Source organism: Jaculus jaculus, chromosome 3 (assembly GCF_020740685.1).
Source record: "Jaculus jaculus isolate mJacJac1 chromosome 3, mJacJac1.mat.Y.cur, whole genome shotgun sequence".
NCBI classification, from domain to species: domain Eukaryota; kingdom Metazoa; phylum Chordata; class Mammalia; order Rodentia; family Dipodidae; genus Jaculus; species Jaculus jaculus.
In genome coordinates, this window is record NC_059104.1 from 105,065,914 (window position 1) to 105,130,710 (window position 64,797).

A 64,797-nucleotide genomic window follows, 5' to 3' on the forward strand; every position below is an offset into this window, starting at 1 on the left:
GGAGGTGGTGCATCTCAGTCAAGGCAGCTTACAAGTATGACTAGATGGACCTCTTTATGTCTTCAGTTCCGATGTGATAGGGTTTGTTTTCTGAAATGGATTCAAGTCTGGATTTTCCACACACTCAGAAAGCTCCACCTGCAAGATACAGCCTTTCTTCTCTTTGAACTTGATTCTTACATGTTTGTTTGTTTATTTCTTGTGTATGTTTTATCGCAGGTATCACCATTTTCTAGCCGTGTGATCTTGGGAAAAGTAATTTAATCACCTTAGCATTTCCCTTTCTCCCTGGTACAGTGAGGTGTTAATGATGCTCACCTCAGGAAATTTGTTGGGAGGATTAAATGAGTGAATATCTGTAAAGCGTTTGAGTCATGGAAAGCTCCAGCTAGTGAATTTCAGGTCTCACCCAGGTCTATAGAATCAGGATCTGCATTTTAACAAGATTCTCATGTGCTTTGAATACATATGAAAGTTTAAGAAGCACTCCTTTAGTATATTCACATTTATGATTGTGTTGTTGCTGTTATTTTATAAGCTGCCTCAAATCCTTCTCAAAAATGAAATTTATAATATGGCCATCATCATCATCATCATCATCATCAGTGTCAGTACTGAAGTTTATAACATGTCACGAAATCTTCATACTACATTGTAATGCCTGCGATATCTTTTAAGTTAGAAGAAACAGACATAGGACTGTTAAATCAAACACAGGCACTGATAAACTTCAGGGAACATGCCTCTTATAATCTAAAAGTGGATAAATTGAAATGAACTATAATCTGCCCTTTCTATCTTTGTGCCTTTAAGTTATAACAGTCTACAAATCAGCTACATAATGTCCATACTGCCAGCTGAGTGTCAGGCATCATGTCTTGACTGAAGCAATGCTCTCAAATCTGCTTCCTTCTATTTTGCTCTTGCTGTAGCTTTCTGGTCCTTTCTAGCCCCTGACTGCTAGCTGCTAGGTCTTGTCTTTCACTGCTGGCCCAACTAATTTCTTTTTTCATTTCAATGGCTGTGTTTCAGTTGATATTGCTACATTTTCTGACTTACCACACATTTCTTTTTTTCTTTTGAGGTAGGGTTTCACTCTAGCCCAGGCTGACCTGGAATTCACTATGTAGTCTCAGGGCGGCCTCAAACTCACAGTGATCCTCCTACCTCTGCCTCTTGAGTACTGGGATTAAAGGCGTATGCCACCACACTTGGCTCAATTTACTATATCTCTGTCTGTTTCAGGACACAACCCCACTAGATTCTGCCCCTGCTTCTAGGATTGAACTTGTCCTCTGGGGTTCTTCTCTGCTTTTTCCATACCCTCATTATCCCCTCATTCAACTATAAAATGAAATTTATTTTGTATCTATTCCTTATTAAAATTGGATATAAATTACAGGAAGCATAAAAGTAACTAAATCAAAGTCCTGGCTCTTATGCAGGTTTCATTTTAGCTGGGGAAGGCAGACAATGAACAAGTGAATATACTCTCCACTCTTATTGTGTGGCCCATGGCCTAACAGGAATGGCATTACTTTTGACAAAGTGCAGAGTGCAGTCTGATGAAGTCAGAGTCTGCATGTTAATAAGATCTGCATGATTTATGCATGGTTTCAATTTGAGACCTGTTGCATATACAAGACAGTATGTTCATGCTGTGAGTTAAAAGAAAGCCAACTAAGGGACTAAAGAGTGACAGAGGTGGGATGAGTGTATGCTTTGGTAGGCAAGTATCTGTATGCCCTGAGGAGCAAAGGAACATGCCAGCTGGAAGAGGCAGCAAGCATAAAGACCCCTAAACAAGAGCATATGTGGCCTGTTCAAGGGACAGCAAAGTTATTGTGGCTGGAACGGAGTGAAGACAGGGCAGGAGAAGACCAGAGAAGATAGGATACCTGACAGTGTAGGACTTGGGCCTAGTGAGATGGGCAGCTATCAGAGAGTTTTGAACAAAGCAGGGTCATTTTTACCTCTCTGACTTCTGTGATTATGAGAAGACAGGGGCGGTAGGTACACCAGGAGGGAAGCAGTCACATTAACACAAGGGAGAGATATGGCTGCTTAGAGGGGTCAAGAGGGAGGTGCTTGCAAGTAGCTGATTCTGGACATAGTTTAAGGGTAATGTCAAGAGGATTGGGTGTGAAGGATGGAGAAGGGAGAGCCAGGGATGACTCCCAGGTTTCATTGTCATTTTTCCTTACTGCTGTGTAGAATTCCATCATGTGAATATACCACATTTTGGTTATCCATTCATCTAATGAAGGACATCTGGGTTGATTCCAGCTCTTAGCTATTATGAATTGAGCCGCCATAAACATGGTTGAGCAAATCTCTCTGAACTGAGGTATGGAGCTTTTAGGGCAAATGCACAGAAGGGAATAACTGGATCTGTTGGTAACTCTATAGTCAACCTTTTTAGGAGTCTCCATATTGCTTTCCATAGTGATTGTACCATCTTACATTCCCATCAACACTGAATGAGGGTTCCTATTTCTCCACATCCTTGCCAGCATTTGTTTTCATTTGAATTTTGAATGTTTGCTATCCTTATTGGGGTAAGGTGGAATCTTGTGGTTGTTTTATATTAAATAACTTTTAGGAAAAGATTTTGTGCCATCAACAAGGAGTGACTATTTACTGGTGTGTCTATGCTGATTTTTATGAATTATTTATTTATTTTCATATATATGTGGGTATGGATGTGCCAGGATCTTTTGCTGGTGCAAACAAATGCCATCTAGCTTTACATAAGTGGCTGGAGAATTGAACCCAGGCCATCAGGCTTTGCAAGCAAGCACCTTTAACCACTGATCCATCTCCACAGCTCCACTATGCTATTTTATAACACTTTACTTGGTATTATTAGAGAACTACATATTGTAATAATATATAGTAATTTAAATGATGCACATAATGTGTAATACATAGTACATATGCTAACATATGCTATGTATTATTAATAACACACATATAATATATCTATGCATCTAATCATATAGCATATTCACTGTATGTATAGTATTTATCACATATATTTAATTAAAATTAAAATTTATTTACTTATTTTATTTTTAGTTTATTTTTGTATGTATGTGTAGCATGGTGCATGTGGTATATGTGCATGTATGTGCCCTTGTAGTGCTCTTTATGCTAGCCTGTAGTGGCCTGCATGAAATGTTGGTTCATTTTATAGATCTTCCTCCTGGACTTGTTTATGAGCCAGTTTCTTTTACTGATTCTGGAGCTTTTGGGGATCCATGGGTTCTCAGGTCTCTGCTTCCCTGCAGGGTTGGGGTTATGGGCACATGTGTCTTTACCCAGTTGTTTTAAGCGGGGTCTGGAGATTTGGGCTCTGGCAGTCTCAGGCCCCTCAGGCTCTCATGCTTGCACAGGAAACACACCTAACCACTGAGCCATCTCTTCAGCTTTCCTTGGGGCACTTTAAAATGACTGAATTGATTATATACCAAATTCCCCCAGTATGACAATGGCTTTATTTGTCACAATGTAGCTTAGGTTGAACTACAACTTGGAACCTCCTGCATCTGCCTGTTGGGTGTTGGGATTACAGTCTGGCTTCTGGATTTAGGTAATATCTTTTGTTCAGATTTTCAGAGGGTTAGGAAAATTTTCACTGAAAATTAATTCTGACAGTTGCTGGCCCTGTAGTGGGAGAGAAGGGAGGCTGGTTTTGGTGGGATGGACTTTTGGATGCTCCTCACATTGTCTTCTCTGCAGCTCTTAGACCTGCCCCCGAGATAAATAGGGCTACTGAGGTGTCTGCATGTTCCCACAGGACAGGGAAAGGGGAGCATCATCTACCAAGATCATTGTCCTTTCCCTTTAGGTTACAGACTCATGATGGAGAGAAGAACCCTTGTTTCCACTTTAGTTCTCCACAATAGGAATGCCAAGAGGAGAACGGCCTGGATGTGTGAAGTTAGGATTCTGCAGCATAAAAAGCACAAGTTAATTACCTTGGCGTCTCAGATTGATTTTTATGCTTCCAATTGCATTTCATCTTTGTAACCTGGAGCTATGCTTTGAGAACTTCTGAAGTAGAGAAATTTCCACTGCTCTGGTCAGAGACATGCTTTAATTAAGAGCTCAGAGGAAGGTGGGTATAAATGCCATGTGAGTACCACATGTAAGTAGCTGCACACTTCTGTAGCTCCCACAGGAGAAGTCCTTTGCTGGAAAGATCTTGGTTTGATAATTCAGAAAAGTAAATAAACTCAATCTGAAATATTTGCTTGGGAGTTCTCATTGTAAGTTTCATTCCACAAAGAGGTGTTCAGTTCCGTTGAATTTCTTCATCAAGTCAACACAATTGCAATTTGAAATGACTGTGTGGTGACATTTCCGATGTGGTATTTCTCTTTTTTTGTTTTCCTTTGGCTAAAAGCACAGTCAGACCTTTGTGCGCAGCATAGATTCTGAAAGACCATTGAAAGTTGTGTGGGAGAATTTTTAAGGCACCCCAGGGGAACATTTAGCACAAACACAAGTCATGCCATCTTGCCTCCAGGCTGGGAAGGCTAAGGGTTTCTCTGCAAAAATCCCACTCTTCCTACTTCTAGGCCTGGAAGGTTCTGGAAGGCATATCCCTTGGCCCCTATGTGAAGCTCAATCCATTCATCCATTGAACAAATATTTGTTGAATCTCTGCTAGTGCCAAATGTATTCTTGGAGCTGACAATGTAGCAGGGAACACAAAAGGGCAATGATCCCTACTGACAGAATTCACTCTCCTTGGGACTGGCTGGTTCTCTTCTCTTCCTTCTGACTTTATGTGCAGTGTGTTGCACTCTATATGAATGTATCTAGCAAGCTTAAAGTTATCTATGTGAATATTATATTTGTGTAAATAATGTGATAAAGATGCATATATTAACATGTAAATAGTATATAAGTAATTGTATATGATCATAGCTTCTTAAATTATGTGTTCCAAGAAGGTACACTTGGGTTTATCTAACTGTCTTTGTTCAAAGCTGAGAATAGTACCATTCTTTCACTTATTTTCTACCTTCTAAGTACCTACTCTGAGTTAGATGATGAAGATAGAGTGATAGGCATTCTTATGAAATTTGATTTAGTAATCATGAGAACAGCAATAGATATGTCATGGTTTTTGCTGACATTTCATTTGGATTTAATGATATGTAGACTTCACTTAACACCTTACTTGTTCCTACAAGGAAAGGGAGCCTCGGTTTCCTAAAAATTTCCCCTGGTTGACTTCCCTACCTCCAAGATGATGGCAGTTGTGGTGTCAAGGGCATCTCCTACAAAGCTTCCATGCACTGGGATACCTACTTGTGAAGTATGTAAAGATGGTGTGTGGCCACTTCAGTTTCCTTCCTCTGGGTATACCTTGTCCATACATCCCTGTTGGTCCAGAATCTTTAATGCTCATTCTCTTTCCTACTATCAAAGTCTCCCTCTTTCTCTCTCAAATAAATAAAGAAATTAAAAAAAACAGGGTTGGGGAGATTGCTCAGTGGTTATAAAGGTACTTGTTTGCAAAGCTTGTAGGCCTAGGTTCAATTCCCCAGTGCCCATATAAAGCCAGACGCATAATGTAGCACATGTGTCTTGAGTTCATTGGCAGTAGCAAGAGGTCCTGGCATGGCCATTCTCTCTCATATAAATAATTTAATAAATGAAAACAATAAAAAAAATTCTTAAGAAAGCTCAAAAATTCATTCCACTAGCACATAAATCATTGATTCCACATTAAGGTGTTAGCCCTCTGTAGGATCATTGCCTTTAAGTAACGATAAACATTGATGTACAGATGGTTCTCAAACCTGGCCATGCATCACCATTGCTTGTGATACACTGATAAAAAGGTAAAAGGGAATCTTGGGCCTCACTCACAGTCTATAACAGCAATGAGGACAACAACAGGAAGATCGCCAACAGAGCTCCACAGGCGAATCTCTGCTGCAATCAAGGCTGAAATCATTCCTGTGGAAGTGAGGGATTCTCACTGTGTGATTCCTGGGCCAACACATCAGTATCAGTATCATCTGGGGACTTAGACATGCATAATTTCAAATCTGAATGAGACCAGAATCAGAAACTCTGGGAATGGAACCTAGCAATCTGCATTTTATGAAGCCTTCCATATGATTCTAATGTTCCCTGCTGCTGAGGCTTGAGGACCACCATTCTAAGCTGAAGTCCCTGGGGACCTCTATCTAATTGAGAGTGTGGTCTTATAGGTGGGCATCATGGGTGCTCTCTGAAGCCACATTCCACATGTGGTTGGCTAAGTCTCTGTGCACACAATGTTAACTTTGGCTGAATGTGGACTGTTGAAGCTTTACACATAATCAGAGGTCTCAGAACACAAGAAGCCAAGAAGACAGGGATGATTTACCTAAAATGGCGACCACAGGCTGGGTAGCAGTACTAATGGGAGGGGTTCATTATGTCAGTGGTCATAACTATCTCATGCCTCGCAAGCCACAGACCACAAATGAGGGTGATTGACAGGACAAAGGATAAGGTTGTGGTAGGGATGTAAATGGTTTTATTTGCCAAGCCTAATTGTATGAGGTTAAAGGCCAAGGTGTTCTTTCATGTAGTATTTTTTATTGTAAATTTTCTCAAAAACAGTTTCAAAGTACTCAGAATATAGTGCCTTTATGACCGGAATACATGTAAACAGGGAAAACTTGCTAAACATTTGGCTAAAATTTCAGTTCTGGGCAATTAGTACTATTCTTAGGACTGAAGATACCAAGATGATCAAAAGAAATGCAGTCAGGAGGGCTGGAGAGATGGCTTAGTGGTTAAGGTGCATGCCTATGAAGCCTAAGGACGCAGGTTCAATTCTCCAGGTCCCATATAAGCCAGATGCACATGGTGGCACATGTGTCTGGCATTTGTTTGCAGTGGCTGGAGGCCCTGGTGCACTCATTCTCTCTCTCTCTGACTCTCTCTCTCTCCCTTTGTCTCTAATAAACACACACACACACACACACACACACACACACACGCACACACACACAAATGCACTCAGGAGCCACAGGCTCAAGGAGGTCAAACAAAAAGGAAGACAGTAGATGACTGGGAGACAGGAGGCTATGAGGACAGAGAGAAATTGGCTATAGCTTACTTCTGGAATTCAGGTAAGTCCTCCAAATGAGGGATGCTTAATCCAAAAATCTGAGTTGAATAGTGGTCAGCCAGGAGAAAGGATCCAAGGGAGGAAAGGAGAAGGTAAGGAAAAGAATTTTCTAGATAAAAGGGAAGCACATTGAAGGTTTGAAGTGTAAAGCAACCCTGGCATGGAAGCTTCTTCAACTGTCAGATGAATACGCCGAATCCTAGAAAGCATGGTGGAGTGTGACAGGAGACAAGGTTCAAAAGGCAGCAAGCCCAGACCTGGAGGTATGGAAGTTAGATGGAGGATTTGGATCAGGGCCTAAGGGGAATTGGAAGCTATAGAAGGTTTTAAAACAGTGGAGGAAGATGATAGATTTGCATGAAAAGTAAATTTCTTGGCTGTGTTTTGAAAGTGAATTGGAGGAGGAATTGTGAATAGTGTGAGACGGGAGATATCTGTCATGCAGATTAAATTTACAAATGTTTGCTTAGGGAAAAGTAATAGAACTAAAAATTTAGTAGATTCGAGTGGGTAGTTTGTTCTTTTCCAGCCCTAGTTTTTATTTTCCTTTCAATGACGGATCAATGAAAGCTATGGGGACCTAGCCACGGGCATCCATCAATCAACCAGTAGTAACTGGACACCACCTATGTGCCAATTAGAGTATCAAACACAGTGCTGTTCACCGTGGGGGATTCTAGGAAGGCTTGGTCTTTTCTCATAAGACACCAACAACTGAGTAATGGAAATTAAAAAAAAAATGATATTTAAATGTTCATCCAAGATTTAGGCAGTATGTGGTTAATTGTTGAAAAGAAAGAATGGAATCATAAACTCTCTATAAAAGGAGGGTTAGGAATGATTTTGTGGAGGAGGCAGATTATGGGTAAGATTTTGCAGCATGATGGGCAGGGAGTAGACTGGCACCCATGGGGCTCTTCATAGCAGGAGTGGTGTGAGCTGTGGGCTTTGTGGTTGTATCCACCTTTGTGGGAATTGGGTTGATTTTCAGGGGCAGTTCACTGAGCTTCAGCCAGATGGAACAATGCAATTAGCTTTTGACAAAGAGTGAGGTAGTAGCAAGTGTCCCCTTCTTAATCAGTGGCCACTTTTCTGCTGTACCTATTGAAATTACAGCTTAATAGGGGTCCATGAGTGGTGTTGGCTGGGAAGACATGTGTCATTGACTTGGAAGAGGCCTGGGAAGGGTGGAAGGGACCGAGACATTTCTGAGGAGTGCATTGGATTCCCTTAATTCTGGATGGACATACCATTAATCAGATTCTTTGCTTTCCAGAATCTTACATAGTACCATGGGCCATTCTAAAGTTTCCACATCCTACACTATCCCTAGTTCTGTACCCCATAGTAGATTGGAGATGGTCTATTCTCATGCAGAAGTAACTGTTTGGAAGGGTACAATTAGTTGTGAGTTGCTCTCAAATGCCAGGTTTGAGTTGCTACTTTGATGGCTACCTGCCACCATCCTGAGCAGGAACTGGGAAGGAGACTGAGAAGCACAGGTGCTGAAATTCTGTCTTGTAACAGCCATTTCAGGTCTGGGGCAGGTTTGGGAGAATATAGGTATGTTGGTGAAGTGGCTTCTGGAAGACATCTGGGCTGGCAAGCCAATCAGGCTGACAGGGGCTGGGTAAAGAAGTCCAGATGACACAGGGAATCTGTTTCCATGTTTGCCTGGTGGACATTGCTTTTCTGGGCAAGTCCAAAGGGACATGGCATCAGGCAGAGTACTTCCAGTCTTGAGATTTCTGGAGATGCAGGTGAAGCTGGGGAAGCCAAAGATGTAGAGAGACTCCACCAACTCCTTTTCCACAAGATTTGAGCTTCTTTTCTCTTTCTTATATTTGAGGGATCTGTCCCCAAAATAATTTAAAAATATTTAAAAATCAAGGCTCTGATTATAGAAATCAGGTGGAAGTCTTTGTAACTTGAATGTCATGTCCATAGTATACACTTTTGGTCTGTGCTACCAGGCTTGAAGGTATATCCCAGAAATGGATGGGGTCCTAACTCTGTGGTAGCTGGAGGCCTAACAGCCCTGGGTCCCAGGATTTATGCAGCACATAAGAATCTAGCAGAAGCCAGGGTTGCTGGGGCAGGTATGTGGAGCACTAGCTTGAAAGCTGCCAGCTAGCGGAAGAACAATGGGCCAGTGTGAGTGCTGCCTGAGGGGCCTGTGAGGTGATAGTCCACTGGGGCTGTGGAGGCAAGCTTTTCCAGGCAGGAAGCCATATGACACCATGAGCCAGCATCCCTGGCACTTCTCCTGACCACACCTGTAGCAGAGTCCCTGAGCACCTTGAGGAGGGTAAGAGCTGTGAAATGGTTGTCTCTGCCCCTGCTTCAGCTTATGTGCCTTTGTCAGTTTCCTCTGTGTTTCCTGCTTGGGACTGAGAGCTTCCTTCTGCTCCAGGAAACATTCTCCATTATGTTGAAGACAGCTGGACTTTCTTTAGTCACTTCATACAACTCACTACCTGGGAGCCAGTCTCTGAACCAAAGGAACCGAGTCCTGCTGAATCAGCACTGACCAAGAGAGCCCAGATAGACACCATGCGGGCTCTCTATTGATATGAATGGAATGAATGATTCTGGGTGTGTCAGGGCCTTTCACTGTGCTCAAACTATTGGGTCAACAAACATCAAGCCACACCTTGGTGAGAAAGTAGTTTTATCACCAAATGACACTTTCCCTGGTGTCAGTCATTTGGGGACAAGACATGCTTCTTAAAGTAGACTTGGGGCTGTGATACAAATATCTGAATAGGATTCCTAAATGAACCCATGTGGAGACAAACAGTAGAAATGAGGAGGTAGTGGAGGAGGACCAGGTATCTGGCATAAATGTTAATTTTATGCATCAGAAAGGCAGGACCGGATTGTTAATACAATGGCCATCACTGATTGGAAATCCCATTTCTAGGCTGTGAAGTGGGTCTTCGTATGTAGCATTTGATTTGATGCTTATATCAGCCTATGAAAAATTATTGCATTTGTATTTTAAAGATAGGGAAGTTGTGATAAAAGTATTAAATGTGAGAAAAGTATTAAGTTTAAGGTTCAGTTTTAAGTGCTAACGCTGTGATTTCAGCCCAGATCTATCTGACTTTGTGTGTGTGTGTGTGTGTGTGTGTGTGTGTGCGCGTGTGTGCGCTATAGAGTCTTTTAGATAATACTAGCCTGTCTCAACTATGGTGCATGTTAAGAGGAAGGGACAAGTTTAAATTTGCATGGACTGTCACTACAGGTGGCAGAACTCCCAGCGTGACAATGTCAGGTGAAGCTTGAGGACAAGTTGGTCTTCCTTCTCTTCTAGGGCATCTGCCTCTCTTTCCATGCCAGGCCTTGGATGCTGGTTTTGCTTTGGCAACTGACTTCTCTTTGCAGCCTCTTCCCAGCTGTTCCAAATCTGGAAGTGGCTAGTGAGGAAATTCTTCCCAGAGTCTGATTGTGCATTATCAATTTAGGACGAGAGCAGACAATCTCCAAAGATTTGTTCTTCAATAATCAGGGGAACTTGTTATTATATAAGATGGTGTAATGTTTGCATATAACTTATGTTTCTAATTATCACTAGATTACTTAAAATAGCTAATGCTATATAAGTAGCTCTTTATGTCATAATGACAAGGAGATATCTGTACATACTCAGAATAGATACAGTGTTACTTTATTTTTGGAATATTTTCACTTTGTGACTGGCCGATCCACAGATGTGGAAGTCGTGGATATAGAGGGCTGACTGTGTGAAGTTCTCCTGATGGCTGCATCCCAGCACCTGTACTCAGCCCCTGCCTGGTTTAGCATGCATTTCTTGGGCATCCTGAGGGACTGCGCTCTGCAGGCAGGCTCAGGGGTGTTGGATAGGAGCAAATGTTAATTAATTAATTAATTAATTAATTAATTTTTGTTTTTTGAGGTAGGGTCTCACTCTAGTTCAGGCTGACCTGGAATTCACTATGTAGTCTCAGGGTGGACTTGAACTCATGGTGATCCTTGTACCTTTGCCTCCCTAGTACTGGGATTAAAGGCATGTGCTACTGCATCCAGCTAAGGAACAGATGTTTGAATGTCTGTCATTTGTCTTTGGTCCATTGAATCACTTTGCTTTGACATTGTAGCCTCTGACAGATGGGAGTATATTGCCACTTAGATTAGATTATGTGCTTTCTTGGAATTTACAAAGTGTAAGTTAGTCACCTGGTGCCTTGACTCCAAGTAATAGAGTAATAACAGGGAAGCTACGTGATAAGAGTGAAATCTGGGAGACACAGATAGCATCATCCCACAGTGATATCTCACTAGCTTGCCTTGTACCTGCTGTTGGTATGTATGCTTGTGAACCTAGGTGACTGTATAACACACTGTGTCACCATTTTGTTGTATATTCTCATATCTTTTTGTGTTCAGGATCCTCCTTCAGAACCCAAGTATAAGTCCATTCATGGGACTGGAATACGAATAGCTGAGCCTTTCTAAGCTTACTATGTGTCATGCAGTCATGTGGTGTTTCACATATTTTTAGTGACCTAGTTCTTTCAAATATGAAAGAGGAGATAAGGTTGGTGGAAGCAGATTCAAAGCCAGGCATTTGGCCCACAAGTCTCATCTCAGCTACCAAGATCTGTGGCCACTGCATAGGCTGGAATACCTGTTCTCCCAAAAGCCCCAAGCCCAGCAGTGAGGGACTAAAGAGCCAGGCAAGGCTCTGCTTTCTCCTAGGTGTCCTAAAGGGACAGCCACATAAGGCAGTGGTTCTTGACTGAGACACAAATATCCCTTAGAACTTGTTAGAAATGCAAATTTTTGTGTCCTCTAACAAGCCATAAATGCTGGAGGTGATTGATTTTGATGCATTAAAAGTTTGGAAATCACTAGAAAACAGAATCAAGAAGGCAAGTTCTGGGCTCATCTTTGCTCTTGGTCTTCTGTTTGAGCTGTACCATAGGCTCCACAAGTGGACTTTGGAGAAAGGAATATGTAAACTTCTATTAGACTTTTAGCTTTGGAACCCAGCAGCACCTCCAGTCAAACTTTCTGAAGGAATGAATCTTTGATGGAATGGAAAGCTCACCAGTGTCCTGGTTCCCAGTCTCTGGGATCTGACTTAACGTTGACCTGTTCAAGCTCAGTTTCTGCTTTCTCATTGTGGGGACCGTGGCTGACATTCAACTGATGTTGGCTGATTTTATTGAATGTGGAGCATCTTGGCTTGATGCCATTGGTGGTTTTTATCTGTATTCCTTACTTGGATCTTTAGAAATACTTTTCTCAATGCGTTTGGGTTGTTATTTTAGATACACATTCTGCTTTCTTAGTTGAATGAATGTAAGTTCCTTATGACTATTCACTGCTATATCACCAGTGCCAAATATAGACTAGATGACAATAGGAAGACATTTAACATATATCTGCTGAATGAATGGATGGATGAGTGAGTAAGTGAAGGGATGGATAAACCATCTACTTTCTAGAACTTACATCTATTGTGGGGAGGTAATGCAATGTGATGACTGAGAGCTGTGGAGTCAGCTCAGGTTAGGTCCTCGTTCTCCTCTTTGTGAACTGTGACTTTGAGCCAAGCTTCTTTACCTGGAATGTTTGTTTGAAGAACAAATATAAACCAACAACTCTGCCCATAGCTCCCCCAAACCCAACTAAAAGAGTTAGGAACCACTCTGCACCTACTGAGTCAGTTTCTCTGGGAGTGGTACGGAGTCCTTCAATAACTCTTCCCAGTAAATATCCCATGTAATTTGAGTGTGGATCATTTTTCTAGGAAATTTTGTGGGATTTTACAACATAAAAAGAAGAAAATGAGGTTATCCACACCAGCTTGAACATGAGTGCTCTATCTTCCTTAACTTACCTGTTCATTCTGTTTGTTTTTTTTGTTAAAAGTTTTTTTTAGCATTTTATTTTTATTTATTTGACAGGGAAAGAGGGATAGGGAGATAGATAGATAGATAGATAGAGAGACAGAGCGCACCAGGGCTTCCAGACACTGCAAACGAACTCCAGATGTGTGCCCCCCCCATGTGCATCTGGCTAATTTGGGTCCTGGGGAATTAAACCTGGGTCCTTTGGCTTTGCAGGCAAATGCCTGTTTGTTTTTTACACATGCAAAATGAGACTAATGCTTCAAAGTGTTGTTGTGAGGATTAAATGAACCAATATGTGCAAAATACCTAAAACGGTTTCTAGTATATAGTAAGTGCTCCAGAATCTTGGTGATATTGTCTTTGGGATCTGGAAGGCATATGTGGCACTCCTAGACTTGTTTGACTGCCATCCCCTTATCTTATTCCATCCACATCATGGTGTGATTGTGTCTATTTGTGGGACATGTAAACTAAGGATACTTTATTTCATTTTTTTTAATTTTTATTTATTTATTTGAGAGTGACAGACAGAGAGAAAGAGGCAGATAGAGAGAGAGAGAGAGAGAATGGGCACTCCAGGGCCTCGAGCCACTGCAAATGAACTCCGGATGCGTGCGCCCCCTTGTGCTTCTGGCTAATGTGGGTCCTGGGGAATTGAGCCTCCAACCGGGGTCCATAGGCTTCGCAGGCAAGTGCTTAACTGCTGTCATCTCTCCAGCCCCCCTTTATTTCATTTTTCAATAAAAGCACTTATGCCAGTCAATTTACATTGTATGTGTCTCATATTTCTTATATTTTTAGCATTTTCTCCCATAGGTAGTAGAAAAGACTGGGCTCAAGTTAAACCTTCACTTTTAATAAATATGATAGAAACAATGATAATAGTAATTATTTAGAAAGCCTTTTGTATGTTCTGCATACTATATACTCTGGGGGCCAAGGAATCACCTGGAGCAGCAGATATTGTATTCTCAGGTGTTGGTTGGGCTTCAGTATCTGGCTTTGCTTTTGGGTTTATAGAAGCCAAGCTTAGTTTTCTCCATTCACCAGCATCAGGCTGGTGTTAGCATCAAATATCCCACATAGCATTCCTGTTTAATTGAACCAGTTGCCTATTTTTGGAAGCACATTTCTTTTCCTTTTGGATTTTCAAGATGTCTGCAATTTTGAGTTGTCTATCTCATTCTCACCCTTTGGATCTTATTTTCCTCCCCTTATCATTCTATGTTGATGTCCTTTTCATCTCATTCATTCACCCAAGTTGCTGTCCCATTAAGTAGGACAAGTGACAGTTCAAAGACAAAGCAGTTCAACTCCAAGTGCTGCAGTTCCACCCATGGCTAAAATTGCCCATGAGCATGGCCCAGATGAACATATGGGGAGATAATTCATAGAGTTCTATTCTTTTAATATCACCCAAAGAATGAATGGTCAGAGAGGTCTGGGTCCCGGACTAGCAGAGTGGGTGCCTGGCAATGTCATCTGATGAATAGTTCATGGTGGAACTACAGCAATGAGAGTGTTTCTGGAAACAGAGCCTTTATACGATCAAGTTCCTTTCTTTCTGAGGGAAATGGAGATTACATGTTTAGCTAGACAAAAGAATATTCTATGCTATGCTTAAGCTAGATTTTTTTTTTTTCTTAAAAGGGCTTTCTACGTATAGTCCAATAAAGAAGACTTGAAAAACATCTTGAGAAAAAAATAAGGGCTAGTCTACGTTAGTGTTCCCCAAATACTAAAGTAATGTTATGTGAAATGCTTGTTTGAAAAACAAATCATATAAACCAACAACCCTGCCCAAAGACCCCGAAGCCCAACTAAACAGTCAATGGACCACTGTATACCTACTGAATCAGTTTCTCTAAGAGTGGTATGAAGTCCTTTACTAACTCTTCATAGTAAATATCCCATGTAATTTGAGTGAGAATCATTTTCTAGGATATTTTGTGGGACTTTCCACTATGACTAAGAAAATGAGGTTTTATACACCAGATTGAACATGAGTACTGTGTTAGCTTAACCTTAGAAGCTCCAGTATCTAGTACAATTTCCAGCACAGAGCTTTGCTCAATAAACATTTGTAGAAATATAATGGTAGATGTCTCTTAGAGTTGGCCATCGCTTGTGCAGAATGTGGGGGAAGGTAGTATTGGTGAGATATGGAAAGAATGGCATATAAGTAAAGCCTATTAGTCAGTTGTGAATGATGAATCAAAATGCAGAAAGAAAGACCACATGCCTTTTTGTATTACAAAGGATGTTTTCCAGAGCTCCACAGTAATGACAGCATCAGTGGTAGTCACCAGGCTTTCTTGTCGGTCTTCCAAGATCACTCCTGGAAGTCCTGGGCCATAAGTAATAATCCAAGTAATAATCCAAGGTTTTCTCATCTGCAAAATTGGATATGGACAGTTGCCAGATGCCTGTGTTGTTGGGAGATTGTCAGTGTGGCTGGAGACCATCTGTCTAGTGCCAAAGGCCATTCAGGAGCAGCCACACAGAGCACTGTGCACTCTAGCCTTTCACTGAGGCCAGGCTGTTACATGCAATCAATCCCTGGCTTTGGAACACTGGCACCCATCCAGACCACTTGCCTGATCCAATCACCATTTGATCAGGTGATAATAATGTCTGATTACTTAAGGTGCAATAAAACATGAAATCTCAATCACTTTGTTCATGTTTAGATAAGGACCCATCATGCAGCTGTCAGCCGTATTTGCAGATGATGGCTGAGAACATGAGAAGATGAGATGTGGTTTGAATCTACCTGCTATTCTGGTAAGGGGAGCAGGGAAAAGTAGAAATTAGCAAATCTTGAAGGGTGCCTGAATTTTGATAACAAAATATATAAAAAAAATCTGGCAACGTAGTTCTGATATAAATTAGACAACAGAGTTATTACATAAAGAAGATACTATATTAGTATTACACTTAATTGGTGCAATAGTTATTATTAATATTTAACTTGAAAGAGGAAGAAACTATAGTTAGGGGAGCCCAAACAACTCACACAGTTCTCCACTTCTTGCCGTGCAGCCAGATATCACCTGTCCTCACGAATGCTACATAATCTATTCACTAATCTGCTGTCTCACCCAGAAGGAAATTGTGCAGAAGAATGAAATGGTAGATGTTTGGTGGGGAAATAAAAAAAGTAGGTTTAGATGGCAGTATGCAAAGGAATGTGAGAGATTTTTCACAGGTAGAAATAAAGTTTGATATTTTATCTGTGATTTCCCATTTTGTCTTGGAGGGCGAGGGAGAGAGAAACAGGGGAAATTTAAGGTTAGGCTTTATCTTACCCTCTCCAGGGCCCTTCAGTTCAGGTGCTCCCCCTAAGGTCCTGTTGAGGGGTCAACATTTTATTTATTTTATTATTTTTATTTTATTTATTTATTTATTTTTATTTTCATTAATTAGTTTTGTATTCAGCAAATACAGTCAGTTTGGTACCATTATTAGGCTCATCCGTGACCTACACTCTCCCCATTGGCCCCCCCTTTTTGAGGTATATGGGTCATGCCTTGTGGAGTTAGCCCACAGTTATGGGTAAAATAAATGTCTCTGCATATCATGACTCAACATGTGGCTCTGCCATTCTTTCTGCCCCCTCTTCCACAAAACTTCCCTGAGCCATGTTGGATTCATTTTTGGTCTGCTTCAGTGATGAGGTATTGGGGGCCTCTGAGACTCTGGCTCTCTGATTTGGTAGGAGTTGATTTTTCTCTGTGTTGGTCTCCTTCCCCTTTGGGCTGGTATCTGGTTCATCAAGAAAACAGCACCCTTGCTTGTTTCGCCAATTTTTCTTAGTTTCAGTCTGGGCTCTTCTGATGTATGATGGGGTGACTCTCTCCTTAGGGTATACATCTATCTGAGAAGAGAAGCAGATTCTCCAACGGAGAGTAAGTTAGCACCAGGACAAATGAGATAACCCATACTTTTTAAATAGAGAATTTAATAGTTGTAGGCCCTCTTGTAGCCCTTGATTGATGGTAGTTTGATATTGGAGAGTGGGCTAATGTTTGGATATGGTTCTGACTTGTTTTACAGCTCCAGCTCTGGGTCTCATACCACTGAGCGGATAAGTTAGCCAAATCAAGAGCAGTTGGTTCCCCACCATGGCTGTGTGCCACTATTGAACTTGTGTGGGCATCGCAACAGGTTATTTGCTGCTAAGTAGGTTAGACCATGAGTTGCTTGGACAGAAATTGGTCATTTTCCCCCAGTTGCCCATTTAGCACCTTCTGGCACTAGACGTGCTTACTGTCTGGGGCCTGACTATCTTCTAGCTGCCAGCCATGCCATTCCATTTTATGTGTCAACTGCATATGGTGTCTTCAGCAATAGGGTCTTACCACTAACCTTTGGTGGGTCATCAAGTACTCTGATAGAAATCTGTCTGTCTTTTAGGAAACCTTGTAGGTCTCTCTGATCAAATGCTCATTGTGGGTGATAACCCCATGCTGGTACTGGGAGTTACAGGTCAGTGTCTATTAAGAAAATGAGGAAAAAGATAACTAATATACAAGAGTTAGAGAGAAGAGAGAGAGAGAGAGAGAGGGAGAAAGGGAGAGAGAGAGAAAGGGAGAGAGGGAAGATGTAGAAGATTAAGGTTAGCCTTGATCCTAACCTCTCCAGTGTCTTGTGGCTCAGGTGTTCCCTATAAGGGCCTGGTGAAGGTTCAGCCATTTGGTCTGTCTTTTAGGAAGTAGAATTTTATGGTACCATTGCTGTTTGGGTCTAGATTTGTGTTTCTAACCCCTTCAATGCCCTCCTCTCCCTCCCCATCCATCCTAGTGTCTAGTCCACAAGATGCTTGCTGGATATGTAAGGTATCTTGGGTAGATTTAGGTTAGGTGCTGTAGATGAGTGAGACTATGTGGTGATTTTTTTTTTTTTTCCTGTGATTGGGTAAGTTCACTGAGAATGATCGGTACCAGGTTCAATCATTTTTCCTCAAATTTCTTTGTGTCATTTTTTCTTACGGCTGTATAGAATTCCAATACCACATCTTAGTTATCCATTCTTCTTGTGATGGACATCTGGATTGATTCCAGCTCTTAGCTATTATGAGTTGAGCCATTACAAAGATGGTTGAGCAAATCTCTCTGGCCAGTGGTTTGAAGGTTTTAAAGTAGATGCCCAGTAAGAAAATAACTGGGTCTGTTGGTATCTCTATAGTCAGCTTTTTAAGGAGTCTCCATATTGCTTTCCAAAGTGGTTGTAAAATCCTACATTCCCACCAACAGTGGATGAGTGTTCCTACTTCTCCACATCCTCGCCAGCATTTATTTTCATTTGATTTTTTGATGTTTGCCATCCTTATTGGGGTAAGGTGGAATCTCATAGTTGTTTTAATTTGCATTTCTCTGATGATTAGGGATGATGAACATTTTCTTAAGTGTGTGTTTGCCATTTGTATTTCTTCCTCTGTGAACTGCCTGTTCAGCTCTTTGTCCCATTTTGTGAGTGGGGTGTTTGACTTCTTACTGTTTAGATTTTTGAGTTCTTTGTAGATTCTAGAGATTAGGCCTCTATCAGTTGGCTATCCCACAAATATTTTCTCCCATTCTGTGGGTAATCTATTGACTTTGCTTATTTTATGCTTGTCTGTGAAGAAACTCTTCAGCTTCATGTGATCCCATTGATTGAGTGACTGTTTAAGATCATAAGCTACTGGGGTTTTGTTCAGGAGTATTTTTTCCATTCCTGTATCATGGAAAGTACTTTCTAAATTTTCTTCCAGCAGTATTCGAGTTTCTGGTCTTATGTTGAGGTCTCTTATCCATTTGGATTTGAGTGTAGTGCATGGTGAAATGTGTGGATTAAGTTTCAGATTCCTGCATATGGTTATCCAGTTTGTTCAGCACCGTTTGTTGAAGATGCTGTCTTTTTTTCAGCCCATAGTGCTTGGGCCTTTGTTGAATATCAAGTAGCTATAGTTGCTTGGCCCAAAGTCTGGGTCTTTACGTCTATTCCATTGGTCTATACTCCTGTTTTTATGCCAGTACCATGCTATTTTTATTACTATGGCTTTGTAATATAGTTTTAGATCAGGTATGGTGATGCCTCCAGATGTTATTTCTTTTGCTGAGGATACGTTTGGATATGCGAGGCCTTCTGCCTTTCCATATGACATTTGAGATCATTTTTTCTATCTCTGTGAAGAACACTGTAGGGATTTTTATTGGAATTGCATTAAATATGTATATTGCCTTTGGTAGGGTTGTCATTTTCACAATGTTAATTCTGCCTACCGAGGAGCATGGGAGGTCTTTCCATTTTCTCAAGTCCTCCTCAATTTTTTTTTTTTTGAGTGCTTTTATGTTTTCATTGTATAGATATTTCACTTCCTTGGCTAATGTTATTCCAAGGTATTTTGTTTTTTTTTTTGTTGTTACTATTGAAAATGCAACTATGTCCCTTATTTCTTTCTCTCTATCTTTGTCATTTGTATATAGAATGGCTTCTGATTTTTGTGCATCGATTTTGTATCCTGCTACTTTGCTGTAGGAGTTAATCACCTTCAGGAGTTTTGGGATGGAGTCTCTTTACAAGTTTTGAGATGGAGACTTTTGGGTTACTTATATATAGGATTTTTTTTTGTCTGCAGATAGGGCTAGCTTGGATTCTTTCTTCCCAATTTGACTGTCTTATTGCTTGGGCTAGTACTTTTAGTACTATGTTAAAGAACAGTGGTGGTTTCTGATCTCAGTGGGAACTCCTTGAGTTTTTCCCCATTATATGCTATTTGGGCTTTAGGAGCTTTATATATAGCCTTTATTGTGTTGACATATAAACCCTCCATGCCTAGTCTTTCCAATGTTTTGATCATGAAGTGGTGTTGTATTTTGTCAAAGGCCTTCTCTGCATTGAGATGATCATGTGGTTCTTATGGTTATGTTGACTGAGTTCCATATGTTAAACTATCCCTGAATTCCTGGGATGTAGCCTATTTGATCAAGGTGGATAATGCCTTTGATGTGTTGTTGAATTCAGTTTGCAAGGGTTTTGTTCAGGATCTTTGCATCTAAGTTCATTAGGAATATGACCTACAATTTTTTTTTTTCTTGTTGCATCTCTGTCTGCTATTGGTAATAGGGTGATGCTAGCTTCATAAAAGGAGTTTGGGAGGATTCCCCATTCTTGGATTATGTGAAACAGTTTGAGAATATTTTTTTTCAGTTCTTCAATTAAGGTTTGATAGGATTCAGCTGAGAAGCCATCTGGTTCTGGACTTTTCTTTTTGGGGAGGTTTTTGATTATCTTTTCAAGCTCCATGGATGTGGTAAATTTAGGAGATTAATCTGCTCTGAGTTTAGTTTTGGTAGGTGGTAATGTCTAGAAATTCATCCATTTCTTACAGATTATTCAGTTTTGTGGAGTAGAGGGTTTAGAATTATGCTCTTATAATTCTTCCAGTTTTATTGATGACTGTTGTGATCTCTCCTTTTCCACTTCTGATTTTGTTAATGAGACTTCTCTTTTTCTTGCTTGATCAAATAGGCCAGGGGTTGGTCAGTCTTGTTTATTTTTTTTTTCTCCAAAGAACCAGCTCTTCATTTCATTGATTTTTAAAATTGTTTTCTCATTTCTAAATCATTAATTTCTGCTCTAATATTGATTATCTCTTTCCATCTGGAGCTCTTTAGGTTGGATTCTTCTTGTTCCAGTGTCTTTAGGTAGACAGTTAGGTTATTAATTTGGGATGTCTCTGTCTTTGTAATGAAGGCATTTGGTGCTATGAAATTTTCCCTTAGAACTGCCTTCATTGTGTCCCATAAATTTTGGTAGGTTGTGTTTTCATTATCATTCAATTCTACGAATTTTATTATTTCTTTTTGATTTCTTCCATGACCTATTCATTGTTTAAAAGTGTTTTGGTTGGTTTCCAAGGGCTAGTAGAGTTCTTGATGTTTCTCATGTTAATTTTTATCTTTGAAGAATTGTGATCTGACATGATGCAGGAAGTTACTTCAATTTTTCTGACTTTATGTAGACACACTTTATGGCCTAAAAATGGTCATTTTTGGAGAAGGTTCCATGAGCTGCTGAGAAAAATGTGTATTCTATAGAGTTGGGGTAGAAAGTTCTGTATATATCTGTTAGGTCTGGTTGATCTATAGTGTTGTTGAGTTCTATTATTTCCCTGTTGATTTTCTGCTTGGATGATCTGTCTATTGATGATAATGAAGTATTGAAGTCTCCAATTATGATGATGTTGGTGTTTATTTCTGCTTTGTTGTCAAGTAGATTTTGTTTTATTGACTCTAGTGCATCTGTATTTGGCGCATATGTATTTATGATTGTGATATGCTCATGTTGGATCATTCCCTTGATGAGTAAGAAGTGGCCTTCTTTGTCCTTTTTGATTACTTTTGGTATGAACATTTGAACATTTATCAGATCTTAATATAGCAACACCCACTTCGATTTTATTTCCATTTGCTTGGAATATCATTTTCTATCCTTTCACCCTGAGGAGGTATCTATCTTTAATGCTGAGGTGGGTTTCTTGAAGACAGCAGATAGAAGGGTCCAGTTTTTAAAATATATTTTTATTGACAACTTCTATAGTTAAAGACAACAAACCATGGTATTTCCCTTCCCTCCCCTCACCTCCCTTCCCCCACTTTCTCCTTTATAGCTCTGCTCTCCATCATATCCCCTCCTTCTGTCCATTACTCTCTCTTTTAATTTGATGTCATCATATTTTTCTCCCATTATGAGGGTCTTGTGTGGGTATTGCTAGGCACTGTGAGGTCTTGGATATTGAGGCCAAATTCTGTTTGGACAGTTGCATGTAGGGAGTGGTACCCTTACTTTGGCTCTTACATTCTTTCTGACACATCTTCTGCAATGGACCCTGAGCCTTGGAGGGTGTGAGATGTTTCAGTTCTGGACACTCCTCTGTCCCTTCTTCTCAGCACTATGTTGCCTTTTGGGACATCCCAGTCGTCATCACCATCTGAAAAGAGAAGCTTCTTTAACAAGAAGTGAGAGAAACACTAATATATGAGTTTGAACACTAAGTGTAGTGATTTCAGGGCAATTTGGTGAGAGTAATATATGCATTTATCCAGACAAGAGCAGGCTTTAGACTCCTAAGGTTCATGACCTCTCCTGCCATAGGGTTTTGATTAAGTTTTCAGTACCAGGCACGTGTTCCCTTCCATAGAGTGGGTCTCCACTCCAATTAGAGAGCAGTTGTTTTCCCCCAAAGCAGACATGCCACTATTGCACTCATTCAGACATTTGGCCTGTCTGGCCAAACTTGAGGTTTCCATTGTCCACTGTTTTCACCACTGATGACTTCTGTCTTTCATAAGACTGCATACAGTGTAGATTTCCCCAGCTTTCAGTTTGTTGGACGACAGGGAGAAGGTTTTCTGTTCAGCACCACCTTGATTTCTCAGTGACTTTGCCACTGAGGCATGTGACATCTTCAGAAATAGGGTCTTGTCATCTCTTTCTCACAGGGAACCAAGGGCCTTGGCAATAGCCTGTAATGTTTTTGAGGCAACATAGACCTCCCTGGCCAATGACTCACTGGGAGGTATCCCATCCCAGGCAATGAAAATTTTCTAGTAACAATCTATGGCTTCTGGATATGCCATTGTTTAAGAAAGTAGATTTTAATATATCTTACTCATAATATCTTGAATTTTGATTGACTCTACCCCATCTTTCTTTTATAGAATCTCTTCCCCTGACCTCACTTAGGCCTTTCCCCTACCTGTAATCTGTTCTTCTACTTACATATATACAATACCATCCTCTTAAGACCTTCCTTCTCCTACCCTCACTTACAGCCTTTTTATAGCTTATAGGCCTCTGCTACTGGTTATTGTTTCCAGATAACACATAAGTCTACACATTTGTAGCTAGGATCCACATATAAGAGAGAACATTTGACGTTTGGCTTTCTGGGCCTGGGTTACCTCTCTTAGTATAATCCTTTCCAGATCTATCCATTTCCCTGCAAATTTCATTTTTCTTTACTGCTGAATAGAACTCCATTGTGTAGATGTACCACATCTTTATTATCCATTCATCTGTGGATGGACACCTAGGCTGGTTCCATTTCTTAAGTATTGTGAATAGAACAGCAATAAACATGGTTGTGCAAGTATCTCTAAGGTGGTGAGAAGAGTCATTAGGATGTTTGCCTAGGAGTGCTATAGCTGGATCATATGACAAATCTATTTTTAGCTTTCTCAAGAAACTCCACACTGATTTCCACAATGGCGATACCAGATTACATTCCCACCAACAGTGCAGAAGGGTTGCCTTTTTTTTTTTTTTTAATGGGTCATGCATTATGGAGTTAGCCCACAGTTATGGGTAGGATAAATGTCTGAATATCATGATCCAACATGTGGCTCTGATATTCTTTTTTTTTTTTAAATTATTTATTTATCTATTTGAGAGCGACAGACACAGAGAGAAAGACAGATAGAGGGAGAGAGAGAGAATGGGCGCGCCAGGGCTTCCAGCCTCTGCAAACGAACTCCAGACTCATGCGCCCCTTTGTGCATCTGGCTAACGTGGGACCTGGGGAACCGAGCCTCGACCCGGGTCCTTAGGCTTCACAGGCAAGCGCTTAACCGCTAAGCCATCTCTCCAGCCCGGGTTGCCCTTTTAACACAACATCTCCAACATTTATTGTCATTTGTTTTCTTGATGGTAGCCATTCTGATGGGAGAGATGGAATCTCAAGGTAGTATTAATTTGCGTTTCCCTGATGGCTCAGGATGTAGAATACTTTTTTAGATGTTTTTATGCCATCTGTATTTCTTCCAGTGAGAACTCTCTATTTAGTTCCACAGCCCATTTTTTGATTGGGTTGCTTGACTTTTTATTGTTCTGTTTTTGGAGTTCTTTGTATGTTCTGGATATTAATCCTCTGTCAGATGTGTAACTGGTAAAGATTCTCTCCCATTCTGTAGGTTGTCTCTTTGCTCTATTCATAGTGTCCTTTGCTGTATAAAAGCTTTGTAATTTCATGAGATCCCAGTAGTTGATTAGTGGTTTTGTTTTCTGAGCAATTGGGGTTATATTTAGAAATTCATTATCTGTGCCAATATGTGGAAAGGTTTCTCCTACCTTTTCCTCTAGCAATTTCAGAGTTTCAGGTCAATATTAAGGTACTTAATGCACTTGGATTTGCTTCTTGTGCATGGAGAAAGAGAAGGCTTTATTTTCATCTTTCTACATATAGATATCCAGTTTTCCCAGCACCACTTGTTGAAGAGGCTGTCTTTTCTCCAATGAATATTTTTTGGCATTTTTGTCAAAAATCAGATGGCTGTAGCTGCCTGGATTAACATCTGGGTCCTCTCTTCTGTTCTGTTATCTTTGTGCCAATACCGTGCTGTTTTTCTTACTATGGCTTTGTAATATAGCTTAAAATTGGGTATGGTGATACCACCAGCCTTATTTTTGTTGCTCAAAATTGTTTTGGCTATTTGAGGTTTTTTCGTGCTTCCAAATGAAATTTTGGATTTTTTTTTTATTCCTGTGAAGAATGTCATTAGAATTTTAATGGGGATTGCATTAAATGTGTAGATTGTTTTTGGTAAGATTGACATTTTCACAATATTGATTCTTCCAATCCATGAACATTGCATATCCTTCTATTTTCTTGTGTCTTCTGCAATTTCTTGCTTGAGTGTTTTAAAGTTCTCATTGTAGAGCTCCTTCACTTCCTTAGTTAAGTTTATTCCAAGGCACTTTATTTATTTTTTTCTTTTTGAGGCAATTGTGAATGGGAGAGATTCTCTGATTTCACATGTTTGTTGTTAGTATATAGGAAATCCGCTGATTTCTGTGTATTTATTTTGTATCCTGCTACATTGCTAAAAGTGTTTATCAGCTCTAACAGTTTGGTGGTAGAGTTTTTAGGGTCTTTTATGAATAGAATCATATCATCTGCAAATACTAATAGTTTGATCTCTTCCTTTCCAATTTGTATCCCTTTTATGAGTGTCTCCTGCCTTATTGCTATAGCTAAGACTTCCAGTACTATATTAAATAAAAGCGGGGACAGTGGACACCCTTGTTTGTTTCTGAATTTAGTGGAAAAGCTTCATGTTTTTCACCATTTAGTATTATGTTGGCTGTAGGCTTGTCATAAATAGCTTTTATTATGTTGATATATGTTCCTTCTAGTCCCAGTTTCTGTAATACTTTTACCATGAAAGGATGTTGGCTTTTTTCAAATGCCTTTTCTGCTTTGAGATATTGATATAATCATGTGATTTTTGTCCTTTAGACCACTTACATGTTGTATTACATTTATTGATTTGCATATGTTGAACCATCCTGCATCCCTGGGATAAAGCCAATCTGGTCAGGGTGAATAATCTTTTTGATATATTCTTGTATTCTGTTTGCCAATATTTTATTCAGAATTTTTGCATCTATGTTCATGAGGAAGATTGGTCTGTAATTTTCTTTATTTGTTTTGTCTTTGCCTGGCTTTGGTATGAGGGTGACACTGGCTTCATGGAAGGAGTTGGGTAGATTTTCTTCTTTTTCTATGTTTTGGAAAAGTTTGAGAAGCATTGGTATTAGTTTTTCCATGAAAGTCTGGTAAAATTCACCAGTGAATCCATCTGGACCTGGGCTTTTTTAGTTGGGAGGCTTTTTATAACATCTTGGGTCACTGTGCTTGAAATAGGTCTATTTAAATAGTTTATCTCATCTTGATTGAATTTTGGTAGGTCATATAAATCAAGAAAATCATCCTTTTCTTTCAGATTTTCAAACTTAGAGGCATATATATTCTTAAAGTATGTCCTTATAATTGTCTGAGTTTTGTTGGTGTCTGTTGTAATGGTGTCTTTTTCATCTCTAATTTTATTAGTTTTTGTCTCTTGTTTCTTTCTCTGGTTAAATTTGCTAAGGGTTTATCAATCGTGTTTATCCTTTCAAAGAACCAACTCTTTGTTTTGTTGATTCTTTGGAGTTTTTTTTTTTTTTTGGTTTATATTTCATTAATTTATGCCCTAATCTTTATTGTTTCTTTTCATCTACTGCTTTTTGGCTTGCCTTGTTCTTCTTTTTCCATGGCCTTAAGATGGAGCATTAAATTGTGTATTTGTGAACTCTCTAATTTCTTAATATAGGCACTTAGAGCTATAGATTTCTCTCTTATTACTGCCTTCATTGTTTCCCAAAGGTATTGGTATGTTGTATTATCATCATCATTTGAGTCCATGAATTTATTGATTTTCTTTTTGATTTCTTCAATGACCCACTGATCATTCAGTAGTGTACTGTTTAGTCTCCATGAATTTCTATATGCTCTGCAGCTTTTTTTGTTGCTGATTTTCAGTCTAATCCAATTGTGGTCAGATAGAGTACAAGGGATTATTTCAATTTTCCTATAATCATGGAGATTTGCCTTGTTCCTAATATATGGTCTATTTTAGAGAATGTTCCATGTGCTGCTGAGAAAAATGTATATTCTTCAGCATTTGGATGGAATGTTTTGTAGATATCTGTTAGGTCCATTTGTTCCATGACATCATTTAATTCAGATGTCTCTCTGCTTATTTTTTGTCAGAATGACCTGTCAATTGATGAGAGTGGGGTATTTAAGTCTCCCACTACAAATGCCTTTGATGTTATCTGTGACCTTAAGTCTAATAGTGTTTGTTTGATGAAACTGGAAGCCCCATGTTAGATGCAGATATGTTTAGGATTGGAATGTCCTCCTGCTGGAGTGTTCCTTTAGTCAGTATAAAATGACCTTCTTTATCTTTCCTCACTAATGTTGGTTCGAAGTCTATCCTGTCAGGCATTAGGATAGCAATCTCTGCTTGTTTTCTAGGCCCATTTGCTTGAAATACCATTTTCCATCCTTTCACCCTAAGACGGTGCCTATCTTTGATTGAGAGATGGGTTTCCTGGAGGCAACAAATGGCAGGATCCTGCCTTTTTATCCAGTCTGCAAGCATGTGTCTTTTGGATGGTGCATTGAGGCCACTGATATTAAGAGTTATAATTGAAAGGTATGCATTTATTCTCACCATTTTTCTTATTTTATAGTGTTTCCTGTTTTCCTTTACTTATTTGTTTTAACTGTCATTTGAGTGTGGTTTGTTTTTTCCTACTTCCTCCTCTGTGTGTTTTGCTTTCTCTTTGGTATTACGAATTCCTTCAGGTATTTTCTGTAGAGCTGGTTTAGTTGTCATAAATTCCTTTAGCCTGTTTTTGTTGTGGAATGTCCTTATTTCTCCATCAATTTGGATAGATAGCTTTGCAGGATAAAGAAATCTTGGTTGACAACTGTTATCTTTCAGAAGTTGGAATATGTCAGTCTAATCCCTTCTGGCTTTTAAAGTTTGTGTTGAGTAATCTGCAGTTATTCTGATGGGCTTGCCTTTGTAGGTGAGTTGCTTCTTCTCACTAACTGCTTTCAATATATTTTCTTTGGTTTGTGTGTTTTGTAGTTTAATTATAACATGGTGAGGAGAGGTTCTTTCCAGATTTTGTCTGCTTGGTGTTCTAAAAGCTTCTTGTATCTGCATTGGCATTTCTCTCCTAATTTGAGGAAAATTTTCTCTATGATTTTGTTGAAATCATTTACTAAGCCTCTGGATTGAAATTCTTCCTCTTCTGTTATACCCTGAATTCTTATATTTGATGTTTTCGTAGTGTCCAGGATATCTTGAAATTCCCATTCATATCTTGCTATTAGCTTGTCTTTCTCTTTGTTGGACTGTAGTAGATCTGCCACCTGGTCTTCTAGTTTAGATATTCTGTTCTCTCCTTCATTCATTCTACTGGTGAGACTTTCCACAGAGTTTTTTATTTCATTGACTGTATTCTTCAGAGCCATGATTTTAGCTTGTTTTTTCTTCAGTATTTCTATTTCCTTACTCATGTCTTCTAATGACTTCTTTATTTCATTAAGATGGTTTTCTGTGTTCTCTTTCAGAAATTTATTTTCTTCTTTGATTCCCCTCATTTCTTCTCTGATTTCTTTGAGCATATATACCATCATTTTCTTGTAATCTTTGTCAGGTATTTCATCTAAAACAGTCTCATTGGTGATCATTTCTGATGGATTTATAGTTTTTGGGTAGGACTGCATTGTCTTGATTCTTTGAGTTTCTTGTATTATATTGTAGTGACTTTTGCATCCTGAATTGATTTGATGCTTGAGTTTTCTACTTATCTGCAGTGTTCTCAGACATGGTAATCCACCTCTATATACCCTCAGGATATGAGTTCAAGGTGCCATGTGCAGCTCTTGTCCGCCAGTCAAGCCACAGGAGTAATCCTAGGTGTTGAGTTTGTTTGCCAAGCAAGTATTCTAGTGAACTGGGTGGAATAATTTACTGGAAAATTCTAAACTTGAACTGAGTAACATACACAATCAATAAAAACCAGCACAAAGTATGCAATTGTGGGGATTAAAACAAACAGATAGTCATATAAAGCCAAAATCCCTAAGGCTGTGTGTTGTACTACACCCTTGTTCTTGTTAGCTGGGAGGTAGAGGTTTCTGTTTTGAATTGGGTTCCAGGTCAACCTAGATCTAGATCAGACCCTGCCCCCAATAATGACAGAAGCAAAAAACAAAGGCCCCATATATATGAAAGCACCAAAGGCAATAAAATTTAACCCCCAAATACAGGTTATTTGAAAATGGAAAATCTGGGCTGGAGAGATGGCTTAGCGATTAAGCGCTTGCCTATGAAGCCTAAGGACCCTGGTTTCGGGGCTTGGTTCCCCAGGTCCCACGTTAGCCAGATGCACAAGGGGGCGCACGTGTCTGGAGTTCGTTTGCAGAGGCTGGAAGCCCTGGCGCACCCATTCTCTCTCTCTCTCCCTCTATCTGTCTTTCTCTCTGTGTCTGTAGTTCTCAAATAAATAAATAAAAAAAAAATAAAAAAAAAGGAAAGTCTAACCAAGAATATATAACCCATAAACTGCCCTGACAAGGAAAGAGAGATTAGCTCTTGCAGGACTGTGTACCGTTTTTTTTTTTTTTTTTTTTTCAATTAGTCTCATTACCTTTTGGGGTGGCTTCCAATTTCACCAATCTGAGTGCCTGTCTCAATCCCTGCATGTTGTGCTATGCAGCTGCACCTCTGATCCACTCTGCTGGCTGTGTTGCCACTGGGGGCTGAATGCGGGAGGTTCTCGGTTCTGATGGTGGGGGATGGGAGAGTTCAGACTTCTGGAGTTGCTTGCACTTTCAGTAGTTCTTTACTTAATCTCAGCTGTCTTTCCTTCAGATTTTTTAAGTGCAAGAAGGCTGATGGACAATGAGTTGCTTGGACAGATATTGGTCGTGTCCCCCAGTCGCCCATGTAGCACCTTCTGGCACTAGACACACTGACTGTCTAGGGACTGACTCGCTCCTGGCTTCTAACCATGCCGTTCCATTTTACGTGTCAGCTGCATATGGTGTCTTCAGCAATAGGGTCTTACCACTACCCTTTGGTGGGTCATCAAGTACTCTTGATAGAAATCTGTCATTCTTTTAGAAAACCTTGTAGGTTTCTCTGATCAAAAGCTCATTGTGGGTGATAGCCCCATGCTGGTACTGGGAGTTACAGGTCAGTGTCCCCTAAGAAAATGAGGAAAAAAAAATAACTAATATATAGAAGTTAGAGAGGAGAGAGAGAGAGAGAGAGAGAGAGAGAGGGAGGGAGGGAGGGAGGGAGGGAGGGAGGGAGGGAGAGGGAGAGGGAAGGAGGGAAGATGTAAAAGATTTAGGTTAGACTTGATCCTACCCTCTCCAGTGTCTTGTGGTTCAGGTGTTTCCTGTAAGGGCCTGGTGAAGGTTCAGCCATTTGGTCTGCCTTTTAGGAAGTAGAATTTTATGGTACCATTGCCGTTTGGGTCTAGATTAGTGTTTCCCACCCTTTCGATGCTGTCCCCTCCCTCCCCATCCCTCCCAGTGTCTAGTCCATGAGATGCTTGCTGGGTGTGTAAGGTATCTTGGGTAGATTCAGGTTAGGTACTGTGGATAAGTGAGACTATGTAGTGATTTTTTTTTTTTTTTCCTGTGATTGGGTAAGTTTACTGAGAATGATTGGTACCAGGTTCAATCATTTTTCCTCAAATTTCTTTGTCATTTTTTCTTACTGCTGTATAGATTTCCATTGTGTAGATATACCACATCTTAGTTATCCATTCTTCTAGTGATGGACATCTGGGTTGATTCCAGCTCTTAGCTAGTACAAATTGAGCCGCTACAAAGATGGTTGAGCACATCTCTCTGGCCTGTTGTTTGAAGGTTTTAAAGTAGATGCCCAGTAAGGGAATAACTGGGTCTGTTGGTATCTTTATAGTCAGCTTTTTCAGGAGTCTCCATATTGCTTTTAAAAGTGGTCTTACCATCCTACATTCCCACCAACAGTGGATGAGTGTTCCTACTTCTCCACATCTTTGCCAGCATTTATTTTCATTTGATTTTTTGATGTTTGCTATCCTCATTGGGGTAAGGTGGAATCTCATAGTTGTTTTAATTTGTATTTCTCTGATGATTAGGGATGATGAACATTTTCTTAAGTGTGTGTTTGCCACTTGATGCCCTCACAAGTGCAATAGTGGCACACAGCCATGGTGGGGAACCAACTGCTCTTGATTCGGCTAACTGATCCCCTCAGTGGTACGAGACCCATAGCTAGAGCTGGGAAACAAGTCAGAACCATATCCAAACATAAGACCACTCTCCAATATCAACCTACCATCAATCAAGGGCTACAAGAGGGCCTACACCTATTAAATTCTCTATAAAAAAGTAAGGGTTATCTCATTTGTCCTGGTGCTAACTTACTCTCCATTGGAGATTCCTGCTTCTCTTTTTCAGATAGATGTAGATCCTAAGCCAAGAGCCACCCCACCATACCTCAAAAGGGCCCTAGCTGAAACTAAGGAAAATGGGCGAAACAAGCAAGGGTGCTGTTTTCCTGATGAACTGGATACCAGCTCAAGGGGGAAGGAGACCAACACAGAGAAAAATCAACTCCTACCAAATCAGAGAGCCAGAGCCCCAGAGGCCCTCAACACCTCATCACTGAAGCAGACCAAAAATGAACCCAACATTGCTCAGGGAAATTTTGCAGAAGAGGGGGCAGAAAGAATATTAGAGCCACATGTTGGGTCATGATATACAGAGACATTTATCGTACCAATAACTGTGGGCTAACTCCACAATACATGACCCACATACCTCAACAAGGAGTGGCCAATGGGGAGGGGGTAGGTCACGGATGAGCCTAATAATGGTACCAAACTGCCTGTACTTGCAGAACAGAAAACTAATAAAATAAAAAAAAAAAAGAAGGCTAATGGAGTTGAAAAATCTGTTGCTTGGTCTCTGCTGCTGCTGCTGCCACCTGGCATGCCTGGCGGGACTGGACCAGGCTGGCATGGAGATTGAAGCTGTGATTGCTTTAGTGGGACTCTGGTCATTTTCCTCCTTTCTCGTGGGTCTTAGTCTCTCTGGGTTCTCTGCTGTGTCTAAGAATAACCTATACTCCTTCACTTTTCAGAAGAAGAGTGTATTTTGCTGGGGTTTTGCTTAAATCCCTCCCTAGGCTGGTTTGGTGTCACTCCTAAGCTGCCATCTTACCTGGAAGCCTCAAGGGTCTAGTTTTTGATCCATGCAAATAACTTGGGTCTTTTGATGGTATAGTTAAGTCCATTAATATTTAATGTTATTACTTGAGGTTTGCATTAATCCCTGCCATGATGAGGAGTTTTATAGGGTTTGGTACTTCATTGTGTTTTGTACTGTGTAGTGCCTGGTCAGTTTTGTTTATGTGATCTTCTTGTTGGCTCTTGAGATTGGTTGTTTGACTCTTCTGTATGAAGTATTCTCTGAACTATTCTCTGTAAGTTTGGTTTTGTGTTAATCATAGAGTTGACTTTTTTTCATGGAAAAATTTCCTTTTACCATCTATTTTGAGGGATACTTTTGCTGGGTCGAGTATCTTGGGTTGGAAGCCATAGTTTTTTAGACTTTGAAGTGTTCCATTAGAAGCCCTTCTGACACAATTCTGATGGGATTGCTTTTGTATGTTGTGAGTTGTTTCTCAATTTTCAATTCTCTGCAATGTTAAAAACATTCTTATTTTTCATAGAGAGGTCTGACTTTATTTGGTTTAAAGATGAAACCTTCTATTTCCCTTATAATGTTAAGAACTTTACAGCAAGATTCTACTTATGTTTATTTTTTGTTATCGATTTCTTAAATTTATCTATAGCTCTCCACATTGAGTATCCCTAATCTGAAAAATCCCCAACTCAAAAATGCTGCAAAATCAGAAACTTTGAGTGTTGACATGATATCACAAGTGGAAAATTCCATACTTGACCTCATGTGCAGGACTGTAGTCAAAATGCAGGTACACTTAAGATAGTGTATATAATTACCTTTCAGACAGGATGTATCAGATGCATATCAAACAAATGAACCAAGATATATGTATGTATATATATGTATGTATATGTATATATATATATATATGTATGTATATACATGCACACACACACATATATATATATACACATACATATATATATGCATATATATATGTTCTAAAATTTGTCAAATTTTGAGAAGTGAAACACTTCTAGTCAGTTCAGATAAGAGATAGCCTTTGTATTCTTCTTTATACAACAGAAGTGTTAGTAAATTAAATGTCCTCCAAGCCATATGTCACAAAATTAAGCATAATATTATATAATGTCCATTATTTATTTGAGCATGCTTATTATTTTGTTTTGTGTTGTTATGGATAATTTTTTTTGGGTTTTCTGTGTAAAGAAAATTCCTACAATACATTTAACTTAGGTCTTTGATGATCTTTTAGTTTTAGTATTTCTTGCAACATCCTCCCAGGTAGCACTTTTCATTTGAATACTTCCTCCAAGACCAATTTTAATATAAGGTTTTGTAGGTCTGAAGATATTTTTGTTATGCTGCAATATTTGAATGGCAGTTTGGCTGGTTTTAAAATGACGGGTTCCAGGTTCAATGTTTTCTTTGATATTTTAAAAACCTTTCTACATTGTCTACATCTAGTTTTTCTTTAGGGAGATGTACTGTCATTATACTTCTTGATTTTTAGTTAATATTATGCAGTTTTTTTCTCAGTAAAATTTAGAATTTTTTTCTACTGTATTAGTTGTTTTAAATTTCCATTATAATGTGTGCAGCTGTTCTTCCTTACCTCTACTAATTAACTGTCTACTCATATGCAAAACATGATTCATCAGAGCCTTTGGGTTCCTTTTCTTTCTCTCTGTTTCTAAGGGACAGGGATTTATCCCAGGTTTCAATCATGCAATTCTTTATTGTGGAGGACAAATATGGCTGATGTGTGACATGCACTAAGTCCAACTTAATGACCATGTATTGATATATGTGCTTATAGTTCTGTGTATTGTCAGATGATCTTGGGCCTGACACCTAGCCTATCGCCTAGTAGCTCTGTGTCATTAGGAAAATTAAATTTCTTAGAAACTTTTTGTGTTTCTTGGAACATTCAAAAATTTTCTCAATGATCTCTCATGTGCAGCATAGATTAATATGTTTAAGACTTACCTTGGGGCCTGGTACATAGTTAGCAGCTATTATTATTACTCTGTGGAATTATTATGCTAGACCTGTGGGGAAACATAGAGAAGAACAAGAAAAAACTCTTGATAAGACAATCAAAATTTTAGCAACAATGTTAGAGAGGGCCAGCAGGGTGAGTATCCTTGTAAGAATCTAAAATATTCAGAAAAAAGCCTTTTAACTTTATAAACTTGGAAATGAGAAGAGTCATATGACTTGTGTAAGGTAACTCGTGGCTAGTGAGTGGTAAAGTCTCCAGGTGTCCTAGGGCTGAGCCAGGCCTGATGGAGTGCCACTATTTCCAGTGGAAACTTCTCAGTCATGCCTGAGGCTTTATTCTGATGCACCTGTCAGGACAAACAAGGCCGTGGTATGTAGCCTCCACAGCCAAGGCCCTCCACCATCCTGAAATTCAGAGGCTTTAGGGTTATTTGGATCATAACTCAGTCTGGAGAGAGAGAGAGAGAGAGAGAGAGAGAGAGAGAGGAAGAGAAAGAGAGAGAGGCTTCTCTGTCTTTAGAATGAGTTATTTATGTGAGCAAAGTTTCTCCTTGAGACCTTTCCTCAAACTGATGACCCATTAGTAATGGTAAGGCATAAACTCACTAAGTGAACTTTTGCTGCGTTTTAGTGTCTTCCTGGTCCTGTGTAAGGCACAAAGATAAAACCTTCGTGAGGGACCTATAGAGTCATGCCACAGTCTACCAGCAAGGAAACAACACAAAGTGCTCCAAGACAGATACTTTCTAGGTCATTTTTCTTTTCACCACAAAGGTACTATTTGAGCTGGTTCTTGTTAAATGCAGAGATGTTTTTCAGATGGAGAAGAGGGGAGAGAAACCCAGTAAGGGAGGTCAGCAAAGTCAGGGTGAGGGCACAGCTGGACATGAAAAGCAAGGGCTTAATTGTGAGGGGCCTTATGTGCCTCTGCCTTGTGGCTAAAGACAACCGACAAAGACTTTTTCTTGTAGCATGAGGGATCAAGCTGAGCCACACACTCAGTCCTTAAGGAGGAGGCTTTGGAAGCTGGAGAATGGCAGGGTCAGATCCAGGGTGTTCAAGGTTACTCTGAGGCACTATGGAAGGCAAAGCAGCAGGTCCTGAGGCTTGGAGCCATGTGGTCTTGACCGCAGAGTAACTGGCTTGTTGGAACTGAGCATGCGGGCTCCAGATACACAGTGCAGAATGTAGCCTCGCACACCATGTACTACAGATGTCTAACCATGATTCTTCCTTTGAGAAGCTTCCTGTTAATCAGGCTGAGGTACAGGAGAGAAGTCCTGTCCCCACTGAGCTCACAAATCTCCTTTAAGAAACTAGCTCCATTTAAAGACCCTGGGCGACTCCTCCCTTTGTTCCCTCATTCAATTGACCCCATTCTCTGACACCATCTGATGCAGTGCCCCATTGTTTAAGCAACCATTTTGGTATGGACTGAGGCAAGGGGAGGAGCCGTTGAATTTCAAAGTGGAATAAAGAGAAAATGAATACTAAAAGAATGAGGAGGTTGTTTAGTGAGGCTTGAAGAGAGGACAGGTGTTTCCTCCCACATTGAGAATAGTGACCCCTGGGAGTAGCATTTCCCGTTGAGCAGGCACCCATGGGAGGCTTAGTCCTCCTACAAACGACCTGGTGGTAGTACACTGTGTCTGAGCACTGAGAAAAACCACGTATTTTCCAGAGTGTCTTTTGGACTCCTTAAAACACGAGCCGCTCCAGCAGTGGTCACTGTGCTCCCCACCACATGTCATGCATACCCTCACCCACACAGCCATCATTCTGTGGTTGTGTGCAAAGGCCCGTGGCCTTCATACTGTGTGGTGGTTAGTCCCAGCTGGCTGGCTCTGTGTGTACAGCACTCTGCAGGTGGGGGAGACCCTTTGGGAGCGCACACAGTGGGGTGACAGGCAATGTTGCTGCAGAGAAAAGCATACCCATGCTTGAGGTGGGAGGATGTGATGACGTGGCTCCACACAGCGGGAACTCAGACCTTTAAAAAGCTGAGGAAACAGCCTCAGAGCAGGCAGTGGTTCCTCGGGAGGAAAGCACACCCAGTCTCACATTAAAGAAGTCAAACTGTCTGCTTCAAAGAGAAAAGGCAACATCCTGTCACAGGCCATGCTCTGGCAAAAATGTAAGTGTGGCTGTCAGGGCCAAGTAAGCAGAAGCAGGAGCCAGGAGATCATTGGTTGGCTGGGAATGGGGAGCTGGTGATGGCACAGGACCACAGGGTCTGAATTCCAAGCCCAGGAGAGCCTGAGGTGGGCGAGATGGAGCTTGATGGAGAAACAGACCTGTCAGAGATGATGCTGATTTTCCAACCTGGAGGGGAACGAACGAGTGTCCCCAGGCGAGACAGCTCATAGTATCTCAATGTCTGTGTGTGAATCACTGTGGTGAAGAAAGGGCAGTTTATGATTCACAAAACAAAAGCTACATATGATGTGGGTTTGGGGCAGGGAAGGGGAAACAGTGAAATTTTCACACGAGGGGCTTTATTTTCATTGGCTCCTGCATTCAACCTGTTTGGTTCTCTGGGCCTGTTTCTAGCTGGGCTGCTCTGTTTTCTGTCAGGCATGGTTTGTTTCTGTGGATGTGTTGGGGTGAGGAGGAACGTGGCCTTGTGAAGCAATGTCTCCATTGCTTTCCTCTTTGCCTCTTGTACTTCAATTGCCTTTTCCATTCTGCTGCAAGGCTTGTGTGTCCCACTGAAAAGGGACAGTAGGTTTATCTTTGACCTTGATTTTTACCCCTGGAGTTGAATGGAACAGCTATGAACTTTATTTTCCATTTTGTGGATGAAACACATACTAGCCATAAAGAAATCATCTACAGTATCCCTTTCAGGAGGTAAATAAACGAAGCCAACTCATTGGTCTTACAAAAGGTGAACCCTACTAGGGCTCAGTGCTACAGTTCCTCAAGCAAGAAATATCATCAATGATTTCCCTGTTTTTGCCAGGTGTTTACTTCTTTAAAGTGCCTTTTAATTCATTCAGGTATACACTACCTCAAACAGCCTAGTATAAGAGAACCTAGATTTACATATAAAGTAGCACTTATTTTATAAAAATATAGCAGAAAAATATCACATTGTTGATTGAAATGTTATTTACAGTAACATCACCAACTTATTTTTTATTTCTAATATCAGTTCTCTCTGGAATTGAGTTTGTTAATGTGTGATTCAGAGGAGTGATTAAAATTTTCTCAGGTTATGAAGTACCATCATGTATATCCAGAAGATGTATGTTTTCAATAAAAAGAAATGTACTTTAATTTGGATTTGAGAGTTATGGATTCCTTTCAAGATAATCAGGGATATTTTAGTTTGCATAGCATGAAACTTTCACCAAAAGGTGACTGGAGCAAGGCACCATCCTCTTGGAAGAAGAGACAGCCAATACCACTGGGCTTGTTATGAGAATGAGGGAAGGTGGGTCTTCATGTCTTGAGGGGGACTTCTAAGCATCCATATGCCCTGTCACTTAGAATGGGTTTCTTTGGGTTTTATGTGAGCTTCTCTTTTCAGTTCTTATTAAAATGAGGTGAGATAATCTCATTTGTGGCACTGCTGCTAGTGAGTAATATTGCCACCAAAGCCATTCTGATTGCCCTAGGTTTGGCATCAGTGTCTGAGATACGGGCTGATTATGTGCACAGGCTGTCGTATTCTCTCTTTTTCATTTTGTACTATGTTCTTTTCTTCTTTAATGCTACATAAGAAGTGAACAGATGGATTAGATTTGTTTGTTTGTTTGTTTGTTCAAGGTAGAGTCGCGCTCTAGCCCAGGCTGACCTGGAATTCTCTATATAGTCTCAGGCTGGTCTCAAACTCACAGAGATCCTCCTGTCTCTGCCTCCCAAGTGCTGGAATTAAAGGCATGCACTACCATGTCCAGCTTGATTGTTTTTTTTTTTTTTTTTTTTTTTTTTTTAAAGGCATTGCTGAAGGGTATGCTTCTTGCTCACAGCCCAGGGGCCAGCCAAATATATAGCAAAGCTCTGTTACAAGGGTGACTGTATTGTAAGTTCATCAATGGCATAGCCCGGGTGACTGTTCCCATGTGTTTAGCACAAATCAAAGTTCTTTTAAACTGTCCTTAGGAGGCTTGAAGGCAATCAGCAAAGGTTCTTTGCACCAGACCTGTCTTCTTAACTTGGTCCTAAGTATGTGGTACTCAGAGCACCAGTGTGACTAAGCCCTGTGAGAAAACCTGTAAAAACAAAGTGGCTTCATCAGCCCACTTACTAGTTGGAAGGGCAGGGTTTGAAATCAGACACCAAGAGTGCTGAAAAGGCACTTTCTTTTTTTTAGAAAACACCCTGGAGGCATGAGCTGAAATGACTGTGCCCAGAATGCTGGAAAGGGTTAAGAAAACATTCACTTTGTAAATGTTGCCCCCTCCCTGCTGGGCCCATGACCCATGTTTGTGCCCTAATCGTGAACACAGGCTTTAGTTAAGATCAGAGAATAATAGCGTGACAAAGCTCAGAACTGCTGGCACTGATACGTGGAAATCTTCAGGTCCCAGCCATGGAGGTGAGGTCTCCTTGGTTGGTTAGGTGGATAAAAAAGCTACTCCACCTGCAGGTTCTTCCCCTGGGTTCTGCATTTGATGGTCCCCATCCCATGTAAGATAGTTCTCATGGGATGTTAGCTTCTATGTAGATGAGACTGACAAGCAGCCCAGCTAGGAGCCGTGCAGAAGCAGCAGCAGGAACATGGGAGAGAGACAGGGCTAGATTTGACAGCCTGCCTCACCAAAGTCTGTGAGAACTAAAGTGGAGAATGTACTTACTCTGTACATGTTAGCCACAACAAAAGGATTTTATGTTGATCATTGTTTGGCTATAGCACATTAGGTTTTGTATGTAAGCAGTTTTTATAAAGTTTGATCTTTGTCTGCTAAATTCAAACAGGTTGACATACAAAGTAATGGGTTTCATCATGGCATATTACATTATTTTCTCATTCATTCCCTCCCCCCACTGCCTTTTTCCACACCTACTCCTCTGCTGAATGGTTATCAATACAATCCTTACAGTGGTTGCTTTTAAAACTTTAAGATAAACCATTCTAGAGAACGTGTTCTGTTATAACATGTTAGCTGTTGCCAGTGAGTTTCACATGTGATAGGAAGTTAGCAGTTATATACCAACTTTAAGAAACATAATATTGTTTAACAAAATGAAAAAGAACCCTAAAATGGCACAAAAATGCAATGTATTATGCATTGTCTCTTTGTTTATACAAAGGCTGAATTCAGCAAGGCACTAACTTGTTAAGTGTGAATTACTAACTCTTAAAACAGTAATCAGATTCACATGTGTTCAAATGCAGTTGATTCATATTATAATGTTAGTGTGTAAAATGTGTTTTTAAAACTTTGTTAAAGTTTCAAAAATCTAAATGTTGTTTATCATATATATTTGTATTAAAATTGCACTTATAAAAAAAGTGGAGACTGTACATAACATGAAATGCAGTTCCCTCCTAAGCAATAACAGTGGTCAGTTAGTATCTTCCTTCCTGGAAATGTCTCATGTCTGTCCCATTGAATTATGCCAAATTCCCTCCTTTTGCCCACTTTATAAAGTCCCAACATTTTCCAAAGGTCTATAACAGGGTTCTTTAAGTATAGCTTGTGTGCCAAATCAGGTCCACTGCCTGCTTTTGTAATATTATTGGAATCAAGCTATGTTTACTCATTTGCATATTGTCCAGGACTATTTTTGCTACAGTGACAAGGTTGAATAGTTGCAGTTGTCCTAAAATCATCACTTGGGAGAATCTTGTGAAGTACCTGCTAGGTACTTGAGGCATTCACTTCCCCAAGTTGCTCCATATCTCGCTCTTGGACAGTATCAGCACTAAGTGTAGAGACAAACAGTGCAGCTACTTCATTCCATAATTTTTTCAGTACCAAAAATTGATTTGATTAAAATTCGTCCTTTCATATGATGAGACTGTGTCTAATAAACTCACTACATGTTACAAAGGGCGTAATTTGGATGACTGCACTTTTTACTGATGCTTCAATTAGAGAAAGACCTGCATAATAAATGAAAAGCAGGATTAGCTGATTTTCATTGAGTTGCCTGGTTGTCTCTTGTCCCATAGACTTGGCCTTGGTATGTCTTCACTATAATGCCTAAGGAGGCACCTTAGGAATAGGAACTACTTACACCAAATTTTTATGGTCCACATGTGCCTGTGCTTTTAGATAACTTGAGTATAGCAGAGGCTTAAAAAGAATAAATTGGGGTCTTAAAATTCTCATAAAATCAAACTCTGCATTTAGAATTTACCCTAGGGTTCCACTAACTAGTAAACATTTTTAGGGCTGTTTAAGAGAAGGAAAATGTGTAATAAACATGTAGTTTTTGAAATCTTGACATTTTCTGCATAAAGTAGTAACCATAAGAAGTAATTTAAAATCTGTGGACAACCTCTACAACTCTTTCTGTCTGACCTTTGCTTAAAGAACCTAACAATCAACCTTACTTCTCATAAGCATGTCCATGGTTTCAGTGCTTCTTGCTGCTGAAGATGCTGGAGGAGAGGTGTCAATTCAGAAGTACTTTGTGCAGGTGAAATGCTGGGTGTGTGTGGGGGATATATATTTACCAACTAGTGCATTACCGTTACCTGAAGATACAGTCAACAAACATCTTCTTATTCTAGGTAAAACAGACCGAAGTAACCCTCCCGCTTAAGTCTAGCTTGGTGAACCAATGATTTTATTGTATTTACTTATAGGAACATTCCTAAAAAGTCCCATCCCAGCCTAGGTGCTGACTCCCCAAAGCTGTATAGTTAGAGCCTACCCTTCAGATGATCTTCCACTTCCTATAAACTCTAGCATCTCCTAAAACTAATTCTAGCCGAGGAAGAATTGCACGTAGCTGGCAGGGTGCACAGGAGGGAGAGTGGTTGGAAACTCAGATGGGGGTCTAATGACTCTTCCTCTCTCTTCTTCTACAAAGGAACATCAACAGGACCAGCTTGGGAGAATCTTGTGAGGGCTATGAAGGGTTGTCACAGCTGCTCTGATTAAGATGATAGTGTTCATGTTATGTCTGGGGGACAGTATATCACAATACAAACACATGGATTTAATTGGTATAAGCAAATAATTTTATGTGGGTATTTTACTTCCTTATTTCTATACTCTAAAGAAAACATCCAAATCCGTCCCTCTCTATATCCCAGTTACCAACTCAGGAGTTATTAATGCTATCATTCAGTTCACACCTACAAATCTGCTTTGAGGAACAAAAAAAAAAAATCAAGGTTGTCTACACTTGTTTGCTAAATGCATTTGATTCATTAAGAAGTTCTGTAAATGTTTGCTTTTAACTTTCTCATTACAAAATCATTGTATCATACTTTTCCCATCCTCTGACTTCTTCCTAAAGTAGTGTATGTTCCAATGAAATTAAGATGTCCACTCATTTTTAATTCTAAGCTAATTGAACCAAAGTTGGCTTATTGATTATCATTAATTATTATTAGTTATGAACATAGCTAACTTCTATGACATGCTTAATAAAACTCTAGCTTTTTTTTTTAGGTTTAGAGAGATTTTATTAGATTGTGGATAGATCTTCAGAGAAGGAAGGAGGGCAAAGCTCTTGGACAGCTGGAGGTAGTATTCTCATCTTTTTTTTAAAATATTTTTTTTATTTTTTATTTATTTGAGAGCGACAGACACAGAGAGAAAGACAGATAGAGGGAGAGAGAGAGAATGGGCACGCCAGGGCTTCCAGCCTCTGCAAACGAACTCATGCACCCCCTTGTGCATCTGGCTAATGTGGGACCTGGGGAACCGAGCCTCGAACCGGGGTCCTTAGGCTTCACAGGCAAGCGCTTAACCGCTAAGCCATCTCTCCAGCCCAGTGTTCTCATTTTTTGAGGAACAATTGCTTGACAAGAGCGATCCTCCCTTGGATGTGGAAAGTTTACTGAAGTCCTCTCTCCTGGTTGTGGGAGTCTGTGTATACTGGCAATGCTCTTGACTCAGGAAAGATGGATTCTACTTTCTAGTTTATAGGTAATCAGGAATGGGACCTTTGGCTACCCACCTAACCACTGCAGGTCTCAGAGGAAATGGAACAGGTCTTTCTCTAGCTAAGAGCAAGAAGACTGAACTTGGCTGAATTTCTTTTCTAATTGTTGAGTTTTCCTAAGTCCTTATGAAAAATAAAACATGTATACTAAGGTTCTTCATTAATAGAAGAAAGCCTTTTGCAACCTTGAGGTAGGGAGATTCAAGGGACTCTGCTATAGGGGCCTTAACCTGCTCTAGTGGAGGTTGTAATCAATGACTTCTAATATATCTTTCATTTTTTATTATGAGTGAAACGTGTTCAATACTTCTAATAGTGTTACATAGCAACTACGGGCCATTGGGTAGTTAAGGCTCCATCCAGTGTACCAAATGTTCTTTGGGATAGGCTTCAATTACATTTGGTTGCCAATATAGAGATGGGATGGAATAGGGATTCGAGTAAGACTATGTTATACTTTTGGTTATGAAATTCACAGAGCATAGTACTCTAAGGGCTCTCCCACAGAGCTAATAATAACATTCTGCCTTTCTGATGTGCTGTTCTGTGCATACAACTTTTATCCTTAAGATTTCTTAGTGGTTGTCACTGTAACTTGATGTGCTCACAGTACATCTCTGGTCATCATAAGTTTTCATAAAAACATAAGAAAAGGGAGAAGTAGAAAACTAATTTCTCTCCATCACTGTCCCTTGTCCCAGTCCAACCTCTCTTGATGACTTTGATTATAGGGTAAAACAAGATAATTGTTTAGCTGGGCACATTGCCACCCTCCAGAATGCAAGGATTGTTACAAAGGAAGGCAAATGCAGGTGTTGGGTGTTACAACTGCCAGTCTTTGTCACACTTCATATTATCTCATTTAATCCTCCTAATACCATGGCATGGGCTCTGTTGTAATGTCTTCATAAGTGAAGGAAACTGACCCTTGAAGATTAGATTAGTAACTCACCTATGCAGTGAAGTTCATCTAAAACAGACCCTAAGTACTGACTTACTAATCGGTTCTAGCGCCTTCCAAATAACCTGTCTCCTTGGGGCTTAGGGGGTATTCTTGGTAAAAGCCCAGACCCTCCAGGTTAGATAAAGGCCAACAGCAAAATGAGGAACACCAGCTAAGACATTAAGAACTTATCTGTGATATATTCAACTCAATGAAGAAAACACGACCTTTGCTTGCCGTTATACCTCCTCCACTGGCTCTTTGTAGATGTCTTAGCTACGACGGAGAGCTGAAGAGGGCTCCGTGGTCTTCACCTCTTACTCCAGTCCACCTGTGTCTCTGGTGGTAAGCCCTGGGTGGTGGCCTGTGGTGGAGCTGAGGCTTTTGCCTCGTGCATGCTTCTTTCCTTCTGTGCTCTCTAGATTTTAGAAGACAGGCTGTACCTTTTCTTCTCTTGTTCTTTTTCTCTCTGTCTGTGGCATGTGGAGAGAAAGCTATGGTGAGTAGAATTTTTTCTGGAGTTTAAAAAATAAATATTTTAGTAGTGTGAAGATCAGCTTCTGGGTCAAGTGGATCCGAGTTTGAGTCCTAGATATTGGTTGTGATGCGGACCAAACCCTTTGCCTCTTTCTGCAGCCATTTCATTATGCAGACTACAAGGATATGACTAGTTTTCCATAGGTTGTGGTATGTGTTTACCACCAAGCTTTGCATTAAATAAACACTAAACCTATAGATGTAACCATTATTATTTTCTTTTTTTTGTTGTTGTTGTTTGTTTTTTTGAGGTAAGATCTCACTCTGGCCCAGACTGACCTGGAATTAACTATGTAGTCTCAGGGTGGCCTCAAACTCACGGCAATCGGCCTACCTCTGCTTCCTGAGTGCTGGGATTAAAGGCATGTGCCACCATGCCTGGCTAGTTTCTAATTCTCTCTTACTCTGTGAAGACAAAGGTTATGCAGGCTAACTATAGATCACAATTTGTATGGCCTCTGAGTTCTGCATTTCTTGTGAAATGACATGGATATGTATCCATAGCTTTGAATTAATGTTAGGGTTTATGATCAGGGGTAATGTATATGGCTGAGCTGGCCAATTTGGGACCAACTTGGCCATGATTTCCCTACTACCCTTGTGATGGGATGGCAGCAGGTTTATACTGACTGACAAGCTTGTGTTTGCTTTATTTTAATTTACAAAATTGGGCTGAGTTGTTTGTAAACTAGTGTGTAGAGAATGACACTTGAAATATACAAGAAATAGCCCCAATAATACTGAAAACTGAAACAACAATGTGTTGCCTGCTTTAAAAAAAAATGGTTTCATTTAGTACTACTTTCTGGGAAAAGCTGGCAGCCAAAGAATTGTGAACCTGAGTTGTTCTCAGACCAGGGGTTTGCACAAAAAAGATTTGACCACCCCTAAATAAAGTATAGTTACCTTTCAATTTACTTAAAAGAACCAAACTTTAACTGGAAGAAATAAGAGTAAAGATTGATAAGACTTTCTAGAACTGAAAATTGCCAATGACATAGAAAAGCCAGAGTTAAAAAATGGGAGCAAATCCTTTTTTTTTAACTGAGAACTTTAATATATGAACATATGACAAATTGGTAATATTCCCACTGGGTTATGCTCTTATCTTACCTCTGTTTGCCCCCACTTCACTGAGGTCCCTTTTCAGTGGGGTTATCAGTATTCCCTCTGGGAACATGAATGTAGCAGTTTTCATGTTGGATGTAAGTTATGTCAACCAAAGAGAGAAAGATGTAGAAGATAGAAGAAAAATCAGCCATGTCTTCATTATTCTTTGGCAGCATGTACCCATACACATACCTCCATCCAGTGATGGAGCACTTCCTTCTAGAGTAATCAAGCAATGGAACAAATTATCTTCAGTCAAGTTAGGGGAAGACTGAATCAGGGAAGACATTCTGGAGCACAGGACATTAGATGAAGGTCACAAAGGACACATGGCAATCATGCTCATGGTTTAGATTTTGTGAAATACAGAGGCATCTCAGGAGTTGGGATGAAAACCCCAGGGTGTCCAGGCTGATGCACACAAATTATTATCATAAACCTCTTCATTCAAGCTAAATGATGTAGAAACCTGACATAAAAGTCAAAATGGAGCAGGTCTGGAAGCTATCTAGATTTTGGGTTGTTTTCTGACTTCCCTCCTTCCCTCTGTGGACATCTGAAGACATTGTAACTAGGTCCCAGTATTCTTCAGGTTATAATTGACCACTTGACCTTACCAATCCTTCATTCCTCTCATGAAGAGCTCTGATAGCTGGTCACAGGTTCAAGCCTTACAGAGTGGGCCACTATGCAGCATGTTGCATTTTTTTTCACAAAGCTTTCTATCTGGGAAGCCATGTTTTCAGTCTTTGTGGGTTTCATGAGAATGAGAACAAATTCCTCAAAAATTGACCTAGTGACATATTTCCAAAACTTGATATTCTAATTACCCCACATTCCTCTAGTGTTCCTTATAAGATAATTCTCCCATACCATGAGAGCCACTTGTTATTCATCTTGAGAATTGCCAAAAAATTAAACTTGGTGGAAAGTTATGTTTCCTCATGAGACCTCCATTACATATAGAATGCACCCTGAAACACTCATGGACTTTGGGAACTGGCAGTTGGGTTTGATCCCAAACACACAACTGCTGCAGCAGCTGGAGGGTTCTTTCGTTAGAGACTAGTCATTATCTGAAGGTCCCAGAAAAAGCTATTTGATTTTACTTTGTATATGTGTGTGAGTGTGTTTGTGCGTATGCAAGTGCATGTGTGTGGAGGCCAGAGGACAACCTTGGGTGTCATCTTTGGGAATGCTGCTGCCTTCTATGAGAAAGGCTCTCTCATTGGTCTGAAAATCATCAACTAGGCTAGTCTGGCTGGACAGTAAGCTTCAGGGACCCTCTTGTTTCCACATCCTCAGAGCTGAATTTACAGGAGTGCATAGCCATGCCAAACATTTTTTAAATTAATATTTTATTTTTATCTTTATTTATTTATTAGAGAGAGAAAGAGACAAAGAAGCAGAGAGAGAGAGAGAGAGAGAGAGAGAGAGGGGCAGATAGAGAATGGAAGTGCCAGGGCCTCCAGCTTCTGCAAGCAAACTCCAGATGTGTGAGCCATCTTGTACATCTGGCTTATGTGGGTCCTAGGGAATAGAACCTAGTTCCTTGGCTTTGTAGACAAACACCTTAACTGCTAAGCTATCTCTCCAGTTCCACACCCAATGTTTTTATGTGTATGTTAGAGATCAAACTCAGATCTTTATGCCTGTAGGGCAATTACTCTTACTGACTTGCTATCTACAAATTCTGAAAGTTTATTTCTTTTATAAAACTCTGTTTGGTTTAAAAAGATCCAAAATTAAGTATTGATTAAGTCAAGGAACCAATAATTGGATTTCAAACTGTCTTCTATAGTTACCTGCCCACAGATTTTTTTTTTTTTTTTTTTTGGTCTTAGATCAGATTGACAATTCAGTTTTTAATTTAATAAGGAAGGAAAAATTTTTCCTGTCTGTCCTCTCTTTTCTAGTAGAATTGCCTTCTCGTAGAATTTACGTTGGCAATAAGGTGGAGGAGTTCTCTTGCCTGAAGTGGGACTGGTGACTTGAGTGCGCAGATTAGGCCCTTGCTCTCCACTTTTTTTTTTTTTTTTTTGAGACAGGGTCTTGCTCTAGCCCTGGCTGAAGTGGAATTCACTATGTAGTCTCAGAATGGCCTCAAACTCATGGCGATCCTTCTACCTCTGCCTCCAAGTGCTGGGATTAAAGGCATGCCCCACCATGCCTGGCTTCCTCTCCATTTTTAATGCCCAGTGTGCTCCATAAGGCTGGGATAACTCTGGAAGTGTCAGCCAGGAGTCTTCCTTGCTCTAACAGGTGATACAACTCCTACCACTAGGCACTGTAGCATGCCATGTTTCTATTGCATATGTGCTGCATATGATTCTAGCTTTCTGGTCCTATTGATGGAATATATACAACCAAGCCTTGGCCATCCCGTGTCTTTGGCCTTTTGGAGAAATCTGCAGATTCATTAAGGTGTAGCATCTGTATTCATGATAAGAGTGTACTTTGATTCCCACTTAATTGTTGTCACTCGAATGTAGCCAAAAATTTTATTGTTGGAGAGGCTTAAAAGTACTCAAATCTTTCACAAGCCCAATTCTATGTAACTTCTGAAGAAAGAAATCTGTTCAGCTTATAGAATTTTTACAAAAGGTCAATGTCAAGGTTTGGCCATCTCTTGCATAGGATTGTTGAAATAGGTCTGCCCTTAGATGGAGGTGATTTATGACCTCATCAAGGGTAGACCTACTTGACTCAAAAGCCATTACAAATTTGAATCTCAGAAAGTGACACATGAGACTTAATAGACAATCTCCAGAGCTTTTTATTTCTACCTAAGAATGAAGCCTTAGGACTATTCTTCTGGTAAGCTGCTTGGATAAGTTGGGCAGAGGATCTGGTTAAACATCCTGAGGTCCACCAAGGATTTGCTATTTTGAGTGCCATGGCTCAGACTCATACCTATGGTGTGGCTTGAGCTCTGACCCCAGGGAAGCCTTGTCTCTCCTCTGTTTGTTCAGTCCCTGGAGAGCCCCCTGCCTCAGCTTGCTACTGATTCAACCCTTACTGACTCAGGTGGAGGTGGAATGTTCAGTTTTGAAGCAAACACAGCTCCATTACAGTTTTTAACTCTGGATTTGTTTGTGAAATTACTCAATTCTATATATCCCAGTAGTTGGGAATACAAGTTCCCTGAGGTCTGATCTGCTCAGCAAGTATTTGATCGAAAAGTGCACTGCCAGATGTGTCTTTGTCTTGACTCTAACCTGGGGACATAGTGCATCTGAGGTGGGAACCCTTTCTGCTCTGATGACCCCAGTTTCCGTAAAAGGCAGGCAGATGCAGCTGGTTTCTCAGGTGGACTTGTTTGCTGTCATTTCTGTAAAAAAAAATACCAAAAATAAAACCTTGTGGGAAATTGTTTGAGTCTCTCAGTTCTTGTCACTCCTCACGTGAACAGACTGTTGGCAAGTTTCTTATGAAAACCTCTTTTCTCTCTAAGCTGGGACACGCCATTTCTTGGGGAAACTGGCTATCAGGGGAGATAAAATCATAGTGGTCCTACTTGGGGAAAGATGGTTAGGGCTGGCCCAGAGACCTTTAGATGACTGACCTCCAATGTCACCTAGAGAAATGATGGGACTTACATAGGCAGGGAGGGGGCGGCTGGTGAAGTGGAAAAGGTCTATGATTTGAATCAGAGGTCCTGGGTTTGGATGATGACACCAAAACTGATGAGTGGAAGCCTTGGACTTCACTGAATGTCTATGAGCATCATAGTCCTCATCCATGAAATAAGGGAGTAGACTACCTCGTTTGCCTGTTTCGGAGGTTGTAGTGGGATGTTCCATTAAGTCATTTGTATTAAAGCTTCTATGAACCATAAGACGTCATGTAAATGTGAGTGTGGTTATTTTAGAGTTTATAGGAGCTAAGACTGTGGCCAGAAAACACATGGATCTTTGCCCCCCTTCATTCAACATAAATGGATCTACATGAAGCAGAGGTGGTCCCAACAGAATACTGGAGAGGCATGTTGGGGTGGATAGGTGGTCTGGAAGGTGTGGAGAGCACCTGGGGAAAGTAAGTCTTGATGGTGGCACTCATGTGGATGGAGTCAAAGGACTCTCTGCCACACAGAATTCTGCCATACTGCCTGAGGTCATGGAGTGAGATATCCAGAACTCAGGGCCTCCAAGTAGGAGGCTTGGTGAGTCAGGGTGTGCTGTGCATAAATAGGCTTCCTTGTTATACCTAATGTAACATGAGAGGAATCCCTATGGGATCACCCTGCCTATCCATTCCCTGCTGGCTATGGCTTCCTGTAGACAGGGATCACTCACCTCCTAGAGAGCTTTGGTCTGGGATTCTAGGACTCTAAGACTTGACAATTTCCTTTATTACTCCAGATGTACTGTGTGAGCTGGACCTGGCTGCTCTTTTTCAGGGCTGTCCTGTATGGGTCCTTTTGCCTTGCCCTGGTCTGGGGAATTTCCTAAGTGAGTATGGGTCCTTAAACTTTTTTTTTTTTCTGAGAGCCTGCATATGGTTGATGAGTAAACTCTGCATGATAGATAGGAAGAAGCCAGTTTCTTAGAGTGAAGGCACAGGGAGGAGAAACGAAAGACCATGGATTCTTACTTTCTCTAGCCCAACCAGACTCAGCTGCCACCTTTGCAATCTCATGATAGAGACATCAACCATCACATCACTGTTTAGTCCTTGGCAGCCTTCCCCCCCCAGCTAACAAGCAACATCAAATTGTACTTCAGCTGCGGTTCCACCTTCTCTTCTATCTGTTATGCAGCTTTTGTAAAGTCATGTCCTCTGCCCTTGCCACACCTCTTGCTTTTCTGCCTGAGTATTATCTAGGTTGCTGGACAATATGAGTGATATGTTTACAGTTCCTGGCTTCAAGGTCCCCTGGCTCAAGCATTAGTGAATGGAAAGCTCACATTTACACATATATGGTATCTCTTTGTTGGTTTACATGAAAAAAAATAAAAAAGGAAACTATAATCTAGTGTAAATTTAGCGGGACCGTCTTTTCTATAGTGTGTCAAGATCGACCTTTGGCCAATGCCCAACGTCTTTCTTCCTGTTTGGAAAAAAATCAGCCATTGTCCATAAATGAAAAGAACAAATCTGAAAACTTTGACTCAGACGTTCACTGTAAGAAGAGCACCTGTGGTAGTGTTTTAATTAAGGATGCAAACAATCCTGTAGCCTGCCTGAGCTCAGGCTTCCCAGAAGCCCTCGGCTATGTGAGGCCGAGAACAAACAAGTTTCTTTACATTAAAGCAGAAAGTGTCAGCGACTTTTCAGATTTTGTTTTCAGTTAGAAGCTAGGGCAAGTTTGTTAGCCCTAGGCTTGAAGTCCTATTGTTCGGTTATTTGTTTTTGGTTTTGCTACACGTACAGAGAGTCTTGTATTTTTCCTTAATGAATGTTTTTCTTCTTAGTAATACTGAAGATCATCAGTGAAAGTTAATATTTGCAGAGGTTATCTGCAATGACTAATAGACTGTCATAAGTCATATGTCCTTTTGAAATTGGAAGTTTTTATCTCTCAAAAGGGCCAGTGTAGTTGCAGCAAGACTGTCAAGATGGGTTGGAAGGGCTCCTGTTCTCTTGATTGCTGGTGATAGACATTCATGCTTATTCTGGATCCCACTGTCCCTAAATAGCAGTGCTCTTAATTGTCACCCAACCTGCTGGCTGGCTAGGCAGCTTATGGGGAATTTCAAGAAGCAATGATTGAGGCAGTGGTCTTCCCTTAAGGGTGCTTTGGAGACTGTTCTAGAGAATAGATCCTAGCTGACATGGGCTCCCTTTCTACCCCCTTCTCTTTCTCTCTGTGTATGCATGTGTGTTTGTGCATATCCAGGTGGAAACCATAGGTCCACATTGGGTGTTTTTCACTATTGATTCTCCACCTTACTTTTATTTATTTACTTATTCATTTTTGAGACAAGGTCTCTCACTGAAGCTGGAACTCCCCAATTTGGCTAGACAAGCTAACCGTCAAGCCCTGGGGATTCTCTGTGTCCATCTTCCAACCCCTGAGATTATAAGTGCATCCCACCACACCAGAGATTAACATTTAAGAATCCTAGTACCGACTGAGCCATCTCCCCAGCTCAAATCAGGCTTTTCCAAAGCTGCCCTGGAAAACAGATTGCCAAGGAGCTGGTGACTTGCTCCTTAGCTGAGTAGCATCTGCACTGTGGCTTGCATGTGGTTTGCATGGGGGGGGGGCATTAAATATACAAGTGTTGACAATTTTGCATATTTCCTCAGTGATAGTTTATTGTACTTCCATGAAAGAACTGGAACACTGTGCCTACTTAACTCATTGGAGTCCTGTTTCCCTTAGCTTGGTGCAGAGCAAGCAGAAAGGCCTATACGAGTTAACTTGAATCTGTCATACTTTGAGCCCTCCAGTGGGAGATGTGTCTGGATATCTGGCAGGAGGAACTGAAATATCCTCTGCTTATGTTTTGTACCTTCAAATTTTCATTGCTCATTTTCCAAAAGGAAGCCCTTACTGGGACCAAATGGATAGGTTTTGCTATTAACTAGATTAATTTTTTTCTTCTTTCAAACCCCTTTGTGACTGACATAAGGAAAGGCATTATGGTGATCTTCTTTCTAAGAGGGAGATGCCCAATGGGGGCCAGACATCCACATTTAAGTGAACCATATTTTCTCTGTGCTAGACATTTGAATGCCTGCAAAAAGCATAACAGAGCCCCAGACCATAGTAAAAATGGTGAGAGTCTTTCAAGCTTTGAGGATGAACATTGCAATTTGATCATAAAATCTCAGTTTAACTTTACGTTGGGCTTTTATCTTCTCTGTAGACATAGTATTATTTTAAGTTATTTTATTTTTCCTTCTTAATTATTATTTTAAGAGATCATTTAAATGATTCTAAAAATTCTTTTAGGAACTCAGTTCAGTTGTTGTAAAGTTATATATGTTTAGGTATCCAGCAGCCCCAAGGAGAGGCAACCATGACTTTGGATAAATTTTTTATCTTCTTCCCTATTTTTACCATGGGCTCAGTTTGTACTGGTGGCAGCTGGGAGCACAGTGGTTGCTGTGAAATTAGAAAGGCAGATGGTTGCTTTCCTTTCCATATGAGTATGAAAGACGCTAACTGCAAGTTGTCCACTTGCAAATTCACAAGACTGTTGGGCTTACTTGGATATTGTCCTGAGGCTTTGGATTATACACTTTTCACTGACATTTTGCTTTCCTTTCCATATGAGTATGAAAGACGCTAACTGCAAGTTGTCCACTTGCAAATTCACAAGACTGTTGGGCTTACTTGGATATTGTCCTGAGGCTTTGGATTATACACTTTTCACTGACATTTTGCTAAGATGGTTTCAGAAGCATCTTCTCTCTTTCCTGCTCAGATGGAGTCAGTTATAAGACTCTGTGGCAGTTGGCTATGAACTCAGGGAACCCAAGGATCTATGGCAATTTTGCAGTTGTACTAGATGGGGATTTATTTTTTTATTTGTTTGTTTATTTATTTATTTATCAGAGAGAGCATGTGTGTGTGAGAGAGAGGCAGATAGAGAGAGAGAGAGAGAGAGAGAGAGAATGGGCATGCCGGGTTTCCAGCCATTGTAAACAAATTCCAGATGCAAGTGCCCCTTGTGCATCTGGCTTATGTGGGTACTGGGGAATCAAACCTAGGTCATTAGATTTCACACCTTGACTACTAAGCCATTTCTCCAGCACCCAGATGAGGATTTAGAAGACATTGTTCTGCACACTTTGTTGTGCCAGGGCAAATCTGTTGATATTGTGGGTTTAAAAAAAAATCTTTTGTTTATTCTTATTTATTTATTTGAGATCTACAGACAAAGAAGCACAGAGAGAGGGGGGGGGAGGCAGAGAGAGAGTATGGGCGCGCCAGGGCTTCCAGCCACTGCAAATGAATTCCAGATGCATGTGACCCCCTTGTACATCTGGCTAATGTGAGTCCTGGGGAATTGAGCCTTGAACCAGGGTCCGTAGGCTTCACAGGCAAGCGCTTAACTGCTGAGCCATTTCTCCAGCCCAGATATTGTGGGTTTTAAGGAAGCTCAGGCATTAAAAGGTGATGCCCTGAGCTTAAAACACCTCTTCCAACCTTATTTCTTCATTGATTTAAAAATGATGGAAGGCAGGAAGCACTCACTTGATAAGATCCTGGAAGTGCCCAGATGGCCTCTTTGTAGCTAAATGTGTGGTGTGACTACTGAGGGGGGGTGGGATGTGGATCCTCTGGGCCCTTCCTTAGGAGTGTACATGCAAATAGAAGGTGTGGCCTATGTTCCCGTCAGATCTGTGCTGAGATGTGTACATATGGATTGAGCCTTTCTTGATACCCACTTGGATTAAGAGGGTGATCACAATGCTCAGCTTCCCATCCCCCCATTTGACCTGCACCTCATCGTTTCCCTGAGAGCAAGGCATCTCAGCTTGGGTTTTGTGCCTAAGTCATAGCAGGAAACAGGAGAGATTCAGTGAGGTGGCTGTGAAGCAAGCTGATGTGGTCATAGGGAATCTTAGAAAGAGTGAGCAGAATGAAGGAAGCATCAGTGTCCTTGTTGTCTGCCATGTCAGGCCATACCTGGACTCTGGGTAACACTGGGAAGCACTGTGCAGACAGAGGCAAGGAGAGTGGAGCTTGAATTAGAGTGGTGTGCTCAGCAGGAAGGCTGTCATTGAGAAATGGTAAATGAATGGGAAGTTCACTCAGATATACAAGGTTGTCATGCTGGGCAAAGACACTCCTACTACTAGTAATGACAACATTAGCCCACGTGCACTAATTGCTTGCTCCAGGCTGAGTTCTATTACAAGCACTTCACATGTAATTCTCAAATTTACCTTACAACATACACACCATTATGATCTTTTCTTCACAGGTGAGAAAGCTAGGAGTGGATTATAAATTGTGAGTTTCACCACAAGGCAATGTAAGGACATATTTATGGTGCATGATACAGTAAAGGAAGAAAACAGGGAGAACTTTCTGACATCACTCTCCAAAGGAAAATGGGTGGAGGCAAGGAAGAATAAGATATGTTGAGCATCTACCATATGCCTGGAGACCCCCATATATTATTTTAATTAATACAACAACTGTGTGACAGGAACTATTATTACTGTCTTAGAGAAGAGGAAATTGAGGCTCAGAGTCATAATGACAATGACAGCCCAAATTTGAACACAGGTATTTTTTTTTTATTTGTTTTGTTTGTTTTTGAGGAAGGGTCTCACTCTAGCCCAGGCTGACATGGAATTCACTAAGGAGTCTCAGGGTGGCCTTGAACTCACGGCAATCCTCCTACCTCTGCCTCCTGAGTGCTGGGATTAAAGGAGTGCGCCACCATGCCCGGCTACAGGTATCTTTTCTGCGGGTTGAAATGAAAATGGAGATGGTCTCAGGGCACAGATACCATGAAGGCTCCTTCTGCCATGTTATCATCCTTGCAACATTCACCCCCCTGGGAACTGCTTGTTTTCCCTGCTGCATTGCAAGATCCACGTGGGCAGAGGTCACATTCATCTGTACCCAGGAACGTTGAGAAGAATGAGTGAATACTACCAGAGACCCTTTGATCTGTCAGGAGAAGCTAAAATGAGGGTCATCTCCTACAGGGATGTGATGGGGTGGTTCTAGTATTAATTCAAGGAGGAACTATCATGTCTCTAATCACATATAGTTTTGGAATTACTAGGATATTTATACATTATGTTCCAGGCTTACATCAGACTTCAGAATCAGAATCTATGGGAGCACATTCTAGCTTATTCTGCTACATGGTCAAGTGAGGGACATAATGGATGAGTTTGAAGACTGGACTGGACTCACACCATCAGTCCCTGGCACTCACTTCCCTCATCCTGTGACTATGCCTGGGCTTCTCTGCCTATTGGCCTTCAAAGGCAGGATGTACTGTTGTTGAGAACCCAAGAGCCCGGAAGGAGGTCTGGTTCAGAGTCTTACACAGGGATTTATCAGCTGGGTATTTACTGAGCAAAGTTCAGTCATGGCAACCCTACAGATCTGGGTCTAATAGATTCATAAGGCTTCCGGGCCTTTGATTCAGAGCTGGGGTCCCAGGCTCTTATCATTGTGTGATAATGGGCTCCCTGTTTGAGTTCCAAGGACTAGTGCTTCTCACCAGTCTTGGGTGACCTAGACTTTGTCCTTCCTTCTATGGGCCCAGACATCTGAGTGGGCAGGTTGTCACTGTTCTCCCAGGCTTGACAGGGTCTGGCTCTTAGCAGCAAGGTGGGTACTCTGGCTCCAGGACACAGGAATAATCATTGTGTATTTGTCCCAAGTAAGGTTCATGGGGAACCTGGAATCCACTCGTTTCAGTCCATTCGTTCCAAAGGTCCAGTAGAGATAAGAGGAAGATGAATGGACACACCATTTAAACACTCACTCAGTTGGTTTTAGTCAACAAATAAACACTGACTAAGTTTATTATGGACATGTCACTTGACAAGGCAGAAATAAAGGGGAGTATCTTACCTTAAGAACTTTATAATCTAGTTGAGGACATTAGAAATTTACACTAATGAGGATACCTAATTATTACCTCACAGCCTGAAAACGTATTGAATGTTGGAGGAGGGGCCTATGTTCATCTGTAGTAGAATATTTGCCTAAATATATATGGGGTCTTGGGTTCCATCCATAGTTCCAACAAAACAAACTCAAAACAAAACACATCCCTTAATTTATCGAATGCTTACTCTGTACCTGATTTTCTATGGCACATTTATCTTCTTATTTACTATGTCAGATGACTCTGCAGAGCATTCATTGGACTAAGGGGCTCAGAGAAGTTTACTAGCTTCCCAGGATTACACAGCTAGAGTATAGCAGAGGCAGAATCTGAATACAGTGTCATCTAACTTTATTACTATCATCCTCTACTGCCATCTGTGTGAATACTGATCAGATCTATAAGTGTTAGAGACATCAATGTAGGTATTCCATGGGCTATAGGGGTCTGAGGGGTGAACCCCGAATCATTGAGAATTCTGGCTATGAGAAACAAGAGAGACAACAGGGAGATGCCACAGAAATGTAGGCAGGTCTTCCGGCAGGAGCCATACTTTTCTGGTGGAAAGGGTTAGGAAAAAAATGGTTTGTATCTCATTGCTAAGTAATGAGATGTCTAAGCATCCTCAAGGGTCCTTCTCCACTGTCACCTTCAATTCTAAAGGAGATTGGACTTAATTGTGTGGGGTCCAGGAGCCACAGAAGGCTTGGGGCAGGCAGAGTGACAATGAAATCCTCTAGGAAGCCCGCAGAAACTCTGGGTTCTTCAGTTTCAAGCACATTTTATGAGCTGACAGAACTCAAGGAAATGGGTACTTGGGGCTGGGGGTATCTAAGAAGAGCCGTGAATTCCAGTGACATTGCTTTCCCCGGCCACAGCTCCAGAGCAAGCTCAAGCCCCACCACGGCCGTATCAGGGCGTCCGAGTTAAGGAGCCAGTAAAGGAACTGCTGAGGAGAAAGCGAGGCCATGCCAGCAGCAGTGCAGCCGGCCCACCGACTGCGGTGAGGGACTGCTGTGTGTGTGTGTGTGTGTGTGTGTGTGTGTGTGTGTGTGCATGTGTCATGTGTGTCCATGTGGATGTGTGTGTGCATACATGTCTGTGGGCCAGTGAGGGTGGTCACAGGAATAAGGCAGGAGTTTATTTCCTTTGCCCCATGGAATACCCACTGGGCCTTAAGACAGGTTACACTGGGATGCTGTAGAAGGTGGCCCTCAGGTACAAGCTGGTGGTTCCTTGAAGTGGGATGAGGGATAGTGGGGATTCTGTCTCTGTTCCATGGGGAAAAGCTGTTGACAAGCCCAATGGAGACAAGGGCACACCCTGGTGTGAGTTGGGGGTCTTCTCTAGGAAACAGAAGATGCCAGTTCCCCAGTGCATAGTCTACTTGCTCACAGGAAACATAGATCCATTCAAAGTGTAGTAGTGATGGCTGGGGTGGGTGTTTTGTTCCAGCAAGGGAATTTCTTCCCTATGTTCCCCTACCCTGGGGCCCTCAGGAATTCCCTTCTGGCGGCTTGCTGCATAGTGCTAAACAGCCTCTGGTCTTCTCGTCTCCCCTGTAGGTGGTGCTGCCCCACCAGCCCCTGGCGACCTACACCACAGTGGGTAAGAGCTCTTGTTGTAGGCCTGGCATCCTCAAGGGTCCTTCTCCACTGTCACCTACATTTCCTACAATTTCCATTTTCCCACAGGTGCTTCCTGCCTTGACATGGAGGTCTCTGCTTCCACAGTGACAGAGGAGGGGGCCTTATGTGCTGGCTGGCTCTCCCAACCTGCTCCTGCCACGCTTCAGCCTCTGGCTTCATGGACACCCTACACTGAGTACATGTCCCATGAAACTGTCAGCTGCCCCTACTCAGCCGACATGTATGTGCAGCCCATGTGTCCCAGCTACACAGTTGTGGGGCCCTCATCCATGCTGACCTATGCCTCCCCACCACTCATCACTAATGTCACGGTACGTCATGCAAAAGCAGAGCTGTACCCGCCTATGATTATCAGGTCAACATAGTCCACTGAATTCTTCAGGGTCGCCTGCTCCCATTCCCATTGACCTAAAATACTTTCCATGAACACGTTGTATATCTGTCTTGTCATGTCTTTTGCTCCGTTGGTTGAGAAGGTCTACTTCTCTGCCTGAAATTCCCCAGGTGCTCTGAAAGCAGTGGCTTTCAGATATAGTGTGTGAAGATTTTAGTGAATGGGGTGCCATGTGTGGTCTATGCGGATTCTGAGGCCATATTTCATTCTAGTTTAGTTAATGTAGGGAGTGGTTGTTCACTTAGCTGTGAGACTTTCCATTAAACTTCTAGGCTCAGCAAAACAGAAAGTTATTTTTTGAGTTAGACCTACATGTAAGGTAATTTTTTGCGTTATGTGTCTAATGGCAGAGTGCTTATGTCCAATGCTTCTACCCACTTACTAGCTCTGTGAACTTAGCCTCTCTGAACCCAGTATTCTATTTATTTATTTATTTATAAGAGAGAGAGAGAGAGAGAGAGAGAGAGAGAGAGAGAGAGAGAGAGAGAGGCCATGCCTGGGCCTCAGCCACTGCAATTGAACTCCAGATGCTTGCACCACCTAATGGGCATGTGTGACCTTGCACTTGCCTCACCTTTGTGTGTCTGGCTTACATGGGATCTTGACAGTACAACTTGGGTCCTTAGGCTTCACAAGCAGGCATCTTAACCAATAAACCATCTCTCTAGCCCAAACCCAGTATTCTCATTTGTAAGATGGAAATCCTAACAAGAGGGCATTGTTAGGATCAGATGAGCCAATACATATAGTACTACACTTAGCATACAGAAAGCACTCAGCAAATGGTAGGCCTTACCCTCATATCAAAGTCTACAAGCAATGTCAATAAAGGATTGCCTTTCAAGTGCCAGGTGGGAAAGGAAGGGCTTACCTGACTACCCCAAGAATGAAGGAAAGGAGTGATAGTTTAATGTGAATGGTGCCTGTGTGACCAGAAGAATGGGAATCCCTCAAGTCTTCAGGGGGATTAAAGGCCAGGCTGCAGTGATGACCAGGTCCACCCTGGGGAAACCTTGGGAAGTAAAACAGGGCCTTCCTGAGTAGTTGTAGAACCCTCTCTTGGTGGTGGAGGTTGACTTGGTGCCTCTTGTCCCCAACATTTACTTCCAGAGTCTAGTGTCACCCCTATGTACCTGTTCTGTATATCAAAGGGCCTTTCTGACAAAGCCTATGGGAGACCTTCCCTACTCATGTCCATCTGTCTACCCAATGGAATGATTGTAGGTCTTGATGACAGTGAGTAGATGCAGTTAATTCAACATCTTCCCCAGGCAGCTCATTTCTGTATCAGAGGGCCTGGGGTGGAGGACCTGGTAGTTCCCAGCCACTTCATAACTGAGGATTCTTTTCATTATTTATCCCCTTGCATCATCCTCATTCCCTGCTTTGAAAGGTTATGTGTATCAAACAAACCATATTTATTAAGAAAGAACTTGCTTTGCCATTTTATAAATTAGCTCATTAAGGCTGATTTATGCTACTGGTTTGGTACTCTTGATCAGCAGAGATAAGACTTGTAATTCTAGCCCTTGGCCAGGAACCTTGCAGTTGCAGTTGACCTGTGTAAGTTAAAGACTCAAAATGATTGCTTTCCATTTGGACTTTAAAATAATGGAAATAGTAGCATTCTTCAGGTCCTGTTTGGCTTCTGGAAGCCAGATTAGGGACCATGGACTCATATAAAAGTAGAGAAAGTAGAATATAAACATCAGCCTGCACATTGAGGGCCCCAATTTCATCATTCAAGAAGGAAGACCCTTATAGTATTGCTACTCAAACTGTCATTGCTGCTCCATTCACACTGTCACTTCCTGATATCTAGTCAGACATGCAGCATCATAGTCCGCTTTCCAGACCCCCTAACTCAGAATTGGTGTTGTAACAAGCTCCCCACAAAGCTGAAATAAAACTCTCTGCCAAGGACTCAAACAAGTTACTCTCAAGGCACCATATCAACTGAAGAATGATGGAGGAGGGCGAGAGGGCAGAAAGGGGAGTTTTTGCTTATCTTTCCACTGTCATGCAGAGAATATCCTTGTCTTTCTGTTGTTGTTGTTGTTTGGTTTTTGTTTTTAGAGGTAGGGTCTCACTCTAGTTCCGGCCACCTGGAATTCACTATGTAGTCTCAGGCTGGCCTCAATCTTATGGTGATCCTCCTACCTCTACCTCCCAAGTACTGGGATTAAAGGCATGCACCACCACGCCTGGCCCTAGATTATCCTCTTCCATCTGCTTTCCTCAACCCTGAGAGAATAGTAAGAACTCAGGTCCTGTCTATCTGGATGAAGCTGAAGTTTGTCAGGGTGGTCACCGTAGATGATAGACATGTTTCAAAGAGCACATGGGAGGATGGCTCTCTACGTGGGAGAATCATAGCACACCATGGGATGGGGCAGCTGTGAGTGAGAGCAGCTCAAAAACAGGAGAATGGGGCTGTGACAGGCACCAGCTAGCAGCAGGAAGGCAGTCCACATGTCAGGCTCAGTAGTGCTCTCATGGGGGAAGTGACAGCTCTTCTGGGCCTGTCCATATCCTGAAGGACTGGCTCAGAGATAGAGATGGGCATTGTGCGTCTCTGAGCTGATCACCGTTAGAAGAGTGGGAAGGGCTGGAGCTGTGCCCGCTGGTGTGGACCTCGGCATGGGTGCTTTTGAGTGGAGTGATGATCCCCTTTCTGTCTGGGCAAGACAGCAGTCCCCTTCAAGATGCAGCTACTGTGCCATGGAACAGGCTCATTATTTAACATGCATCTTCAATGATTTAAGAGGCATGCATTCTTCACATTTTAAGATTTATGCAATTAGGATGCATTTTATATCCAAGAAAACCTTTTCTGATTTTCCCTATGAGTTCATTGCTGTCCACATCCCATGTCATAAGTGAGAAAAGTGAGACTTTTAGCTTGAGAAGTCGCATGAACAAGGACACACACATAGAAGTGACAAGCGAGAGACACAGTTGCAGCTTTCCTGGCTGTCTCTTGAGCAGGGGGTAGTAGAGCTTCACGAAGTGGGACCCCAGGAAGGGCAGAGTGAAGGGGGAACTGGAGATCCTGCTGGGACGAAGACTGCGGGTATACCAGGCCTGCTAACCATTGCTCCTGTGTTTTCTCATCACAGCCGCGGAGCACTGCAACATCCACTATAGGACCGCAGCTGGAGGGCCCAGAGCACCAGGCACCCCTCACCTATTTCCCATGGCCTCAGCCCCTTTCAACACTGCCCACCTCCACCCTGCAGTACCAGGCCCCAGCCCCAGCCCTGCCTGGGCCCCAGTTTGTCCAGCTCCCCATCTCCATCCCTGAGCCAGTCCTTCAGGACATGGATGACTCCAGAAGAGCCATCAGTTCCCTGACCATCGACAAGCTGCTCTTAGAGGAAGAAGATAACAATGCCTATGAGCTCAACCATAGTCTTTCGGTGGAGGGCTTTTAAGGCTGGCTTGTACCTGAGAATCCTTTCCCCCAAAACTGGGATTTATAATGAGCCTGGATAGAGTTTGGATTTTATGAGGAGAGGATGAAGTTGAGGAATTAGGAACCAGGTATTTGGTTCCTAAGAGCTATAACAAACTTAGTGAAAATATTGTTTTAAGATTTTCTTTTTGGTAGCTCTTCTTGTGTATCCTTGAAAGAAAGTTGGGCTGTTGTAAACAGGATAAATGATATGTCTGTCCATTTCTTTCACCCTGCAGACCTTTTGCCATATCCCCTTGAAGCTTAATCATGATGGAGTTCTTGTTTAGTGATGTTATATAGGCTCTTCTCACAGAATGCATCACCCACAAACCACCATGATGTGGAGCAGAGACTCTTTCATCTAAGTACTATCCTTGCTGGGGGTTCTAGAACTCAGCCCAAAGGCCCATTATGCTTCATTTCAATTTTTATTTTATTTTGAAGAGAAACATAATATCTGCTGGGCACTAGTGCCATTGTTGCTGGCAGGGGTGGGGTGGATGGAGGATTGCTTTCTGAGATGGCTATGTCTTTTGAGAATTGGCATGTCATCTATGAATGACACCCCATCACTAGGCACACATAATTGTCTATATAATCCATGTAGAAGTAATGACAGTTTCATTGAACTGTTTATTTTCCTGCCATTTATAATAAAAATTCTGGAGAAAGTTATCCTTTCAGATTTAGTTTTCTTGCTTTGGGTTTATTTTGACCCATATTTCTTGATATGTGCCCCAAATTTCAGCACACATATCTTGAATGTTTTTTTATTTTTTTTTTTGGTTTTCTGAGGTAGGGTCTCACTCCAGCTCAGGCCAACCTGGAATTCACTATGTAGTCCCAGGGTGGCCTTGAACTCATGGTGATCCTCCTACCTCTGCCTCCTGAGTGCTGGGATTAAAGGTGTGTGCCACCACACCCGGCCATATTTTGAATGATTTTTATCCCCCTTAATGTTTAAATTTCACAGTTTAAGACAGCATATTAGATAATAAGTTTATACCTATATTGATATAAAATAGGAGAATGTCTTAATCTCATTTAAATAAAGTTCTGGTTTCCTATTTAAAAAAAAAATTCCACTGTATAACAGTGTCCAGAGACTTGAGGACTTGAGAGAATATAGAGGCCCCTCTACAAAAGGAGCGAGTGTTGGCAAGACCCAGAAGAAGAGAAATGAAATATTGTGTATGTTTGCCAGGATCGAGATGGTGTCTTTTACCTTTCTTATCTTGAAGCCCAGCCCGCTGTCTTGGCTGTAGTTGTCCATCCAGGCTGCCTTGGGGGTTATTATGTTAAAATGGAAACATTTTCAATAAAGATTTTCAACTTCTCTGTGCTGAAGTGTTTTACTTCTTATCTAATTAATCCTTCTTATTTTCAGCCCCTTGCCAGACAGTGTCCTTAGAGGAAGAAGCTTACAATGGTCTTGTTGATTTTGCAAACTGAGCTGTTGTATAACATAAAAGCTGACCCCACTGAGCCTGTTGGGCAGTTCTCCCAGCAGAATGGGCACATGGCTGGTAGTTTTGGTGTCTGGGAGAAAATGTCATAGCCCTATCTTTCTTCTTGTGATTTGTATTATGAGAGTTACTTCTCATGGTGCTGGGTGTCAAGAAATAAGTTATGCCACTGGCATTCTACAGTCTTCAAAGCCATCAGTCAGGACCCTGGACCATGGGACATTGAACCCAAAGAAACCTGTCACTTAGAGCCAGGCATCACAATAAAATGGAATTCCAAGCAGCCAGTTTGTTGCTTCCAACACAATCCTTGGAGTAACACTTTGAGTGGTTTCCTTTTGCTGTGAATTTGTTGAGTTCTAAGGATGGCTGGCTGAGCTGACTGATTTACTGATTTCATTGCTAATCTTGTGTGTGTGTGTGTGTGTGTGTGTGTGTACATGTGGAAGCCATGGGTTGATGTCTGGTGTTTTCCTCATTTGCTCTCCAACTTATTTATTGAGATAGGACCTCTCTCTTGAACCCAGAGCTCACTGATTGGGTTAGCCTAACTAGAAAGCTTGTCCCAGGGATCCTCTGTCTTGGCATCCCAAGTACTAGAATGACAGTCAGGCCACCATGCCTACCGGTACCTACACATGTGCTGGGATCTAAGCTCAGGTTCTTACACTCACAGGGCAAGAACTTTACCAACTGAGCCATCTTCCCAGCTCCAGTGTTAATTTTTATTGGAATAGTTGTTTTAAAATCATCCACATTATTCTGTTGTGTATGTCAATTTCAGATATCAGAATCACTTGAAGTTAGCAGCATGATTCTCCTTTTTTTTTTTTTTTTGCATATTCATGCACATTATAACCTAGGAAGAAGACATGGAAGGAGAAAGACTTGGACTTTTCCCTTCAACTTAGTGGCAAACAAAGATCTATTAAAAGTGTGATTTGAGGCCTGGGGAGATGGCTTAGCGGTTAAGCGCTTGCCTGTGAAGCCTAAGGACCCCGGTTCGAGGCTCGGTTCCCCAGGTCCCACGTTAGCCAGATGCACAAGGGGGCGCATGCGTCTGGAGTTCGTTTGCAGAGGCTGGAAGCCCTGGCGCGCCCATTCGCTCTCTCTCCCTCTATCTGTCTTTCTCTCTGTGTCTGTCACTCTGAAATTAAAAAAAAAAAAGTGTGATTTGATGGGCTAGAGAGATAGCTTAGTGGTTAAGGGGCTTGCCTGTGAAGCCTAACGACCAATATTTGATTCTCTAGGTCCCACAGAAACCATGCATACAAGATGACACAAATGCACAAGGTCACACATGCATTCAAGGTGGTACAGGTGTCTGGAGCTCTATTATAGTAGCTGGCTGGAGGCCCTAGCATATCAATTCTCTCTCCTTATCTCTCAAAAAATTAGAAAAGCCACCAATTCTCTCTCCTTCTCTCTCAAAAAAATTTAAAAAGCCACAAAAGCAAAGATTATGTATATATGTGTATATATTTATATTTATATTTATATTTATATTTATATTTATATTTATATTTATATTTATATTTATATTTATATGTGTGTGTATATACCCAGCTGTGGTAGCACACATCTTTAATCCCTGTGCTCTGGAAGCTGAGGTAGGAGAATTTCTGTGAGTTAAATGCCAGCTTGGAGCTACAGAATGAGCTCCAGGTCATCCTGGGATAAAGTCAGATCCTGCCTCAACAAACAAACAAACAAACAAAACAACTATACAACCAGCCTTAGCTAGGTTATTTTTGAGGTAGAAATGTGAGTCATGTGACTTGCAAGAGGAATGCCAGTTTGGTGTAGATATGTTTCACAAGCCTTTTATCCAGAGGCTGTGCATTTCCAGGATAAAACTCTGAGCCAGGAGCATATGGATACATGTTAGGATGAAGAAGCCAGCCACACAGAAAATATCAGTCACATGAGCAAGTGGCCCAAGTTCCCTGATACCAGGCTGCACTTACCTTTAAGTGGAAGCTTGAAGACACATTCTAAAGCTGAGCAAGTGTTTCTTGAAAGCATAAGGAATAATTTATTTTTTTATTCATTTATTTCACCTGTGAATCAAATATGAGACATTCAATGATTCCTTATCAAAATGAGGCATAGATAATTTATTTTTACTCATTTACTTCATCTGTGAATAAAAAATGAGACACTATGATTTCTTGTTGAAGCAAATAAACTTGGGAGATTCTCACTGCTCCTAAATATTGATGTAGATGATTGTAGATTGGTTATACTGGAGTCTCATTTCTTGGAGTACATACACAAAATGCAGCTCATGTTTCCTCTGAATGCTTGGGGCAGAGACACTTCCAAATTGTTCTTAAAAAAACACACACACACACAATCTTATCTACTTTCCTGTTTATTTATTTATTTGAGAGAAAGAGGGAGAGAGAGAGAGAGAGAGAGAGAGAGAGAGAGAGAGAGAGAGAGTGAGTTGGGGGGTTGGAAATTGGTGTGTCAGGGCCTCCTGTCCCTGCAAACGAACTCCAAATGCATGCGCCCCTTGTGCATCTGGTTTACATGGGTCCTGGAGAATTGAGCTGGGATCCTTTGGCTTTGCAGGCAAATGCCTTAGCTGCTAAGCCATCTCTCCAGCCCCTGCAAATTGTTCTTAATCTGTCAGCTCTACGACTTTGGCTGCTGCAAAAGGGTTTCACTCAGTCATTCAACACATTTAAAATTTCAAAAAGTTTATTATAAATTGACAATTTATTATTATATGTGTTTGTGGGGTACAAAGTGATGTTATTATTTATGGATACGATTTAGAACAAATGTCATATTAATTAACATATATGTCACCTCAATACTTATTTTTTGGTGAAAACATTTGAGATTTCTTAGCAAGTTTGAAGTATATGCTGCACAATGATTGATGGTATGCACAATACTTTGAAATAGATCTCAACACCACTAACTTACCCTGTCTGGGGATTTGTTGTACCCCTTCACCATCATCCTTCCATTATCTACCCTGCAACTCTACAGCC

The 64,797-nt window shown here is 41.1% G+C and overlaps 1 protein-coding gene across 1 annotated transcript; it reads left to right on the forward strand.

Annotated features, from left to right (window-relative positions):
* Positions 1-35,664: 35,664 nt before the first annotated feature.
* Pou2af1 (POU class 2 homeobox associating factor 1) lies at positions 35,665-60,303 on the forward strand. The gene is made up of 5 exons (XM_045144788.1): positions 35,665-35,759; positions 55,705-55,829; positions 56,392-56,434; positions 56,521-56,786; positions 59,989-60,303. The coding sequence occupies exons 1-5, from the start codon at positions 35,744-35,746 to the stop codon at positions 60,301-60,303; spliced, it is 765 nt and encodes a 254-aa protein (XP_045000723.1). The 5' UTR covers positions 35,665-35,743.
* Positions 60,304-64,797: the final 4,494 nt, after the last annotated feature.

What these genes read in the sequence shown, in the direction of transcription:
- Pou2af1 (XM_045144788.1), top strand. An exon ending in CAGCCGGCCCACCGACTGCG is followed by an intron (nt 55,830 to 56,391) that starts GTGAGGGACTGC and finishes TCTCCCCTGTAG; the next exon opens with GTGGTGCTGCCCCACCAGCC. An exon ending in GGCGACCTACACCACAGTGG is followed by an intron (nt 56,435 to 56,520) that starts GTAAGAGCTCTT and finishes ATTTTCCCACAG; the next exon opens with GTGCTTCCTGCCTTGACATG.